Here is a 72,089-nt window from a genome sequence, read left to right as displayed (position 1 = left end):
TTTATAGATTTTGGATACTAACCCTTTATCAGATGTGTCATTTACAAGATCTGTACTATGAAAACTATAAAACATTGATGAAAGAAATTGAAGATGACACACAAAAAATGGAAAACATTCCATGCTCATGGATTAGAAGTACAAATATTGTTAAAATGTCCATACTACCCAAAGCAATCTACACATTTCATGCAATCTCTATCAAAATATCACCAGCAGTTTTCAGAGAGCTAGAGCAAATAATCCTACAATTTGTATGGAACCACAAAAGAGTCTGAATAGCCAAAGCAATCCTGAAAAAGAAAAGAAAAGCTGGAGGTATCACAGTTCCAGACTTCAAGTTATATTTTAAAGCAGTAGTGATCAAGAAAGTACAGTATTGGCAAAAAAACAGACACATAGATCAATGGAACAGAAGAGAAACCCCAGAAATGGACCCACAACCATATGGTCAACTAATCTTCAACAAAGCAGGAAAGAATATCCAATAGAAAAAATACAGTGTCTTCAACAAATGATGTTGGGAAAATTGGACAGCAACATGCAAAAGAATAAAACTGGATCAGTTTCTTAAGCTATACACAAAAATAAATTCAAAATGTATGAAAGATCTATGTGAGATAGGAAACTATCAAAACCCTAGAGGAGAGCACAGGCAGCAACCTCTTTAACACCAGCCAGAGCTTCTTCTTGATACGTCTCAGGAGGCAAAGGAAACAAAAGCAAAAATAAACTATTGGGACTTAATCAAGGTTAAAATCTTCTGCACAGTGAAGGTAACAATCAACAAATTTAAAGGCAACCTTCAAAATGGGAGAAGATATTTGCCAATGATATATATAAATCATATTCTTAACAATTCAAGAGCCCAAATTTTGTGTAGTCTTTTATAGTTGAATAAGTTAGAGCCTCATTATATAAATTGGCTATACTTCCTTCATCTAGACTTCATGCTCTTCAGATTAGCTAATGCTAATTTCTCAAGATTTCTATTGGGAAATTTCTAAAGGCAAATTGTTAGGAAAGGCTGGGTTATGAGTCAGAATTAATCATGAGCAGATAGAAATCTAAGACCATATTTTATAATGATAATTGAACCAAGAATAGAAATCTGCCAAACTAGTTGTTTATTGTCAACCAGCATAGTAACTGCTTTCAGCATTAATTTCTGCTTTATATGGCATCATCAAAATCTCTTTACTATCAAAATGATGCATGATTACATTGTGACTGGATGTCACACTTCATCACTGTAGCAGAGTCTTGCTTGGACCAGTATTAAAAATACCTACTCCATTTCTGGTAACTTCAATTTTCCTTTGGAGAACCAGTCTCCTCTCACTCTCAGTCTGTGTGGTTGTGATGAGACTGACCTCATCCCCTAAGTTCATTGACCAGTTAGAGTAACTGTGACTGGTTCAGAATGGGCACCGGATACAGAAGGGGCTCAAGAGTCCCACCCTAAACTTTCACCACTTGGAAAAGACTTCAGTTTCTCCTGATATTGCTAAACCCATAGAAAATAAGTGAATTTTCTAAGGTTATTGTTTAGAGAGAGCCAAGATGAGAATAGAGCCAATACAGAAGAACACAGAAGTCAAATGTAGAGAGACATTTTCCTGAAGTCACTGTTGAGTTCATAGATCTACCTGTGATCAGAGCTGCAGAAAACTGTACAACTCTAACAAAAAAAATAATGGATAGGGGCGCCTGGGTGGCTCAGTCGGTTAAGCGTCCGACTTCAGCTCAGGTCATGATCTCGTGGTCCGTGAGTTCAAGCCCCGCGTCGGGCTCTGTGCTGACTGCTCAGAGCCTGGAGCCTGTTTCAGATTCTGTGTCTCCCTCTCTCTCTGACCCTCCCCTGTTCATGCTCTGTCTCTCTATGTCTCAAAAATAAATAAACATTAAAAAAAATAAAAAATAAAAAAATAATGGATATAAATAAATGAAAAGATAGTCTATGAACATGGCCTGAAAGCCTCAACTGATTTGAAGATTCAAGTGATTCAGAATCTTATGTCTACACAAAAGCCTGCACATTTATGTTTATAACTGTGTTGCTTATGAGTGGCAAAAGATAGATGCAACCTCCAATAGGTGAATAGATAAACAAGCTGGAATATTCATATAATGGAATGTTATTTGGTGATAAAAGAAATCAGCTGTCAAGCCATGAAAAGACATAGTTTAATTTTAAATGCAGACCGTGAAATGAAAGAAGCCAGTCTGAGAGGCTTTATCATTATATCATTAAATGATTATAATTATATGATATTCTGGAAAAGGCAAATTATAGAGGCAGTTACTAGATCAGTGTTAGCTATAGGTTTGGGGGGACTAATGAATAAATGAAACACACGGGTTTGTTGGGAGCAGTAAAGCTATTCTGTATGATACTCTGATGGTAGATACATGATATTGTGAATTGATCAAAACCCACAGAACCTTATCGCAAAGAGAGCTAACTATGTTTGTAAACATTATAAAAATTATTTAGGGTATTGGGGATCCCAGAAAGAAATGCAGTTTGTGACAAGAAAATCTAACTGTATTACAAATATAGGAAACAACCCCACTTAAGGTAGGGTGGGAGAAGGTGCTGACTTAGGTAATTTCAAAGTGAGTGGATTCTCTAAGAATAGGGGGAAGAGGAACTGCACATAAAGTTTGCTTTGATAAAGTTAATTCCCACAGGAGTACTGGTTAATATTTCTGATATTGCTATAGGTATATACTCGAACTGAACAATTAAGTAAATAGATGGTGGATGGTGAGAGTCATGTTTTTCACTGTTGTTATACGAATTTATGAACAAGGATCGGGAGAATCCTAAAATGATCTACGTGGGAATAGATTAGAATTAAATATCAGTATGCACTGATATTTAGATTAACATAAACATTGAAGGCTATGTACAGAAATATTTATAAATGTGTATATATGCTAGTTTGTATAAATACCATACTTTTTTTGCTGTCAGCCAAAAGGGCCTACAAGTAACAACATCCCAGTATCAACTAAACATCAAGTATCCAGAACTTGGTTTCTAATACCATACCATACTCCATACATCCCTGGATAGATGGCTGATTTTACGACTAAGGCTGGAATCAGTGAAAGAGTTCTTAATAGCCAAAGGGAGAACAATTTGAGCAAATTAAGTCATGTTGTATTATAACCCAAAGTATAAAATAAATATCAATAATTTTAGACTGATATAAACGAATGATTGAATAATGGATAAATAGGGAGAAAAGACAAATTTCTTATGCAGAATAATTTCAAAGAATTTTTGAAGGTATACCACTTTCAAAGAAGAAGATATACTCCAACCTCAAGGAGTATACTGTATTATTGTTGCTATTTATATATAGTGCTTATATATTGCATATGTTTATATTTATATTACATACATTATAAATTATGTATTCTATATATCACATGAATATACATACACACACACACACACACACACACACACACACACACATATAGTACTTAACACAGTGCCTGGCTCATAATCATTATTCAAGGAATAATAATGGTGATAGTAGGAGTCATAACTGAAGGAATAATCAGTAATAGTGATTATTACTGATCACTAATAGTGATCAGTAATAGCAATAAATGATTGGCACTGGTAGAATCATTTTGGAAGCCTATTGGACAGTATTTACCAAAGTTGAATATTTGTACAACCTATGTCTCAGCAGTTCTGTTCCCAGGAGGAGTGTGTGTGTATGTATCTGAAATATGTACATATTTCACCAAATGGCATATACTAGAATGCTCATAATAGTACTGTTTATAATACCTAAATGCCTGTGAAAAGTAGAGTGGATAAATAAATTGTGGTATACTTATGTTTTTTGGAATAGCAAACAGCAATTAGAATAATAATATAGAGCTACATGTGACAATACATATGGATTTTATAGGCATAATGTTAAGTTAAGCCAAATATAAAAGACTATGATATATAATTTCACTGATATAAAATACAAAAGCAGGCAAAAATATGTGTTGTTAGAACTCACGATCCTGGTTAATCTTGGAGTGTGGTGGGGTGGATAGTTACTAAAAGTGGGCATGGAGAGTGTCTAAGGCTCTTGGTCTGGGTGCTGGTTACATGAATGTGTTTGATTTGCAAAACCCCATCAATCTGAACACTTACATGCACTTTTCTGTTTGTATATTACACTTCTCCTCGAAAGGAAAAACCCTGAAGGAGCATTATGTAAACCTGTGTGTGCAGACACTACATGTGGGGTTTTTTGTTTGTGGGTTTGTTTTTCATTTCCTTTTTGCAGCTCTTACCAGTTTATCCACCTTCTGTTCTTTTTTTCTACTCAAAAATAAATCCAGGCTGCAATGCAGCTGATCTGTTCACATTCAAAACAAAAACAAAAACAAAAAACCCAAACATCATGTAAAGGTCATTGTGTGTAGGGAAGCTGTCAGTAATTAGCTCTAAGAGCCTGAGCTACTTAACTTCTGAAACTGAGTTTACCCAACTACAATATATCACAGAGTTATTGTAAGGATTAAATAAAATCAAAGTATGTAAAACCATCACAAAAGAACTTAATCACCACTGACTGTACTTGTGTAATGGGTTTCGGACCACTGAATTGTCAGTATCACGGATGTGGAGAAATGAGTGATGTGTTACTCATTTTCAATTACTTTGTATATTCTCTAGCTAGAGTAGGATTACCTCAAACTCAGTCATCAGGGGGGGTCTTCTATCTATGAACTTGTGTCACATGGCATGACTGCCAAGTAGATGTAAAGTGAAATAAGTTAATATAAAATTTGCTTCCTCACAGTGTCAAAGGATGCCAATAGCTATTTTGGGCAGCGTGCCATGGTGAGAGGATTATTATCACTTTCCATATGACTGTGTTAAGATTGCACCTGGAAAACTATTTTTTTTTTAATGTTTGGCAGCTCAAGAGCCTCCAGCAATAGACCAAGTGGTGGAAGCCTAGGAAGTGGTAAAAGAGTCCATGAAGTTCCATGCCTTTGAGAAAAAGAAAAAAAAGAAAGATGATAGGTTAAAAATGCTCATTTTGCTTTGTCAGTGAGAATGAAAATAATAGCTCATAGATATGGGAAATGTATAAATTCTAAAATAAGGACAAATGATCATAGTCTAGTGTAAGAAGGTATATCTATTTTTTAAAAATAACAATTTAGGTTAAACACCAGAAAGAAAGGTCTCCTGAGAGTAACAACAATTCAACTATGGAATACTCATTTAAGAGAGGCAATGTGAGCTCCATTTCTCAAGACGGTGCAAACAAACGCAGTCTAAGCAGCCAGAGGGTGAGTTATAGGGAGTAATGCTTGGCTGACAAGATGTTGGTTTGGTTTAGCATCCAAAACACAGAAATTAATCTCATTTTAAAATATACTAAGAAGTAACTAACTTTGGATATATATTTTTCTTTATTTTTAGCTTGTCTTGTTACCAATTATTTGTCTCTTAGTGGGTGGATAAGAAAGATAAAAGGTCTGTTTCATAAAATACATTAATGTGTCTCTGTAATGTCATTAAAACAAATGATATTTTAAAAATTTTGACTGAAAAAAAGAGGTTTTCTGTTCATAAAACAGTGTTTTGCAGGCAGGCAGTAAATATTTTTTTTGAACAAATGATGAAAAGATTGAACTTAGAGGAAAATGGCCATACCTAAATTAGGCTTAGTATTTAAACATAAAGGGAACAAATCATTATGTCATGCCAAATCCAATTATTGGCACTATAGTGAATTGAGACTCTGATAGAGTATTTAAGTGCTACCGAATAAGTTCAATCCTTGTATATTTAGAAATCAATCATTTTATCTTCCCTGATCCCTTAAAGTTCTTTGAAGTTCAAAACATAGCACAGTGTTAGATTTCCTATGTAGAAATGAAATTACAATGAGAATATCTGATTCCACCAACTCTATTTACCAAATATTTTGTTAGTATCACTGATGATATAGAACAATAAACAAAACCATACTTGATGAAATGGACAAGTTACTATTTTGCTGAGATACCACTTTTCCTCACAGAAGAAATCTGTTTTTCCAGGTTCTTCTCAATTCTCTTCTATAAGTGATAAGAATCTTCGACTAAGTTGTACCTTACAGGATGATTAAATTCTCATGAAATTAGCATTTGTTCTCTCTTTTGCTGTCTTCTGGTTTATAATTGTCTATTACATAAAATTGGCATAAACATTCTCCTCAAAAAATATATGTAATAAGAAACATCACATTGTTTTTTTTTAATTCAAATTCTTTAACTTAAATTACTGTTTTCAGAGTTTCTAATAAAAGTCAATATGATGGAGGGTCAGGGAGATATTTTTCCCACCCAAGAATTGTTGTATAAGAGTTCAAGAGATCATACACAATCCAAAAAGTTGGAAAATAATTTTGTCCTTGATCCATCATGGTCTTTCCTGAGAAAGTTATTGTCCAGATCATCCCTTCTCAACCAGGGGTTCCATAAGAGTTAAGCCCTACTGCCCTAAGACATTCATTATATATAATGAATTATCTTTTCTCCTATGTTCCTAAAATGGTACTACCTATAAACCATCCTTTGTAAAATTGGCAAAATATTCATTTCCTGTTAAGCTTAATTGTTGGGGCACCTGGGTGGCTCAGTCGGTTAAGCGTCCTACTTCAGCTCAAGTCACGATCTCAGGGCCCGTGAGTTCGAGCCCCGCGTCGGGCTCTGGGCTGATGGCTCAGAGCCTGGCGCCTGCTTCCCATTCTGTGTTTCCCTCTCTCTCTGCCCCGCCCCCGTTCATGCTCTGTATCTCTCTGTCTCAAAAATAAATAAACGTTTAAAAAAAATTAAAAAAAAAATAACTCATTTCTTAAAAAAAAAAAAAGCTTAATTGTTTTGCAGAACCTTGGTTGGGAAAGTGTGGCATAAATCCATGTGATCCATTTTAAGACTATTCTTTGACTACTTAGAGTATCCATTCATCTCCTCTTAGCAACTAGGACTTTTTGATATTTCCAAGGGTTCTTCCTGTACCAGCGATCACATATAACAACTCTACATGTAACAGCTCCACCTCCCAAGGCCCTGCATTAGCATAGGGACCAGATTTTATCACTCACAGGGATATTACCTCCTCCACTGTCCCTGAATCCTGGGAAATGCGGTCCTCCCTAACCTTTCCTTCAACTCTACCAAAGGCCTTCCAATTCTTTTCTTCTACTAAAACAAAGCTTTTGGCTTTCTCCTGGAGCAGAGGAAGTCTCAAGATGAATTTGTTCTACTGAAAGAAGAGATATTATCCCTTATGCTTCCTGAATGATCCTAAGAAGCAACAGGACAAGATAAGCTCTTAATTTATTTAGACATGAGCATCTGAAGTATCTCCATGTTCTTAACTGTTCCTTCCTAGGGTACAGTATTTTCTGAGCTTCCTGACCTTTCTCAAATCATGGCACATAGAGAAGATAATGGAAGATGTATGGTCCACTGGGGAAAAAAGGGAGGGAATTTGGGGACATCCCAATGGGGTTTGATTTAAAAAAATCATTACATTTTCTTTAGATGGCCTGATTATGATTAAAACCATATAAAATATTAGATAAAATAATACCTTTTTAATTCATACTTTTTCCAAATATATTCTAACAAAAGACTATATTAAAATTTTTCCCATTAATGGGATACATCATCCCTAATCAAAACTTTGCTAAAATGGTCTTTTCAAATTCTTGACAAGAAACTATTTTTGGATCAGTAGTTGATAATAATTTTCAGTCATTACTACAAATCATCATAAATAATATTTAAAACACAAACATTTTAACATTATTTCTTCTGAAATTTCTTATAGTAATGTGAATGTTCCTCAAGTTCAAGTAGATGTTTTTATATCAAGTGTTTCCTGATAACCATCTGTAATTGGAAAACTGCTTGCAAGTGGCCTACGTGGCACTAAAAGGGCACAGGTGTCACCAAAAAAATGTTTCAAATAAGCGTAAAGATACTACTACCTAAGGCTACACTCTCTGGAAGCTTCCATCTGGCCATCTATCCCCCATTCCACTAACTCTGTCACATTGTGCTGCTTCAGTAATCCTTGGCACCAGTAATCCTTAGGGTTATTTCATTAGCCACTTTATTCATGGAGTATGTTTGCACCTGACTACTGAAGTAGATGCCCAAAAGATAGAGTACCTCCTTGGCAATACTCAGTATCACATACCATACCCACAAATACTGGAGGATACTGAGTACTATGCTGCCTGCAGTGATTGCAGATTTCATCCAGCGGTGACACATATCCATTGGTGGGTACGGGAGGTGATGAAGGTAAGGAGCAACAGCACTATAAGATTACAGTTGAATGCTCTATTTTTTTTTAATTTGATTTTTTAAAGTAATATCTACACCCAACATGGGGCTTGAACTCCCAACCCCAAGATCAAGGGTTGCATGTCCCACTGACTGAAACAGCTAGGCACCCCCTTGAATGATCTAGCTTTTTAAATTCAGATTTCTCCTTTGCACAATATTGTCAAAATGTCCATCTCACCAGCTACAGCACTACCTCTCTAGTTCCAGCCTTCATTTTTAGAGCTGTAATAGACTTCTACTTCTTTCATTCCCGCCGCATCCCTCAGTGGATTGCATCTGGAGTTAGCAGATTCAGAAATAGATTTTATTAAAATATAAGTCATTTCATGTTACTTCCCTTCTCAAAAGCTTCTAATCTATCAACTTAGAATTAAGTACAAAATATTACCATGGTCAAGCAGCTTTAAATAATCTAGTGACTGGCCACGTCTTCATTCTCATTTCCAATTACTTTCCACCTAACTCACTGGGCTTTAGCCATTCCAGAAACATTCTGCCCTTTGCCTACTGTGCTTTTTTCCCCAGTTCTTCCTCAGATTCACACACTCCTTCATCCAGGTTTCTCTGACCATGTGTCCCATTCTGGACACTACCTAACATACCCATTCAGCACTTCATTCCCATACCTTAACAATTTATTTCACTATCTGAAATTATATAATCATTTGTTGACTTGTTTGTTGTCTGAATCCCCCACAGAGTGTAAACTGGTTAGGGCAGATATTCTGTCTTATTTATGGGCTATTCCCAGCAGCTAAAAGAGTGTCTGATGCACAGTAAGCACTCCATAGATACTAGCTATTATTCATCTTTAGTATTATCTCATGAATTAGTATTACCCTGCCCTGCTCAGAAAATGTTTTCAGGGTCTGAGCCCACACATAGTCAAGTTCTGGTGTATGGGTGAGAGTGAACAAATTACAGTAATTGAGAAGAATAATATTATCTAACTTATTTTTGATATTATGTAATAGTTCTCTTCCTAACTCATGCTCTTCAGAATAAAGTTTGACCTACTTCTTTAAATATTCTACTTTTATGGCAATGCAACTGCCCAATCAGTAAACCTAAAATTTTTAACTGCTGTTGGCTGTGTACAGAGTTCCAAACAAAGAACATTCCTAAGTTACCAATAAAATGTAAAAGCTGCTTTTATTCTTCACGATTTACTGATTGAAGATGCAGGAAGTGAAATAAAGTACTAATTTTATTTGTGTCTCAGTGGCCTGAAAAAGTGAACAGAACTTCTGATGTTTCTTATTTATTCCCAACAATTGGCATACAAGTTGAGAGAATATAGAGTTAGCTGAACAAAAAGAGTTTCCCTTGAAATCTCAGAAACCTTATACTTATTCAGCTCCTGTGGCATATAATCTACTACAGTTATGGCCTCTGATCTACTACAGTTATGGCCTATCACTGGAGGAATAAACTCTTCTCATTGGATTTTCCATATTCCCTTATGATTTAAAGGCATAAGAATGTATTTTTTTTAAAGCTTAAAGATTTCTGATTAAAAAAATTATTTTTAAATTTATGATTTATTCCCCTGGCTTCTTAAGCTGGGAATATTTAACACAACTTTAATTTCCAAGCATTATCATAACTTAAAATTTTAAATTAAATTTAAATATAATAATACTCTATGGAGGTTTTGAGATTCATAGGTGTTTTCCCACCCACATTAAGCAACCTCACACTGCTGTTCTTTTTAGTTTCTGTTTCTCATTGTATAACTTTTTCTGATTAAAAATTAATACAAGATTTTGTTCACAAATTGAAAAGTACAGAAAGTATAAAGGAGAGAATAAAAAACATAATCACCACTTAGAGCACTAATAAAATGTATAATTCCTTACAGTGTTTTTTACATTCATACTTTTAAAGAAAATTAGGATTTTTTTCTTTACTTATATGATTTTTAAAGTATAATTTCAAGTCATATTTATTGCTAAATAGTATATAATTTTAAAATATAATTTTAATGACTATAGATTATTCTGTTTTATAACTTTACAATTCTTTCTTATAATTTTAGCTTTTAATTGGAGAATTAGGCTGATTTTAACTTTTTTCCTAAAAATTATACTGTTACGAACATTTTTATATGTCATCCTTTTGATCATCAATGAATATTTTATTAGAATAAAAATGCATAAGTTAAATTACTGAGTCAAAATATATTAGCATTTTTAATACTCCTGATAAATATTGCTGGGTATCGCTTTAAAATCTTGTACCCATAATGCAAATTGGTGCAGCCACTCTGGAAAACAGTGTGGAGGTTCCTCAAAAAATTAAAAATACACCTACCCTATGACCCAGCAATAGCACTGCTAGGAATTTACCCAAGGGATACAGGAGTGCTGATGCATAGGGGCACTTGTACCCCAATGTTTATAGCAGCACTCTCAACAATAGCCAAATTATGGAAAGAGCCTAAATGTCCATCAACTGATGAATGGATAAAGAAATTGGGGTTTATATACACAATGGAGTACTACATGGCAATGAGAAAGAATGAAATATGGCCCTTTGTAGCAATGTGGATGGAACTGGACAGTGTGATGCTAAGTGAAATAAGCCATACAGAGAAAGACAGATACCATATGGTTTCACTCTTATGTGGATCCTGAGAAACTTAACAGAAACCCATGGGGGAGGGGACGGAAAAAAAAAAAAAAAAGAGGTTAGAGTGGGAGAGAGCCAAATCATAAGAGACTCTTAAAAACTGAGAACAAACTGAGGGTTGATGGGGGGTGGGAGGGAGGGGAGGGTGGGGGATGGGTATTGAGAAGGGCACCTTTTGGGATGAGCACTGGGTGTTGTATGGAAACCAATTTGACAATAAATTTCATATATTAAAAAAAAATTAAAAAATAAAATAAAATAAAATATTGTACCCATGGAGATTTCCACAGTATTTATGAAAATAAATATTTAACTTCACCCCAATATGAATTATCATTTTTTAAAATAATAACTAGTCATTTGTTATATTTGTTTACATATGAAAATTGCCTGTGATTGTGATCTTTACAATCAAGTTGTTTTCTTTTTAGTTTGAAATAGCTTTTTATATGTTAAGAATAAAACTGTTATTATTGTTTCACATTTTTCCAGGTTATTATTTGCCTTTTTCATTTTATTTTTAAATAGGTCAGTGAAGGAAACAAGGAGAGGAATCACTATGCTGATTTGATTTTTTTGTAAATATCAGTTGAAGAAGTTGTGGATAAAGTCTTGGAAAAATAACATCTCTCCATCTTTCATCAACTCTTTATTTTAATTGTTCATATATTTGTTCAACAGATAATTTCTAAGTGTTTGTTCAGTGAGTTTATAAGTTAGTGTCAATTCAAAATAGGGGAAACAAACTTCGACATAGTGAGATATACACCCAAATTTCTACTATATGTAACATAAGCCCCTAGCCAAATACTATAGTTGTAAGATAGCTGAACTGGACAGGAATCTCTTAAAACTAAAATTATTATTATAACAACAAATTCCCCATTTGAGGGAAAATAAAATGGTAAAAACAATTGAATCTTGTACCTGTCCAAGAAATGATCAGATAAGCATGTATTTTGAGGGAAATAGAAAAAGCTGAAAGTTGGGACACGTACATGATGATAAAACCTTAGAGTAGCAGGAATCTGGAAATACAGAGACAGAAAAGTAAGAAGCATAAATGAGCAGAAGCTTGTTAAAAATGCCAAAGACAATAAAAATGACATTTTTAGAAATGTTAAGAAGAAGAAGAATGAGGCCAGAATAGGCCCACTGCTTGGGGGCAAATGATGCATAATTCTTTAAGGAATAGATAGTGCAGAGGATGACAGAAAGAACATCCAAAAAGATCTCAGCAGGAAACAATGAGGGGCAAAAGCCAACAAGATGAAATTAGATAGAGATAAATGAATCAACCAGCCCTTAGGTTAAAAAAAAAAAACAAAAAACAAAAAACAAAAAAACCCAAAAAACAACAACAAAAAAAACCCCTCTATGAGTACAAGACTGGAGACAGAGGACAATCCATAGGACAAGTACTATGCAGTTTTCATTGGTTGAAAACTCAGCCTTGTATCAGGGTTCAGAGTGTGATCAAAAATGGCCAAAATTGTTATAGGGTACATTTACAAAAAAATATAGAACCACAGAGAAAATTATCCTCTAGTACATGGTTCTCATTGGAACACACCTGTTGTACTTTACACAGTGTAAGTATTTTTATATTAGAGAAGCAGGGACAAGTTAAGACTCCCTAGTATCAGTGACCTGTACCTGATCTTGAAGGGACTTGGAAATTTCTCCCATAAATTTTCGATGTGACACAAGGCATGAAAATTGTAAAATATTTGCATGATCATGACAATAAAAATAGTCTTTACTTGTTTTTTGTTAGTCCAGAAGACAGATGTTGATTTATTATGCAGACTTTTTAAAATGCAGTCTGTTCTGGGTCACTGGATGAGTTGAAGAGGTCAGGAGTATAGTAGAAAGGATCTAAACATAAGATGAAATCTAACAAGTATTCTCATGGCCCTGTCAATTCTACCATTATGTGCTAATCTACTTTTCATATTTGGTAATGTAACCTAAGAGCTTGTTCTTAACAATTTCTTTGGTTCTGAAGTAATGATGTGAATGATTGTTCAGTTGAGAAATACATAACATTATATCTTAGCACTAATTTTTTAAGTGTAAGAGAGGGTCAGAAATTACAAATGCATGTAGTTTGAGAAGAAATAGGTATTAACTCTTCTTTAAATGTTTGGTAGAATTCACCTGTGAGGCCATCTGGCCTTGGATGCTTGTTTCTTGGAGTTTTTTGATTACTGATTCGAATTATTTGCTGGTTATCAGTCTGTTCAGGTTTTGTATTTCTTCCTATTTCAGTTTTGGTAGTTTATATGTTTCTAGGAATTTATGCATTTCTTCCATGTTGTCCAATTTGTTGGCATATAGTTTTTCATATTGTTTTCTTATAACTGTTTTTATTTCTCTGGTGCTGGTTGTGATTTCTCCTCTTTCATTTGTGATTTTATTTGGTCCTTTCTCTTTTGATAAGTCTGGCTAGAGGTTTATCAATTTTATTAATTTTTCCAAAGAACTAGCTCCAGGTTTCATTGATCTGTTCTATTGTTTTTTAGTTTCTGTGTCATTTATTTCTGCTTTAATCTTTATTATTTCCTTCCTTTTAGTGGCTTTAGGTTTTGTTCTTCTTTTTCTATCTCCTTTAGGTGTATGGTTAGGTTATTTATTTATAAAGGACTTACAAGACTCAACACCCGAAAAACAAATAATCCAATTTAAAAATGGGCAGAATATATGAACACATATTTCTCCAAAGAATATTTAAAAATGGGCAGTAGAGGCATGAAAAGATAGTCAACATCACTCATCATCAGGGGAATGCAAATCACAGCTACAATGAGATATCACCTCACACCTATCAGAATGGCTAAAATCAACAACACAAGAAACAACAGGTGTTGGTGAGGATGTGGAAAAAAGCGACTCTCTTGCACTATTGATAGAAAGGCCAATTGGCACAGCCACCCTGGAAAATAGTATGGAGTGTCTATAAGAAGTTAAAAATATAAATACCCTACAGTCCAGCAATGGCACTAGTACGTATTTACCCAAAGGATACAAGAATACTAATTCAAAGGGATGCATGCACCCCAGTGTTTATAGCAACATCGTCTACAACAGCCAAACTATGGAAACAGCCCAAGTGTCCATTGATAGATGAATGGATAATGAAGAAGTGGTGTTATATACAATGAAATATTACTCAGCCATAAAAAAGTTTTCAAGAATGAGATCTTGCCATTTGCAACAACATGGATGGAGCTAAAGGTCATTATGCTAAGTGAAATAAGTCAGTCAGAGGAAGACAAATACCATATGATTTCAGTCATTTGTGGAATTTAAGAAACAAAACAAATGAGCAAAGAGGAAAAAAAGAGACAAATCAAGAAACAGACTATTAACTATAGAGAGCAAACTGAAGGTTATCAGAGGGGAAATGAGTTGGGAGATGGACGAAATATGGAAATAAGGGTACATTTGTGATGAGCACCAGGTGTTGTATGGAGGTGCTGAATCACTATATTGTACACCTGAAACTAATATTAAACTGTGTTAACTAACTGGACTTTAAATAAAATCTTAAAAAAATAAAAATAAAAAAGAAATGGGTATGAAACCTGTGTCTTTCTGGTTGCAAGAATTTTGGCCTTCTCTTTTGTTTTAGCTATTCATCGTCTTGGCTTTGCTAGAATTGCAAACTTTGTACCTTGCATGGCATCTCTGGTCTCAATTGCAGAATCTTTGGTCTCCAAGTCCAAAAACATTGTTTCCAGTTACCAATATATTATGGTCAGTGTTCCTTTTATAGGCCCATATTTTAATTCTGCTTGAAGAATATTTCTTTTCTTTTCTTTTTTTTAAGTTTATTTATTTTGAGAGAGAGAGCACGTGAATGTGTACACACACACACACACATATAGGCACAGTGGGGGAGGGACAGAGACAGGAAGAGTGAGAATCCCAAGCAGGGCCGGTTCTAGCAGGGCAGAATGCTACTTAAGGCTTGATCTCATGAACCCTGAGATCCTGACATGAGCTGAAACGAAGAATGAGATGCTTAACACACTGAGTCACCCAGGCACCCTAAGAATATTTCTTTTAATATTCATTTTGATGAAGATCTTATGTCTAAGTAAATTCTCTTAGTTTTTTGTCTGAAAGAAATCGTTTTCTGTTTGGTTTTTAAGGCATTTTTCTGTGCCTATGATTCTAGATTAATAGAGTTTTTTGTTTGTTTTTACATTTCATTGCTTCAAAATGTCATTCATTTGTCCTCTGGATTCAGTAATTTTAGGTGAGAAGTCTGAAATTCCTTCTTCTTTTCTTCTGTATGTAATGTGTCATTTTTCCTCTGGCTGCTTTTAATGTTTAATCCTTATCACGGGTTTCCAGCAATTTGGTTGTGATGTACCTTGTGTGTTTATCCTGTTTGCAGTTTATTGAGCTTCTTGGGTATGTGCGTTTGTAGTTTTCACCACATTTGGAAAACAATATGCCATTATTACGTCAAATTTTTTATCTTCCTCTTTTATAATTTATATTATATCCATGCCTCACTTCTTCAATTGTCTTGTAGGTCAATGAGTCTCTATTTTTTTCTCTCAGTCTTTTTTTCTCTCTGTGATTTAATTTGTATTGTGGGTTTGGGGTGGGGTTTTTTGTTTTTTGTTTTTGGTGGTTTTTTCTTTTTTTTTTTTTCTTTTTTTTTTGCTGTAATTCTAATTTCTATTGTTGCATCTTTTTTTTTTAACTTTTTTTAATTTATTTTTGAGACAGAGAGAGACAGAGCATGAACAGGGGAGGGTCAGAGAGAGGGAGACACAGAATCTGAAACAGGCTCCAGGCTCTGAGCTGTCAGCACAGAGCCCAACGCGGGGCTCAAACTCACGGACCGTGAGATCATGACCTGAGCCAAAGTCGGATGCTTAACCGACTGAGCCACCCAGGCGCCCCTCTATTGTTGCATCTTAATGTTCACTGATCTTTTCTTCTTTAGTGTCTAATCTGCTATTATTCTCAAATTACTGTTTTTGATTTCAGATATACAATTTTCCATCTACAGAAATTATATTTTATTGCCTGTTATGTCTATAATTCATATTGTTTCACATTGTTTTCCTCTTCACCTTTGAATATATTTCTAATATGTGTAACAGAGGTTTTAAGGTATTATCTAATTCCATCATCTCTGATATCCCAGTTATAGATCACATTTTCCAGTTTTTTTCATATTTAAGATATTAATTTGTTAGTGTATACTGTGATTTTTACACTGTTGAGTAATGGTTGGTAATTTTCATTAAGATGTGTTAGACTTTCTTTTTTAATGTTTTTTTAATGTTTATTCATTTTTGAGAGACAGACAGAGCATGAGCAGGGGAGGGGCAGAGAGACAGAGGGAGACACAGAATGTGAAGCAGGCTCCAGGCTCTGAGCTGTCAGCACAGAGCCCAATGCAGGGTTTGAACTCCAGAACTGTGAGATCATGACCTGAGCCAAAGTCAGATGCTTAACTGAATGAGCCACCCAGGTGCCCCAAGATGTGTTAGACTTTGTTAAGTTACTTACTGAAGAGACTGATAGTTGAGAGGCCTGTTCTGAAGTATTTCAGTATTTCATTCAGATGTAGTTGCCTTTACTCCAGGCATAGGTTAGCCCTCCTACCTATGAGTGCCCCACCTCAGTTTTCCACTGAAGGCTGAGTGTTCAACAAGGACTATTTTTTGCTGCTTTTGAACCTTAACCTTCCCAGACATCTTGTAAGCCTCAGATTTTAGCTCTCTAGTCATTCTGTTTCTAGTCTTGTGAAGTTGCACCTCATGATTGTGGGGCTAAGAATTTAAGCACACACTCAAGGGATCCCTGTAGAGATCTCTTTCTCCTGAAAAGACCCTCCTCTCTAATATTCTGTCCTGAAAATGTTGCTACCTCAACCTCCCAAAACTCTGTTCTTCGTCCCAGAAATTCAGTAAGACTACCATGCTCTGTTTAGTATTTCTTTTCTTGTAACACAATCTGTTAAGTGCCTATAGTCAAAAGACCAGGAGAGAAAACCTTGCTTTTATTTCTCCTCACCCAGAGATTACAATGGTGCTCTGTCTGTCACACAGTATCTGAACAGTTTATTTGAATACATTGTATATAGTAAGAGAGTAAATCCAGTCCCATTTACTCCATCATGGCTGGGAGTAGAAATACCCATATTTTTTATTAAAGGTAGAAATCACTATAAATACATCATTTGGGGTTATTTTTATACATGTTTAAAAGTCATTAATAGTCAAAGGATATTTCAGATATAAATGAGAAATTGTGATAAATACAGTACTAAGTACCATACTTTCTCTAATTTTCATAAGCACTAACAATATTAGGTAATGACTTCTAAGATCTATCACCAGAAAACAAAACAAACAAACAAACAAAAAAGATAAATTTAGTTTTAATTATCTTCACTTCTTGATATTTAAATTTAAAAAATCTTCAAAATATTGTTTTCTTTTTTCCCTTTTTACCAGAATCACATTATCAAATCCTACCTAAGTCTTTAGGCATAATCATTTCTAAGCACACTGACAAGAGTATTAAGATATTAAATGTACTTGTAACATTTAAAAACTGCCAAATGGTTGGTAATGATTTTGTGATTTTTCTTTTCTTTAATTTTTATACTAAATTAGTCATTCAGTCACCATACAAATTTAGCTTATAGTAGCTTGAACACTTGAAATCAGATTTCAGAATTAATGTTTAAAATTTTGACCTTTTCAGTTACTAACCAGTACTGGTGACTGACTTGCTTGTTTCATCAGCTTACTTCATTATACTAAGACAGGTGGTATTTGTTTAACAACTTTTGGATTTTCCTTTGTCCATATTTTAAAATTTCTATGAGTCTTATTTGGGAAGATGGGTGCATGAGTATCCCAGAACTCTTAAATGCTTATTGGCAGAACTTAGGTCCTTAAAGAAATCAGTTATGAAGGATTTTTTTCTGATTAGCCGATAAGTTTAATATGAATTATTTCAGGTTACCTATACACTCATATTCATTGTGTCATTTATAAACCAGCAGGTGGCAAACTTGAGATTTTTTTATACTATGACTCTTGTTAAAGATGTACAAGTATAGAGCCATGTATCACTGGATCTCATGAATAGCTCCTTTGTTGTCCATGATTTAAAAATTAAACCCTCTAACTGTAGAGCCACTGGTATTTGGATAGCAATGCACTTTATTTATTTATGTATGTGTTTAGTTTTAATTTGATTTGCAGTTTCATCCTATAATTCTTTCTCTAAAAACCAGTTTTGAGACATAAAAGATGCCAATTTGAATCCATTTTTGTTATGATTTCTATGATTAAGAATAAATTTTAGTGGTCCTTTTGTTTACTTTGGGGGAACTTTACATCATTTAAAGGGGAATGTAAAATTACTTTGCTCCCAGAACAGGCAGTATTCTTTTGAAAGTTCTAACAGCATTGATTCTCATGTTTTTAAACATAAAACATAATTTCCTCTATGTATAATTATTGGTTTTATTTTATTCCTCTAAATATTTCTGTATAAGTAAGTGTAATTCATTGGTAGTCACTGATAAGTGAAGATAGATTTAATTTCTTCTGTATACATTTGATTTTTAAAAGTTATGAGTTATGCACCAGTTATCTAGGATCAATCAAGATTGATTATATTCAGGCATATGATTAAGCTGTGGGGGCATTTAAGTGAACATATTTCTACGCATCGCATTCAGAAATAATACAACCATAATATATGATTTACTTATTTCTTTCTCTTTCTGAAATCTATCTATTGTTAACACTACTTGTATGTCCTCTACAAAATTAATTTCCCTTCCTTAAGTCACACTCCTTCCTGTATGTCTGCACTGACCAATCTATTTGAACAGTTACTCTAGTTTGTTATTCTCTTTCAAATGGGGGAAGAATTTAAAAAAAAAAAAGAAAAGAAAAGAAAAGGAGTGACTAAAGACAAACCAAAGCTAGGCAACCTAGATACTTCATTATTTATACATATAAATTGGATCATTTAGATGATTTCTACAAGATTTAAATAAAATAAACTGTGCCTCATTAAAACCAAAAAATACTTGAAGGATTCTAACAACTGGCTGTTTGGTGGACTGAGTTTTCAAGACGTGGAAAATGAATTCACTAATTAATCAACATAAATGTTTGAGTTGTTTTCCAAATATCACAATAACTGAGGACTATTAAAGGCCTAATAACTTATAATTCTTCCTTCCTGCTTTTATATTTTTTAAGGTGAGAGGACTCAATTCTTTTTAAATGTGGAATATAAACACATCATAAAGAAAGTAAATTATAATCATTTGATAATTTAATAGTTTAGTTTAAATGATTAAATAAGCCCCAAATCAAATTTAAGAGAAAACTGAAATTGACACTTAGGCTATACAATATGTATCACTCAGCTTTAGTGATCTCAGCATTAGGGCTTTAAAAAAAGAAACTTCTAATCAGAGAGATGCCTACATTGCATTAGTCTGCGTGTATGCAGAGGACAAGATGCCCTGGTTTGGTCTAGTATATCCTCACTCAATCCTCCTCTTTTTTTTTTTTTTAATTTTTTAATGCTTATTTATTTTTGAGAGACAGAATGCAAGTGGGAGAGAGGCAAAGAGAGAGGGAGACACAGATTTTGAAGCAGGCTCCAGGCTCTGACCTGTCAGCACAGAGCCCAACATGGAGTTTGGGCCCAGGAACTCTGAGATCATGACCTGAGCCAAAGTCTGATGCTTAACAGACTGAGTCACCCAGAAGCCCCTCTCCTTTCTTTTATTTTCCTCTAATCTATCTCCAACTGTGAAACTCAGTTTTTGAGAAAGATGGCCCACATCCCAAAAACACCTTCTCATCTCCCTGTTTCCTGAGTCTCCCTGATGAGATGCCTTGTGATTTTTCGTGAAGTAAAATCAGAGATATGAAAATGGGAAACAGACACAGTGATTTCCATACTTCTACAACAACATGTGCATCAGATTATAACACAAAAACACCTAAGCTAGGGTTGGCTCCTGCCCTGATGACTCTGACAACTGTCAGTTGTTCAAAGAGCCAGATTTTTGTTTTTAATAATGCCCTTTCCAACGTAATACTTAAATGTACACATGTCTTGAATTTCAGTGTGAACACAGGGTCCTAGTCATGCTCAAATCTGGCGATGCATCCCAAACGGATAGCAGTGCTACTGGATAAGAGCAAGGGTCTGCTGAAGAAGAAGGACCACCAACATCCCCACTAAAGTGTGTTCGGCCCATTGCGTCTCCACACCTCCGCCACCAACACGCAAGGGACTTGTGGAAACAAAGGAGAGTTGACGCTCCCTATGAGCAGGCTTGAGTCTAGCTCTTTAGAGTGTGGAATTCCTGGGTGAAAGTCCATAGGGGTCCTAGTGAATTTAGGAGTCTAGCCTTTCTCCATCCCTTCGGCTCTCTCTGCCTTTCTATTTCTTTGCCCACTGTGCCCCCACCCTACCCCGTGTATACGCAAAAGAAAGTTTTACACAGAATGAGCTCCGCGTTGACGTAGGCATCCCTCCCCTTCCATCTGGATACAAACCCAGAAGGGAGCAAGCAGGGGAGATGCGAAGGCAGGGATCGCGAGGATCATTGTGGTTAGGGTCCCCAGGGGGGGCCGATCAGGAGCCAGCCAAGAGTATTGGTTCTAGACCCACAAATAGATCAGGCTTTTCCCTCCTCCATCAACCTCTCAAATCCCAATGAGGTCACTGAAATGAAAGAGAATCAGAGCAAGAGGCAGGGGGAGGAAGAGGACGACGAGGAGGGAGAAGAAACCCAGACGGAAAAAGGCCATCAGACAAGGTCGCTTTTTCTGGCGACACAGCAACTACGAGGAGCGTGGTGCTGAATATATCCGCCCGCTCAGCCTGGGGACCGAGGGACTCGCAGAAGCACTTTGTGTTACCACGAAAACAAAGGAGAGGAGACGAGAGCGAGAGGGAGAGAGAAGCTCTGAACAGTTCCGCTTTGGATCTCTGGGAAGCAAGGCTCATCTCCTTGGCAAGGAAAGAAAGGGAAGCCTGAAGGGTCTGGGAGGCTACGAAGGAAGCAGGTTTCCTGCGGAGACTTGGGACGCGGCAGAACTCTGGACAGCGCCTCTCGAGCAGGGCTCCTTACTCCTGGCTCCGCCAGGTTTCTGGCTCCTTCCTGAAAGCCCTTCTGCGGGTACACTCTCCTCTCCTGACCCCGACCACCGAACCCGGGAAAATCCGACGATCGCTGTCAGAACGTGCCAGGGGGCGGAGCGACTCTTGCCTCTGGCCCGGTCAGGGAAGAGGGTCTCCGGTTCTGGAAATCTAGTCCTTGTGGAGAATGCTTCGCTGGTGAAGAAAGAAAAGTTTTGGGGTCTGGTAGGGGGCGGAAGGGGTAAGGAGGATAGTGGAAGAAAGAAGGTGGATGGTTGGTTTCCCTCTCTGATCTGGAAGGAATGATGACCGAGGAAGGATGTGCACCAGCGGCCAGATTATTGGGAGCCTCTTGGTGCTCTCTGTGCTGGAGATAGGGCTGGGGGTGTCCAGCGTGGCCGTGGGGGCGGTCAGCTTCAGCCTGGCCCTCCGAGAGCACAAGCCGCAGCTCGGAGACTCGTCCCCGGTATGGAGCGGGGTGTGTGTACGTTGAGCCATTTCACTCTCTCTTTACCTCTTTACGGTGATGGTCAGTGTGCGTGCGTTAGTCACTCCCTCCCTGGGGAAGAAAATCATAAATCTCTGGCTTGCATGTAGGTTCTTGTTGGCAGATTATTCCTCTTTATGTCTGTCCCTTTATTTACTAATTGGCTTTTTCCCCCTCACCTTGCTTAAGACCAAATTAAGTGGCTTTGTTTAAAGTGGTGGTGGTGGTTAGGGGGGTTCAGCAGTTTCCCCTGGCTGAATCTGCAAAAGGCTGCCTAATAGTGCTGATTAGGGAGTCACACCTGTCAAGGGCAGACTCACTTAGCCTGTTTCTTTTACAAGGAATATCAAAATGAAAGTGTTACATCATTTCGTGTATCAGGAACAAGCAAGGGTAGATTGATGCATGTATTTCTGGGCAACAGTGTCCGACTAAAGGCAACACTGATAAAACAGAAAGAGAAATGTGGTATGCGTGTAAAAGGAATATTTTATCCCAGAAAACACTGCTCTTAATTTTTCTTTGCTAGCTTTCTGATACTTCACATCTAAAAACTCTTCTGTAAGTTCCAGGCAATAAGTTAAACAATAAATGGTAGGATATGTAACTACATTCTAATTGGAGAATAACTCGGCTTAAAGAGTACCTAATGCTCAGAGAGAATGTCATAATTTCCTCTAGGTCAGATGTCAGACCCAATGACCTTCTTGTTTACTGTGGGTGGAATCTCCAGGAAAGCTTTAGAGAGTCTTCCCTTCCACCAAAGACCAATAAAATAACTCAGCACTATTCCTAGTGTGGCCCTGATTGTGAAAAATCATTTTTTTTTCTTCTCCTTTGAGTATATAGACGCTATATCCTTCTTGGTTTCTAGCTTGATTCCAGTTTTCAAGATAATTTAATAGGATGTTGTTCTGTCACTGATGATCAGTAGGTGTAATTAACAATCATGGCTTGAGTATTTTTGTTTTAAGTCAATGAAGAAGAAAAAAGACTATTTGTTTAAGAAAAATCATTTCAAAGTAATTCAGATTTGAGAGACCTTCCAGCATTCCTAAAACCAGTACAATTGTGCTGTGGAAAATCAGTTTTTATTTTTTAATTTTTCAAAGTGAAGCAAATGTTTTTAAACTGCAGAAGTTAAAAGGAAAAGTAAAAATGGTACTCAATTCTACCACTGAATGTTTCCAAAAATCCTTGTTCTGAATTCAGTAACTTACTATCATCTCCAAATAATTACTTTTTTCTTTATTATGTAAATTTTATCCATATACATTTTAAACTTAAGTATGAAAGGCTAAAAGGCAAATCTTAAATTTGAGAACTTTACATCTTATATGTAATAGTGATTATTTTGAGAGTTGTAGTTATCACTATTTAAACAGAATTAGTCAGACTTTAAAACTTCTATCAGACAACTATCAAAATTGAATATAATATCAACATTTAAAACAAATGGGGCAAAATGTGACCTTTTGATGACTTATGAAGGAGAATCCTCAAATACTCTTCAAATCACTTCCCCTCTTAATTTTGAGAAATTGGATGAATAAACATAGGTTGTCTCTAAGTAGAATTAAAGCATCCACTTTATCTTTAAGAATTAAAAGAATGGTTACTTTTGCTTGGCATCACATAAGGAAAATAGATTATTTTTTTCTCTTCCCAGACAACGTACCATTATCTAAATGAGCCAACATATGTATTTGTTACCAAAAATGAAAGTTTTGAATTTGCCCAGTAAAAAGCAAATAAAATAATTATTTATATATAATATACATATAGTCATCATAAAGAATTATTTCCATCTTTAACTGGCTCTTTAGAGTAACCAAAATTCACCTAGGGTGCTCAAACAACAGTTCTAAATTCTGTTGTCTGATTCAATAAAATTTTTAAAAAATACATGTGATTGAATGAATGGATTGAAACAGCAATGCCCCAATAAGTCCCTTTTGGGATCACTTTTATAAACTCAAGTTAAAAAATCAAATCTTTGAAGAAATACTCAGTTTTGATCATTATTTATTAAATTATAGACTTCCTAAATTGATTTTTTAAATTGTTTTTCAGAGGTCATTTGTGATATAATCTCAATTATCTCTTATTTCTGTCAATGATGAATTCATATAACCAGTATTTATAGAGGGCTAACCATGTGCATTTTACTATTTAATACAAAGATTATTAAGATAAGTCAGAATAACTAGTAAAGCAGACAAGATGAGTATATCACTAACTTTATCAATGGTGAGAAATTAAAGTTTGACCTCAGAGAGATATAGGGGCAGATATAAGGGTGAGAGTATGGGGTGGTCAGTGAAATATCCATGGGATAACAATTACTTTTCTCTTGATCTTGGAAGCTTATTGGGACTTGTAATTTATGTATCACAGTGTTAAGTAATGCATCATAGAGTGGACTCCAAAGTCTGCCTGGGTGCGGATCTGTCATTTATTATCGAGTTAACATCCACAGTTCTCATATTCTGTAAAACAGGGCTGTTAAAAGGCATAAATGAAATAATGCTCTTAGTAAATATATGGTGTGTAGTGAGCACTGAATAAATGCAAGCCACTAATACTGGGTGCACAAACTGGCAGAAGGGCATAAGAAAGGAAAGCCTTTCAGACAGCATGGACGAAGGCACAAACTGGGATGGGATGTGTTATGTTCCAGAAAGAATAGGCTCTTCTATTTTTCTGGGGCTTATGTGTGAAACGAAGATAAGGATGGAAAGAGTGGTTGGGGCCAGACCATGCGAGGCTGTGTGCCAGTCTAAGGCAATAGACTTATTGCCTCATATTTTTAATAATAATAATAATAATAATAATACCAATTCATACTTCCCAAAGAGATTCAAGGAGAAGCAGAGAAAAACTGGATTAAAAAAAATTATTAATCTCTTCGGTATTTTATGAATTAAAAATATGTGTTAGTTATAAACACTAGCTGGGATTTTATAATAATTAACCTGTCACAATAACCACAGTCTATAATCAGAGTGTGCTTTGATTGGTGCCATGAAGTTTTTTTCAATACATTATTGTCATTATTACAAGATGTCTGAATTAAATTTTAGAAATCAATAGAAATAAAACTGTACTGTGAAGGAATTATTTTTTTATATATGGACTCTGACATAAGCTTTTTATCTAGTCAAGTACACTAAGAATTCAGGCAACTATTTTGATCTTTGAACCCAAATATGCAAATTTTTCAAAATGTGATTTAAAAATTAAATAGTAAAATAGAAGTCTTAGAAACCCAGGGGATGGATGCTTATATTTCTAGTCACTGTTTTATAATGAAGCAAAGGGTGATCAGGTTCCTGTCATCGGTTTAAAGATGTGGCCAATAAGCAGGAAAAAAAATTATTTCGCTATAATTTCATACAGAAAGAAAGTTATAAATCCCTTATAGGATTTTTGCTTCTTCTTGTTCATCTGTTATAGCTGATATAGTAACCTTGTTGAAAGAAGACATTACTGCTAGATAACTATGAATGAACTCTTGAGTAAACTGCTTTGGAAAAGACAGTCATGTGAAATATAATTGACATGTAAAATTTATTGACAGAGTTCAGTAGACAGGGCTATGTTTCCAAGTTGCTGTATGATAGTTATATTTCCCCATCAATAATGAATCTGTAATGGAAATGGACTGTATTTAGTACTACACAGATTCATGGTTCCAAGAGAATTTTATTTTGCTGCGCTAGGTTGGCACTTGAAAATGTAGAGATTCAGATGGTTGTGTCCAGAACAACATCTAGTGCTAAGTTGTATTTGAGATATAGCATGCTAAATTCCATCCATCTATATCTAATACTCATTCTATAAATCAAAAGTATTAAAAGAAACTTTTCTAAGCCTTGTTTAGCCCACAGTCTTTTAAATATTCAAAAAAAATTTTACCTTAAAATAATTAAAAGTTTGAATGACTTTGCTTATTTTTCTGGACAATACTTGACTTGTATATTATAACTTTCTCCAGATAATAAATCTGATACTTTAGGTGGGTAAAATTTATAGCATAATCAAGGCCACCTGTTATGTGGACTCCTGATTTACCATTGCAACAACTCAGCCAATTGGAAGTTTGTGTTGAAATTAATCCTACATTAGCAATGTAAGGGAGGTGCTATATATAAAATGATATCTGCCTCAAAGTGTTATTTTTAATTTTTAAATCTGTCCAATTCATTTAAGGAAAAATAAAACAATAAGGAGAAATAAATCTGAAACATTTGAAGTTACTTCAAATGCACAAAATTTGAAGCTAATGTGTCTCTAATCAGGTAATATATCAATTTTCTCCAGCTTCAAAATATATAACATAAGAGATTTGTATATCTGAGCATGAGATGAAAGCTCTGCCCCACCTTCATAAAAATTACAAATATACATTTAAAACCAACTTTGGAATTAATTTTAATTACACAAGTAATTCATACATATTCTCATATCAAAGGGTTAAAAAAAGAATCAAAGCTGATATTCTCTTTCAACTCATCAAAATTAGCCACCATTATAAATTTAGGGTGTAATCTCACAGGCATTGCTCCACATATAAATAGTATTGTTTGAATATGTAGATCAATTTTGATTAAGTTTTGGATGTAGTGAAGCCCATTCATGGACTCTGTAAAGCCCAGGCAAAGAATCCCTTCCTTATTTGATGTATACGATTATTGTCAAGTGCCACTTTTATCTACTGGGGTTAGGGCCATTAGATATTGGCAATTAAAGAAGTTGGATAAGTCAAACTACTAGGAAGTGTAGTTATTATTCAAGGAACCATACTATGTGTCAAATGAAACATAAATAAAATGTCTATTTCTGGTATTGATTGATAATGGTATAATAGAAGAAAAATGGTGACTTTTGTCATTATCTGATGAAGTATTTTGCTTTAGTCTATATTTCATCCTCATAAAGTGACATGTGCTTAAATTTTTATCTAGGGCCTGTGACAAATTATGTCTCAGGATTTTGGCCCTGATCCGAGAGTATAACTATCTTGAAGACTTTGGCATAGGAATATTAGGGGATAATTGATAATAATTGCATCAGTCACCTTTTTGTGGACAGTTTCCTTGATACAAACATGATTTGAATAAAGTCAAACCCTTTCATTTGGATGATTTTGCCTAAAGTGTTCAAGTTGGTTTTCTTGTATTGACATGGTTATTAACCAGATCATCCAATACATGCTTCAAATGTGGCCAAGAGATTTAACTTTCTATATTAGCCCTCAGATAATATTTAATTTTATTGGTTGATGGCATAACCCACCCATCCAACCTGAAATGCTTATCTTTAAAATTCTATAAGAACTAGAATACATTTTGGTGAAAGTGTGTGTACACAACTACTGGAGGGGGAAAAACCCCAAAAATTTTATGTTCAAGTAATGTTGGGTCATTTACTTATGAAGTAAACAGATTTTCATTTTACTACTACACTATATATATATATATATATATATATATATATATATATATATACACATATACTTATTCATTCAAATGACATTCTATAAATAAATAAGCTCAGAGTCTTAAATAATATTTGACTTTACTGTCTTAGTAATTTAGTAAAATTACCAGGTGGTCACTCTGCAGGTAGATGTTTATTTCAACATGCTAAATGGACAATTCCAGAATAAGTGGGTGGCAGTATATATTTTCATTGAGTATATTTCTAGGAGACAGAAGAAATTGTGTGAGTACTTTTTTCTGTTATATTGAAAACCATGCAACTTTTCTTGTGAATGCAGATCCAAGCTATATATACTATAGTCAAATTGAATGACAGGTTGGATTCATATATCCTACTCACTATAACTGCGGCACTGTATAACTTCTGTTTCTTTATGAAGTCAAGGAGAGAAATGCCGGTACCAGTTTCATGGATTACCGTCAATACCAACATTGGCATAGAATAAGTGCTCAGTGAGCATAAATTGCTTCTTTCTTAAACTGCCCTTATATTATCCTAGGACTGCCTGGGACCTAGATAACACCAGTACTACACTGGGTCTCAACATTTCTTCAACACCGTTGATCAATTTTAGTTTGACTCACCTTTTGGTTTTTTTCATATATGGTATGTGTCTAGTTACCTTTTGATTTAATTCACAAGGTACATTATCAACTACAAAAGTGTACCAAAATATCTGCATTAGACAGGTCATGTAAAATATTCAGCTTAAAACTGAATGGGGAAACAGCAGTAAGGTGCTCCTCTCTCTCTCTCTCTCTCTCTCTCTCTCTCTCTCTCTCTCTCTCTCTGTTTTTCTTTTGGGGGTAAAGAGAATGGTAAAAATTCTATCATAAAAATATTCAGTAATAAGATAAATTAGACAATTATCTAAGTCAGACAAGTCAAACAGTGAGGATGTAGGAACCATTATTTATGTCATAAATCAAAGTCCTTGAAAACATATAAAACTATATACGTTCTTATCGTTAGTCAAAATAAAAGTACAAATTAATACTTCTAATAAAGACACATAGTATTGGGACACCTCAGTGGCTCAGGTTAAGCATCTGACTTTGGCTCAAGTCATGATCTCATGAGTTCGAGCCCCGCATTGGCCTCTGCGCTGTCAGAGCAGACCTTGCTTCAGATTCTCTGTCCCCCCTCTTTCTGCCCCTCCCTTGCTTGCACTCTGTCTTTCTCAAAATAAATAAGCTTAAAAAAAGATACATAGTATCTTGGAGGTTTTTATGGTTTTGCTTTTGAAGCAATATTTATTACATGTTGTAGTATTAATAGATGCATCAATGAAATACCTAGATTTCAACAATGATTCTTATTAATTAGGGCTCATGGTTTTTAGCACCAGTATCAAGATTCCTGAGAAGAAATTCTAAGCTCCATTAATTCATGATTTATTATTAAATATTGGACAAAATTATGTGGTCAAGACAAAAAAAGAAAATATTAGTGGCTAAGAAGACCATTTTGGGAGACAGGGTGCCTTGAGCTATTTGTCTTGTAGAAGTAATACAAGATATGATTTATTAATAGTTAACTGTGTTCCAGATGTTTTTATGTACATTATTATTTCTAATATCAACAACGTTGTGAAGAATGTAGTATTATATAAAATTTATATAGGGGAAAGGACCTAGAATCCACTTTTATTTGATCAGCTGAGTTAGTATTTAAAGATGGACAGTCTCATTTTAAAATCTGCACTTTTTCTATTGCATTGTGTGGAACATGGGAAATTGTCATGAAAAAGTCATTCACTGAGATCTGATCTCATTATTTGCTCCCATCCCTGAATATATGAGTCAGGCAGAATGGCATAAAGATCAAGTCCCCATCACTGTTTGTACCTGTTTCCCAGAAGAGACTGACATAGTCAACTGATGAACAAGCACAACTTCCATATTCCCAGAAGAATATGAAATATTAGACCAAATTGTTCTTACCTTTAGAGCTTAGGCTTTAGCCTTAAAAAGGAAACTGAAATTATGCATCTCAAATGATCATTACATATTATGAAAACAAGTCAGGAATATACAAACCATATTTAAACGTAGTTCAAAATGTGAGTTATCAGTGAGGGATCAGGGTTGACTCCCTTGTGGGGGGAGGCCTTGTAGATTGGGCAGGTTTCCAGTGGGCAGAGGAGAAAAAGAAGATGTGCTAAGCAGAACTATTAACATGTGTAAAGTCATGAAAGGGACGATAAAATGGAGAGTTTGTGGAGGATTGAGGAGACTAGACTTGTTAAAGCAAAGAGATGTTCACATAATAACTGGCAAGTGAAGATGTACCTCATCCAGATACGATAAGACCAGCTTTAAAAGGGTCCTGAAAGAATGGTAAGACTAATCTGCCCTTGATTCCTAACTAAATTTGGTGAGCTTTGCTGGTTAGAACTTGATGATCATGAGGCCAAAGCAGTTGGACCGGGCATTGGTGCTCATTTCAAGGCAAAGCACCAGCTCTTGATTCCAAGACATGTATCCTGTATCAGAAGAAAGATGTGAGGGAACTCTTGAGACTTGAGGGAAGTGTAAATCTACCATCACAAATGTAAACCCACTTCAAGTGGCTTTCCTGTTGATGGTGCATTTGTAAGATGTTCAATAATTCTTACAGCTGCCTGACATATAAGAGTTCACTTATTTAATTGGAAACATCAGCATTACATTAAGAAATGAAAATAGATTTGGAGGCATTAAGACTTGGGTTCACATTCTAGCTCTAACATTTGTTAGCTTAAGTTTGAGTAAGTCACATTATCTCCCTGAGCTATCAGCTAAGTTATCTGTAAAATAGCAATACTAATACCTATCTTATGGAGTTCAAAAAATTAAAATGAATACTTATATAAAGGGCTTGATACATGTTAAGTATTTAATAACTATGATGAGCCCACAACAATGACTGCATGCTATTGCTGTATGTCTGGAAAATCAATTTTCTGTACGTGGTTTCTATTTTTGTGTTAATAGAAATTTTATTTTTATACATTTCTGAAGGGTAGCTTTTTGTAAGGCCATTGATGAAATTGATCTTGGACTCAAGGCTTGGTAACATTTAGGTCATATACCCTCTCTTAGAAAATATGTGCTTTTCATAACCAATTCCAAACATTAATAGTTGTGATTTAGAGTTCATTTTCCAGGGTCCCAGGAATATTATCTAGGTCAACATTGGGATAATTTTTGTGTGTTCTCCCAAATAGAGATCATGTATTTGAGTTTATCATTATTTTTGGCTAGGTTGTTGGAATTCTTATCTCTTTCTCTACTTGTTTCCTGCTATTTTCCTACATTGTTTGCTCTGAAGAATTAATAAAAATAACAGTCACATTAATAATAGTAACACTGGCAGCTTATATTTCGAATATGCTGCATTGCCTAAGAATTCCAACTGCTGTGTTAGACCATTTATCTCAGCAGGATGAGTTTCTTCACCTAAGGAATGAGTACCTAGCAGATTTAGGATTTAGTGATCTAAATCACCTGAAGAGATAATGTATGCATGTGTGTGTGTGTGTGTGTGTGTGTGTGTGTGTGTGTGTGAACACATGCATGTGCTCATATGCATATGCAGGGGAAATTAAAAGATAAGAAATTCATACAAGGAAGTTGATAATTGTCACTGATATGCACTATATGCTGCGTTTAGGCTGCTAGTAACCCGACTTGGGTACAAGTTCACAATGCTGTGATCCTCTATGAGCTGCAACTTATTTCCATAACTGGCTGGGTTTCAGAAACTGCCAGGCATGTTGGGTGGACATTCTTCTATGGTGTTGACAATTCTTGGGAAGAACATAACTTCTACCCTCTAGTCCCCTGGAGTCCCTGGCTATTTTCAATTCTGTGAGAACAGGTCACAAATCACAGACTCAAAGCTGGCACATAGCCAAGGAAGTATTTTTTGTTGTTGTTGTTTCATCTTCACCAAATGTATCTTCTACATTTTAAATTTTGTTGTGTTTTCCACATGTATCAAGTTATGGACATTATATTTGAGTGTTGTCCAAATACATTACAGCATCTATGTTAATCTTACTCGAAAATGACATGAAGAAATCTTAAACATAAAAATATGAACAAAAATTATGCAAACTAGGATAGCCCACATTAATGTAAAATTACCTTAAGCTATATACAAATACTTACTAAATTGTCATCACGACATAGGTCATAGAGAGGCCCTATATAATATATATATATATATATATATATATATATATACATACACACATATATATATACATATATGTATACATATATGTATATATATATATGTGTGTATGTGTATATATATATACATATATATGTGTATATATATATATAAAGTTTAAGCTGCTTTAATAAACAGAATGTTATTGACAATGTTTCCATACCTGGGTGTTCAATATTGATGACACTTCTTGTACTTCCCTCCAGAAATAATTATCTTAAATTTTTATGTGTTTGAACTTTGAAATTCATTTATTTATTGTAATGGCTAAAATAACAAAAATTTGGACTCGGAAGACAAACTTTTCAATTTTGTTACTGCTATATATGAGATAGTTTTATTTTGTTCCATTTTAAGGATTAACATGAGTAATGACTATACCTAACAATTATTTGGGTGATTGACACCTAAATGTGTAGTACTGCAAATTCAGTCCCTCCTACCAAAATTTATAATTTTCTTGCTGCTTTTGGAGAAGAAAGAGCTCTAACATCAAAAGCCTTATTTACTCAGCATACTCAAAATAGTCAACAGATTATTTTTTAAAAAGAAAAACTATCACAAAGCAGAATTGGAATAGAACACAATGCATAATGCATTAAATACAAGAAAGACTGAGTTCCATGAACACTGAAAGGGAGATGTGAGGGAATGGTGTTCTGAGAATCAAGGCTGATTCTTTCTATACATTGAGGGATTTGGGTCCAGGGGCAGTCAGAATTTCTGAGGTTTTTGGACTTGGATTCATCTAGAAAAGTTTGACATGCCAATCAGCTACGTGCTATGTTTGATGATTTCTTCTGAAATTCATTCTTGTGATTGTTGGTTTCATTCAGTTACTTTACAGTCTCTGAAAAAGGTTTACCTCACTGCCTGCTGTGCATCCCTTTTTATCACTGTGGGGGTTTTCTTTCCATGTCTCCCTTGAGTGCTTTTGGTTCAATTTATTTTTTCACTGTAGTTGCCTCTTGCCCCATGCTACCTGCTAAGCCACCAAGATGGCCTGATGCTAATGGAGAACTGTTTAGCACAACAACATATCTGTTGTACATTTTATTCCTTTGGTATTTTATTTTTTGTAAAGGTGATCATATTTGTGAGAGGTCATGACTTTCTTGATAAAAATGTACACTTATCCTTTTCCAGTTGAATTTTTGAAATATTGAAAATTTCATAATTTTCTGGAGTGAAAGAAACATGGTATATGGATCTATGTGCTTTGCTTTTTTCAGTGCTCTGTTTTGGGGTGGAAAATAAGAAATTAGTTCTAGCTTAAGGGAAAAAATAACACTGCATAATTAGCAGGGTTTTCCATGGACTAAGAAAAGAAAGAAATATAAATAGGAAAGTGGAAAAGTGATTTATTTTAAAGATGAACATTATGCTAAAAATGCAAAAGAATTGGGAGAGGGGAAAGCAGAGGTCATTAAGGAGATTTGTAAATCTAATAAAGGCAGACAAATCCCAGGGAGCTGGGTTGTGGGATAGCATAGCTCAGGGGCAAGGACCCCTAGGGGTTAAGGATATGGAGATGGGGACCATTCCATGTTGAGATCAATGGTAAAGACATTTAATGGGCCTGAGCTCATCCCACTGGGTTGGGATGAGTCAAGAAGAGGAATGACAATGTAGCATGGAGAAAGAGCTAAAACAAATCAGAAGAGTCAGGTTCCCATTCCAATTCTTATGCCAGATGCTTATTCTCCTTAGTTCTCTTTCCTATAAGATTTTGTCAACAAATATTGATTCTACAGCTACAGCATTTTACAGTCTGAGTTAGGTTCTGAGGATCTAGCAGTGAATACAATAATCATGATTCCTGATCTTCTGAAGCTGATAGATAGATAGATAGATAAAGACAGACATATAGATAGAGATATATAATATAATATAATATATATATATATATATTATATTATATATATACAATGAACAAATAATGCACAAACATCTAAAACATCTCAAGGAAGCAGTATTTTCTGAAGGATGATGAGGCATTACCCGGATGAAACAGGGGAAGAACACTGTTCCAACTAGAGGGAACAGAATGGATAAAGACCCTCAAATAGGAAAGGTTTGATGTATTTGAAAAACTGAAAGAAGGCCAGGGTGACTGGATTTATGGCAAATGAGCAAGAAGGAGATAGAATGCACTCAGTGAGGTAAAGAGGCAAAAAGGAAAAAAATCACTTAAGGCTTTATACACAATTTGCAATGTCTTGATTTTTCCTTAATTAGAATAGGAGACTATTAAAAATAATGGAAAGGTTTTAAACATAAAAGTGACAAGATTATATTTGCATTTAAAGAAGCTCATTTGGGGCTTCAGTTTATAAAATATATTTGAGTCAGACAAGTTAAGAAGTTACAAGTCTAGTTAGGACGCTACTGACATTTATGATATTATGGTTACATGGATGACAGTGAAATATTGAAATAAAATGGAGGAAGCACAGATATTTGAGATACAGAGTTGACAAGACTCAGTGTTTGATTAGATGTCATTGTTGAATAAAGCATTAAGAATGATGGGGCGCCTGGGTGGCTTAGCCGGTTGAGTGTCTGACTCTTGATTTCAGTTCAGGTCATGATCCCAGGGTCATGAGATCAAGCCCTGTGTGGGGCTCCATGCTGAGCATTGAGCCTGCCTGAGATCCAATCTCTCTCTTTGTCTCTCTCCCTCTCCCTCTGCCTGTCTCCCCTGCTTTCACTTTCTCTCTCTTTCTCTATCTAAAATAAAAGAAATAATAGTAATAATTAAAAAACAAAAGAACAAGTCTCAGATTTGGGGACTGAGCAACTGGTAGGATCCCATTTACTCTTTTGAGAATTAATGATTAGAAAAGGGAAAACTGTGTGTGTGGTGTGTGTGTGTGTGTGTGTGTGTGTGTGTGTGTCTAGGATATAATTGCATAGGATGTGGACAGATCAAGAATTTATTTGTGATCTGTTAGAGGTACCTGTGAGACAGAGACATGCTGTGGACTATTAGATGGGTCTAGAGTTCAGAACATAGGACTGTGGTGAAATCTAAACATGGGAACAGTCTATAAATGCATTAAATACATTTAAAAGTATTTAAAGCCATGTTACTGGTTGAAATTACCCAAAACAAAGCCCTTAGTTCCTCTGAAATTCAGAAGCTGGATATTAATATGAAGGTAAGAAAGAGAGACTGAGAAGTTGTGACCAGAGAAATGTATGGAAAACCAAGAAAGTGTGGTGTTAGAGAAGCCCAAAGGAAAGAGCTTCCTTGTAAGATGCTCTTACATCTTACACGATCATGACCTTCCTGTAACATGGAAGTCATTGGTGACCTTAGCAAAAGCAGTTGAAGTAAAGGACACATACTCCAGTGTGAAGTATGCTAAAGAAATAATGGGAAGCAAGAATACAGAAATAGTAAGTGTAGTGGTGGTGAGGGGGTCTGTGTAGAGAGAGAGAGCAATTAATGTGAAAGGATTTGGAGTCAAGGAAGGTTTTTGATTTTAAGGGAGATTTTGGAACACTTCTGTGTGCTGAGGTAAATAATGGAGTAGGCAGAAAGGGAGAGAAAGTCTGAGTAGACAAAGGGTGATTTAATGTAGAGATGAAGTGCAGGTCTTGTGTTGATACATTGTATTTTTGTGTATTTAAAAAAAAGAAGAGCAAGATGAATATGACTGAAGATGCAGTTTATCACACTGAATGGCAAATGGTGAGAGGAGCCTTGATGGCTTCTGTGTTCTCTGTCTCATCTGAGGTCTGTCATGGCTATAGGGGTAAAGAAGAGAATGCCATTAAAATGTTTCCTCTCCCTATCAGTTGAGAATTATAATTAAGTCACACAACATAAACTGTATAGAGACATAGAAGTAATTTATTCCAAATTCATCCTTTTATAGATAAGTAAACTAAAGCCCTGAGAGTTAACACTGCTGGCTAACTATAGAACCAGGACAAGAGGGCAGTTCATCTAATACTTAGTCTAACCCAGTTTTCATAGATGCCTCAAAATATTGAGTAATCCTTAAGATAAATGCTGACGCGAAAAGAAAATGCAGTTATTTGTTTACCGTCTCAAACTGAACAGGAATGATCTCAAATTATTGGCATTGCTAAACTATCACGAAGATGTAAGTATTTTAACACATTTTAGAGGTCTCCCCCCAGTTGGGGGTTTCAAGAAAACAGCTTTTTACAGAAATTATGGCATGTTCTCTGTGGTGCTTTTCCAAAGCAACAGGGAAATTGTAGTGAATTTTTAGAGGTTAGCAAATTTTCCAAACCCACAAGAGCTAGTGATCAATTTAGGTAAGTAAGTGAATTGCTTTCAAGAAGCCTCTAAAAAAGAGATTCCAAAGTTCATTTATCAATCTATACACATTCAAAGAGCTTGGATAGGGAATGTCAAAGTCACATAATTCTGAATATTTTCTGTCTGAGGGTTTTCTTCTTAATTCAAACATAAAGAAATCAAAATTAAGAGTCAGATTTAGTATACAATTGGCCTAAAGTGGCTAGGAACAAATATGTGTATATGCATTGTGCCTTTATCCAATACTGTCTTAAAAATTATCAAAATATTTTATAAAGATAGATGACTTTAAAAGGGCCACATTTAAAAAAGGTGCACTTTTTCACAAATGTATCCTTGGCTATAGATACAGCAGAGTGTATTTACTAGTGTTAGGGTAAGCTGAGTTTTCCACTGCAATGTTAATAAATTAAAATATCATTATAAAAGATAATAAGTATTCTTATTTATACCCCAGTCACTTATAAAGTAAATGATTTCCTCAAAGGAACAGGTTTTGTTTTGTTTTTGTTTTTGTTTTTGTTTTTGAGAAAGAGGTATAACTTTAACTCATGATTTTGCTGTAGCCAAGGGGTATCACCAAACATCTTAGGTCTTCAGACCTTCAAAATAGTCTTAGAGGGATACATAAGGAGTTTAGGAAATATCAAGGGGAAAGTACCTGATAAGTTAAAAAATACAAATTTGGCAGACATCACCCATTGAATGGGTTTCAGGGAAACTGGGCCAATAGAAATTAAATTGTCTCTAGAGCTCACACATAACTGAAATGAACTAGTTTAGGAAAGCATCGTATCTCCTGGGTGATATTTGTAGGGGGAACTTTTTTCTTTGGCTTGTGACTGTAATTAAAATCAGGTGTCATCTAGATTTGTACAACTAGAGTAGTCATTAGCCACATATGGCTATTGAACACTTTAAATGTAGCTGATCTGAGTTGAGATGTGCTAAAAGTATAAAATGCACATTTGGATTTCAAGGACTGAGTATGGCAAAAAGGACTGCAACATATTTCAAACTTTTTTTTGTCTTTCTTTTTTTTTTTAATATATGAAATTTATTGTCAAATTGGTTTCCATACAACACCCAGTGCTCATCCCAAAAGGTGCCCTCCTCAATACCCACCACCCACCCTCCCCTCCCTCCCACCCCCCTATTTCAAACTTTTCATTGTTGACTTCATGTAGAAATGATAGCAGCGTGAATATATTGAGTTGAATAAAATATATTCAACTTTTCAGCTTTTTCTTTTTTAATGTGACTATCAGAAAATGGGACGTTGTGTATATGACTCGAATCTGTGCCTTATGTTGTTTTTCTAATTTCTCTAATCTAGAAACATTTTTCTTATCAAAAGAAGTAATTAGCTCATCAGGAAAATCTTCATGCTTTGTTTACCTAAGACATGAACTATAGATGAGGAAAACCTTTAAGACTATTTGAGCTATTAGTGGACTAGAAGGCTAAATTGACTTAGTTGGCTGGTAGAAACAGTATGCTAAGTGTTCTGTTACAGTATTTCCCAAAATGGACACCCAAGTTACCTTCCCCCACGACATAAGCCTTTCAGCCTTTCTTTTTTAAATGGTGAAATCCAAATCTTTGTCTGACTTTTCATTAAGGGGATTTCAGGTATCATTTGGCAAATACCAAAAGTGTTTTGAGAGAGGAGAGGTTTTCCCCACCTCTCCTACTAACTGGAAATTCAGTCATTCATTTATCCATTCGCCAATGAGTTTTTGTTGAACTTTTTGTAACTATGAGGTCCTATGTTAGTGCCAAAGTTTTAAAGGTAAAAAATATGTAATACCTGACTAGGAGTTCAGAGCCTTCGGGAGTGACAGATATGTAGTGAATAATTACCATAAAATATTATCAGCGCATCAGTGTTATAATAGACTTGAATATAATATATTTTGTTAGGTTCTGACTAGGAGTACATGCAAGGATTGAAAAGACTTCACAAATAAACAATATTTATACTGGATCTTGATGTGTAAGAAAAAAATTTTCCAATTAGAAGGAGAATATAAACATTTATTGGCACCTGCCACATACCATAACAAGGCAAGCACTTTCACTGGATTGTTTCTTTTAATTCCATAATCAGGTGGTATTAGTATTAGTCTCCTCATTTGTATAAAATGAATGAAGAATAACATTTATTATAAACGATATATTCAGTGTCAGAGAGCTGTGATAGTGCCATAGTAGATACTCAAGAAATACCTCATAAATACTGGAGAAATGTCTGCTAAAAATGAGTGGGGTAAAACAGGGCCACTTAGATTAGGGATCAGAGAATATCAGTGCAGGGAGGAACTCATGAATCCCATACAGTCCAACTCTCTCCTTTTAAAGATCAAGCCCCAGAGAATTCAGTTGACTTGTCTAATATAGTCAAATGACAAAGGAAGACTGAATGGGAGCCTAGGGGTTCTGTTATAAAGTACAGAACATTTTTCTCAATAGTGCATGGTCATAACCTTTTAGCCCATGACTACAGAAAACAATTCCATCAAAAGCTGCACTTTGGTAACAACACATATCAAACTCTACTGTCACTTCTCATAAGTCTTCAGCTTGTTTGTACAAGATTCCTTTGTGTATTCTCCTGTTTACAGTTGCAATTACAATATTATTGATAATGTTTTCACATAATTTCCTCTCTTTTAAAAATTCTAATAATTTCCCCTCCCTTTTCCTTGCTTTCCTGAATATTTGCTCCTTCAATAGGACCTTTAACAGGATCTTATTAAAGCAGTTATGGTAATACAAAGCCTTAAGGTATACAGGACCCTAGAACTTTGCAATTAATCAATTTGACAGATAATTACTGGTCTTAGTTTAAATGAAGCACTTTGCTGAGAATTTGGAGAGAGATAATTATCTGTGCTTTGGATCCAAGAGCTTTATAGCTGGTGACACATATGTATGCAAACAATAACAGATATCGAGCACTTGAATTCTTCTAAGTGCTTTGCACCAATTATTTTATCTAATTATTTACAGCAATTCTATGAAGTATGTTCTCTTATGCATCCAATTAAAGAGAAAGCTGTGGCAAATCATTTAAGTAACTTTCTCAAAGTTGCACGAATTGAAAATGATGAAACCATGATTCAAATTCAGCCACTTGACTCTGGAGAAGACATTCTATCACTAAATTATAGTGCCTCCTCCTAAATCCAAATAAACGTAGTTAAATACAGAATGTAGTGTATGAACATCCTGTGGATGCACAAAGGAAAGTAAAAAGGGAGACAGATGACTTCATGGAGGATGTGACTTTGGTGGCAAGTATGGAAAAATAAAGTAGGGAGGGCTTGATGGGAAGCGAGGAAAGAAGGGCATTCCGAGTTGGCGGAGACATGATGCATGGAAAGCTTGAGAATGGAAAAGAGAACATTGGTTTCAGAACACACAATGTGCAGAAAAAGAGAGTGTAAAGTGGTAGGTCTGACCTAACTGTAAGGAACTTGAGTAGTATGCTATGGACTTTGAACTATATGTCTTTAAAGAAATGAACAGGTACTGGGCGTCTGTGTGGCTTGGTCAGTTAAGTCTCCGACTCAGTCTCAGCTCAGGTCTTGGTCTCAAGGTTTCCTAAGTTCAAGCCCCACGTCGGCCTCTGCTCTAACTGTGCAGAGCCTGCTTGGGATTCTCTCTCTCCCTCTCTCTCTGCTCCTCCCCCAGGCATGCTATCTCTGTCTCTCTCAAAATAAATAAATAAATAAATAAATAAATAAATAAATAAATAAATAAATAAATAAATAAACTTTAAAAAAAAATGGACAGGTACTAAGAATGTTTTAAAGGTTTTGAAAGACAGGAGTAACATGAGCCATTGTTTTTTAGGAATAATCACCTAGGCAGCGGTGTGAAGAATTAGAGCCATGGGGATTATGTACATCTTTCAGGTTAAAATTTAGAATCAGAAGAAAGCTAACTTGAATGCAAATGGATATTAAAGGGCATATGTGAGAAACTTTATGGAGGCAGATTCAACAAGAATCTGGTGAGAAACAGGCTATGAAAAATGACAGTGGAAGAGATTTGAAATTAAGGCTGACTTTCTGCCCAGGTTAAAGAGAGTAAAAGTATACTGAGCTCAGAAAAGCAAAAACAGAGGCATGTTTGTAGGGCAAGAAAACAAATTAAGTTTAGACAAGTTGTGCCTCTTTGATGCATTTATTCATGAAATATTCATCCATCAACTTTTGATACACTCTGTATTATATTCTGGTGATACTATAAAGAACAAGAAGATAATGTTCCTGCCTTCAAGACACAATCTATGGTAGGGATACAAACATTAAACAAATAAATATACAACTAAGCATTTAATTATAACGCTATAAAGGGAAAAGTCAGGATGCGATAAGAGTTTAAAATGGAAACTTAGTCCAGAAAGTTAAGGGGGGGGGGGGGGCTTTCATGAGGAAGTAATATTTATGCAATAATATTTAGGTAATATTTAATTCAGGAATGATAGTTAGCCAGTCAGAGAAGAATAGGACTATTTCAGGCTATGGAAATATCAGATGTCAAGTCCCTGAGGGGGAAGGAATTTGATGAGTTCCAAGAAGTTAAGAGAGAAATCAGTGAAGGCTGAGACTGTAGAAGAAGGCAGATTATGAAACACTTTATTGACCATGTCAAGATTTTGATTTTTTTTCTTAAAGGCAATGGGATAAAATTGAAAGAGTTAAAATGTGGACATAGCAAGTTCAGAGAAGAGTGAGTTTGATGAAGGTAAGGATGGAAAGAACAATTTGGAAGCTTTTGCTCTTACACTGATGAGGTTTGGAATAGAGTGGAAACAATGAGAGTGAACAGAGCAGATATATTTCTGAGGACAAACCGAATACTGTGTGGTTCACTGACATACCTGAGGGTATGAAACAGGTGTCAATAAGGAGTCCCAGATGTCAAGAATGAGAACTCAGTGGATGGCTGTGTTATTTCCAGAAGTGAGAAATTTTGGAGAAGGATATCTCCAGGGGGATGATGACAGGATTCTCAAGAGAATATTTTCACAATATTTTCAGGGAATGATTTGGGCACTCTGAAGGGTAAAGTATTTTTATGAAGCATCTTAGTGTCTATTCTTCTGGTTGAATTCATTCTTTTTTTTTTTTTGAAAGAAAGAGTGAGAGCAAGAGTGAGAGAGAGCGAGAGAGAGAGAGAGAGAGAGAGAGATGAGTGGGGGTGGGGAAGAGAAAGAGGGAGAGAGAGAATCCCAAGCAGACTCCATGCTCAGTGTGGCCTGACACAGGGCTCGATTTCATGACCCTCAGATCATGACTTGAGCCAAAACTAAGAGTTGGAAGCTTAACTGACTGAGGCACACAGGCACCCCTGGTTGATGTCATTCTTAGTTTTTACAGTGTAGCCCCTACTATTTCTCATATCATCACCATACATAGGGCAGTGGAAAAGACAGTCTGTTTCTCTGAATGATGGAATAAAATTTCTAGAATTCATTCTTTTCCCTCTGATTGGCCTTACTTGTATCTTGTGGTCATTTCTGAAGCAATCACTATGACAAAGGGGACAGAACATCCTAATTCATTAAAGTTGGTTTACAGAGCTTTGTGGGGTGAGAAACCCATGACTGAGAGTGAGGGATAGATGCCTTCCTCAGCAGAAAAATGAGGTATAATTGCTAGAAGATGGGTAAATAAATTCTGAAGACCAGATAATGGCATTCAACCACCACATAAGATCATTGATACTGTAGAAGTGAATACAGAAAGATAAAAATGTGTAGTTTGAAATTTTGGGAGGGCATCTTTGTAAAAAATATAGTTGGAACTGTTTCAGATAGAGGCCAGTTCTCAATCTATACATGTGAGAAGTTGTTGGCAGAGAAGTAATAGTTAAAGCTGCAAAGAGTTTAGATGAGAAGAGACTGACACTTCAGGAATACCAGCTTATAGTAAGATAGGGAAAAGGGAACCCAGTAACAGAGACTGAGGACTGATAGATGGAAAAGAATGGGAAAATAAGGAGAGTTGAGTGCCGGCGTGCCTGGGTGGCTCAGTCACTCGAGTGTCTGACTTCTGTTCAGGGCATGTTCTCACAGTTGGGTTTGTGAATTCAAGCTCTCAGCTGGGCTTGCTGCTGTCAGTGAAGAGCCCACTTCGGAATCTCTGTCTCCATCTCTCTCTCTCTCTCTCTCTCTCTCTCTCTCTCCCCCTCCCAAGTTCATGCCCTCTCTCTCTCTCTCTCAAAAATGAATAAACATTTAAAAAAGAGAGAGATAGGAGCACCTGAGTGGCTCAGTTAGTTAAGCATCTGACTCTTGGTTTTGGCTCAGGTGATGATCTCACGGTTCCTGAGTTCAGGCCCACACAGGGCTCCGCACTGACAGTGTGGAGCCTGCTTGGGATTCTGGCTCCCTCTCTCTCTGCCTGTCTGCTGCTCACTCTCTATCTCACTCTCAAAAATAAATAAATACCATTTTTAAAAAATAGGGGAGAGCTGAGTCCCGTGGAATCCTGTTAGGAGACTATTTCAAAATAAAGAAATAATCAGTAGGGTGTCATTGATAATCGTTGAGCAATTTTATGAATTATGGGAATAAAAACTGCATGTATTACTTTATACAACAAGTAATTATTGAGAACCTATTGACTGATAAGTACCATGACCAAAGACCTTCCTCTTCCATTCCAACAATTTAATAAGTATGTACTATACATACACCAGGGAGCATTCTAAATATTCTGGTTGGGAGTAGGGTACTGGTGGTAGTTATAAATATGAAAAAATAGTCTCTTCCTTAAAAAGCTTCATGTCTAGTGATACAGGTAATAAACATAAAAATGACTAGAGTCAAAATAAAAAGATGTACATTTGGTACTATGAGAAATCAGAAAAAAAGATCAAATCACATCTGGTCAGAAAACTTAAGATGGGCTCTGCCGAATACGTAAGAATAAGAACAAAGTTTTGCAAATAGAGAAGTGGATTTAGGGAAAGATAAGCTGAGTGTGTGCAATGATTACTAAGTCCCTTTGGCTGTAGGATATCAGCAGGAGACTAGTTTGCAAATTGGATTGAAACCATCCATTTAGGGTCTGATGGCAGGCCAAGATATTTGTTGAGTCATTAAAAAAAAGTGTATGAAGAAGTGAGGTATTAAAAATCATGCTTAGGATGAACTTCAAATGACATTAGAGAAACAGAAGGCAGAGAGAGACCCTCTCTAGAAAGCTCATAGATAATCCAGGGGAGGGCTGTTGAGGGCTTGGATGAAATAAGAGATTTACTGTAGATGTAGAATTAATGGCTCACAGTAATTGGATTGATAGGAGTGATACAGAAAGGGGAGGGGAATCAAAAGTGCCTCCGAGTTTTAAGAAAATAGTAGTAAGAGTGATAGAAACAGGAAAGTGATGAATGGAAGCAGACTTGAAATTCATTTGTGAGTATAGTACCCTGCTGGATCTCTTTTGTTGACTTCCATGCATCTGGCTGTGAACACACTGAATTGTAAAATGATTGTAGGCTAAGCTAAAAACAGACAAAGCTTTCATGATGACCAACATCCTGTGTTATTCTCTGATCTCTTAGAACATGGACCCACTTTGGAAATGACATTTTGTTTTGAAATATCACATTCAGGGCAAGTATTATTGGCAACACTTAGAAGACTTCATTGGTATCGAGTAGAAATTAATACATTTGATAATTACTTTCTAAAAGGTAATCCACTTATAAGCCTAAAAATCTTGTTAACTGCTGCTCAGCATATCACGGCTGGAAGTTGGAGAGAATAATAGTGTCCACATTCCTGAGTAAATATTGATTTCATATGGGACAATCCACCTCCATGAAGGAGGAAACATGAGCAAATATACACAGTTTTGCCATAATGCAAGATTCTGTGAATGAGGAAAATAAACAATCAATATCTGAAATATTTTGTATAATTCCTCTCAGGAATTCAGACACTAGTCTGTACTCATCAGATGCTAAAAAATATTATATAATTTTGTTAATAACTCCACTTATTTACGGTTTATTGGGTCATAAAAATTATACCAAATACATCATAAATATTGTCTCATCAATCCTTTTAATAGCACTGTAAGATAAGTTTGAGGATATTTGTAGTAGTATGCCCATTTTATAGATGGGGAAGTTGAGATTCAGAGAATTTAAATAGCTGCTATGAGTCCCACTACTTTGTGGCATAGCCAGATTTAAAGCTCATGTTTTCTTTACTCCAAAGTCTGTACTCTTAGTCATTATACTCTATTCCATCCATTTGTTTTAAGCTCTGGCTGTAAAGAATAGTGCTGATTCTATATTCCAGGCCCTAGTGGACAATACCCGTCAACCAAGCTTTTCCCAGAGCAAGAAATGTCCTGACACATACATATAACTCCTCTAATGATTCAGAGGACCCAGCAGTACAATATGGAAAGCTGTTGCAGATACCTTCTTCCTGTTTATAATCTCATTTGTATGACCATCATGCTATATCTTGTAAGGGCAAAGGGATTATTTTCTCTCCCAATATATGTGTTTCCTCTTCATGCCATTTAATGGTAGAAAAATCATGCCAACCTACTTCCTATTTCTGCATCAAAAAACAATATAACCATGATATCTTCTTCATCTAAGCAGATGCTTTCCTTATTGTTTCCCAAGAAATCAGGGTAAAACTTAAAATTGTATTACAGTTTTGACTATTGTCCTCAGCATGTTCTGACTGTTATAGCTACTCCTCACAGATAACTTTGGAAACAAAACACTATTCTAGGAAATGCACATTGGGAAATTGTAATCTTCAAAAAATTATTTATTTATTTATTTATTTATTTATTATTAATTTATTTATTTATAGAGTGAGAGCACCCTTGAACGGGGGGAGAGGGGCAGAGGGAGGCAGAGAGAGAGAGAGAGAGAGAGAATCCTAAGCAGGCTCCATGCTCAGTGTAGAGCACCACTTGGGGCTCCATTCTGCACCCTTGAGATCATGAGCTGAGCCAAAATCAAGAGTCAGAGTCAGATGCTCAACTCATTGAGCCACTGAGGCACGCCTAAAAAACATATTTTAAAAAGACATAATACAAGGCACCTGGGTCACTCATTCGGTTCAGCATCTGACTTTTGATTTTGGCTCAGATCATGATGTCATGGTTCCTGAGTTCAAGCCCCATGTTGGCTTTGGGCTGAGAGAGCAGAGCCTGCTTGGGATTCTCTGCCTCCTCCCTCTTCCCCTCTCCTGTTCATGTGTGCTCTCTCTCTCTCAAAACAAATAAATAAATATGAAAATTAATTAATTAATTAATTAAAATAAGTAAATAAAAAACAAAAAGAAATAAAACATGATTGTTTCTCATTCATAGATTCTAAAGCTGCATTTTGGTTACAAATTGTACAAGCCTCACTTTATTTCTGAGGGAATGATGTCATTTCTATTGAGTTCCATAAATTATAGAACTATTTGTAAAGGAAAGGAATTGGATAATGGATGGTGTTTGTTTATAGACTTCTAAACATTGTAGAGCCAATATATTTTACTCACTATTGTACTTTTTGAGAGTAGAAAATGGCCTGGAATTGATAAAGAACAGCAGATAAAGGGCCACTGCTTAAAACTACCTCCCACCAGACAGAAAATCTCCATAGGTAAAGATAGATATGTGTTAATTCTTGTGAAATACAAATACCTCTAGGGAGGGCAAGTGTTATAAGCCAGACGTAATAATGATTAGGAACATCAATGAACTGGAAATTTACTAGAAAGAAATCTCCTGACTAAAAGAAGAAGGTCTGCCAATTTATTGATTTGCTTACCAGGCAATTCCATGGCTGACTTTTTTTTTTTTTTTTCCTTAAAGAGACACAGAGAGAAAGACAACAGAACATTTACGAGAGAGCAATCACAAAGATGACTGAGAAACCAGGGCATGTTTGCCTAGAGAACACACAGAGTTGACGGTGTGTTTGTCATAAAATGGGCAATGGGTGTATATCACAGGGACAAAGGCTTCAGGCTTACTGAAAGAAAGAAATTTCTGGCAATCAGAATTATTTAAAGGTGAAAAAGCCTGCCTCTCTTAATGGAAGAGACTGATCCTGAACTGTAAAGATTATTATCAAGTAAGAAATGCAAATAATATATTGATGTTGGGCACATTATGAATCACTAACATTCTAGTTTCCACAGACTGAGCTTAGCCCCAGTAAGCAGAAGTGTTTGTGAATGTTGTGTATTTGGAAGAAAGACGATTAATGGTAGAGAGGAATCTGAAGGAGCTGTTAATGAATATAAGACTAACTCACAAAAAGCCTTGACCTTCCCTTTCACTGAAACAGTAATTTCTAAGACGTTTAGCATTGCATTGGATTATTATCAAAGGTTCTCACATACACATAAAATAGAAAAATCATGTTTTCCCCACATAGATATCAATTTTTTGTGTGTGTAAAACCCACCCAAGTTAAAGGATGGATTTTAAATGGATGCCTTTTGGGGATTCTGTGACTTAATTCAAATAAATCATTCACATGGTGGGAATTTAAAAGCCAGCAAGGAAAATATTTTGATGAGCTCTTTCCATAGCATATTTTATGAGTAGGTCTTCCTTCACTTTTAAGAAGGTTGCCTCGGCTGACTTATTTTCCATCTTGTTATATTCATTAACTCTTCTAAATGCTAAAGCCGTAGACCAATATGATACGATGTGATGTGATCAGAACAGAGTTATGGAAAGATTAAATGAAACATCCTGTTATTTTATATAAGTTTACCTCAGAGAACTGGGAAAATACAAAATTGCAAAAATGATGTTAAAATGACCAGTGATCCCACCACTCAGAGGTAATCACTATTTACATGGTGATATTATTGCCTTAGCTTTACATGTATGAAAATAATAATTTTTACAATATAAGAAAAAATATGCATAGTGTTGTATTCTGCTGTTTTGTTAAAATAGTGTTATAAGGATTTCATCATGGCCTAACATATCCTAAAACAAAATGTATATTTAAGTCCTAAATTTTAGTACCTTAATCCTGTCTTTTGCTTTTAGATGGTTCCATAGAATTATTTAAGACTGATATTGTCTAAACCTCCCAAAAAAAAGATTTGCCTTAGCTCATTTAGTAGATGATTCCAACTTTCTACCTGACTTTAAAACCAAACAAAATGCATTCTGTATCACCATAAACTCATTTCTTCTTTTCTCTACGTTGGAGAGTGGAACATCCTTAGAATTTTGATACTCCCTTTTGAGCCTCAAAATTAGAAGTCTTTTGTGACAGCTTTCTCCCGTAGAATAATAATACCCTTGTCAGAAAGGCAGCATGAGACAGTGGAGAATGCACATGCTTTTGTGTCAGACTGATCTGGATTTGAATTCTGCTTCTGCCATTTGTTAGCTGTATACTCCATTCAAGTGTATGCTGGATAAGATCACTTACACTTCTCTGAACCTCACTTTATTCTTCTGTAAAGTGAACTGGACATGTGGACTGAGAAAACATGCTTGAAGTTTCTTTATTATTATGAACACATACAAAGTTAATACTGATTGATTATATGTTCCCTTCTATTCATGGTTTGATAAGCCATCCTGTTATTTCTGAGCTTTGTCATTAGCCTATTTTGGTCAGCTACACAGTGAACACCTCTGAAGCTATAAGGTTGAATGGAGGAAACTGGAAATTTTCTATTTTCATTATGTATGATCTTCATTCTAAAGGGAAATCCAAGGAACTGAATGATGCCCAACACAATAATTAATAATAATAATAACAATAAATATATTTATTGGAAAATAAATGTATTACATGAAAAGGTTAATGAACTGAAAGGAGAAAACTACTCCCAAATAGGAATTAAAGACCACTACTTAAATTCAATTGAAAAACAACACTGTGAATTCATTGGTAGCTACTGCCACCAAGTGGTAGGAAAATACCTCTTTAGAGACTAGAAACCAGTAGCCTTTGGGGGAAAAGCTCCCTTATCACAATTTAGTAATTACCTGTGGAATTTATTTCATCCCTTCCCATTTGCATCATAACCATCCAAGATCTGATCATCATTAAATGGCAAATTACCTTTGGATTTCTATTACCACACTACCAAAATATCCACCTGTCAAAGAAAACTTAGGGCTTATTTGGATCTTTGTCCTGGAGCATCCTTTAAAACGCAGCACTGGAAATATACAGCACTGAATACTGAAAAAGTTGGGGTAAAATTATAATTGGAAAATATGAAGTTAGTTCATCCTCTAAAGTTTGAAAGGCCAGTGTTTGAATACCAGTTCTGCCAAATGCCAGCTGTGTGGTATGAAAAAATTGTGTGAGGATCAGTTTTCTCAGCTGAAGATGTGAATTAAATTAGGTGATGTATGTAAAATGTTTAGCCCAGAGCCTGGCAAGTGCTCAATAAATGTTATCTCTTATCTTTTTGATAATGGGCTATTCTAACAGGCATGAGGTGATATCTGATTATGGTTTTAATTTGCATTTCCCTAATGACATGGGGCTGGATCTCACAAACCAGGGATCATGACCTGAGCCAAAATCAAGGGTCAGTCACTTAGCAGATTGAGCCACCTAGGTGCCCCTGGGGTCTTTTTAGATATCAGTTGTAATGTCTCTTCTTTTCATTTATAATTTGTTGGTTTGGGTCCTTTCTCTTTTTTCTTTGGTTAGCCTAGCTAAGGGTTTGTCTATTTTGTTTATCTTTTCAAAGAACCAACACTTAGTTTGGTTCATCTTTTCTATTGCTTTTCTGTTCTCGACTGCATGCACTTCTGTTCTAATCTCTATTACCTCCTTTCTTCCACTAACTTTGGGTTCCACACCTGGTACTGGCTTTGCTCTGGGGTGGTCAGCTCTGCCTGCCCACTCTCTGCTTGAGGGCCCCTGAGCTTTACCAATGCTTTGTTGTTACCAGCCCTTCTGGTCAGATGGGGCCAGAAGACACTCTCCATAGCAGGCAGTGCTCTGATTCAACTCTTTGCCTGGTCCTGCACAAACTAGGCTCTCAGGCCAGGAAAACTCCTCGACTGAATGTCTGAATCAGGCATATATGCCCCCTGCTGAGTTCCCCGATCGGAGTGTACCCCTCACTCGGTTCTAGAGATGTACAGAGCTGCTGGTTGGGATTACTCCTTGGGCACTGAGGGTGTGAACTCGTCTGCTGAGATCTATCTGTGTGTTGGTGGTTGCAAGTCCCTACCCTGCCTTCTCTGTCACAGTCGCTTCCCCAGTGGTTGAGTTTTGTAGATTCCCCTGCAGTCACCATGGTGTGAGGCCAGAGTAGGGGCTCCCACAGAATGACCCACAATGCTGGTGGGGGTGGTTGTCCCTCTCGGGTTCTCTTTTCTCACTGGAGGGGCAAGAGGCTCAGGGGAGACCTCACTGCACGGTAAGGCGCTGGCCTGGGGGAGGGGCAATGTGGTCAATGAGTAGCTGCTTCTCTTACTCTTCGAGGGCCGTGTGCCTTGGTCTTTGTGGTACAGGGGGTGCTTCAGTCCCAACCCCACGTTCCAGGGTTTTTTCCAGTGGTGTCCTTGAACGGTTGTTAGTTGTTCTTCTCGTGAGGGGGAACAAAGTAAGGAACAACCTATGGCACCATCTTGATTATGTCACTCCTGAGTTCTAAATCTAGTTCTGGCCATAGTTCCTTCCTGCTGAGGTTCTAGGCGGAGTGATAAAGTCCCCTAACTCCCGCAGTGCTCTAAAGAACATAAATTAACTGATGTTTTGGAAAGTGGCCTAAACCAGAAAATCTGTATGTGGATGCCAGTTATAATTTTATACACTAGGAACCATAAAGAGTCATCTATTATTAACCTTAAATAAAAAGAAAGGTAAAAATAGCATGGCTGTTTCTGCAGTTACAGTAAACCGTTAACCAGCATTCTATATTCAGTGGTGTCAATTAACCATACATTTATACATTGTCTTGGCTAATTTATGGTCTCTACAATAAATAGCCCAGGACACAGAGGAGCCTGAAATGTCTTCTGTTTCATCAGAGAGAGAGACTGCACAGAGCCACTTTTGTCCCTGGGTGCCAATTTTTTTTTTTTTAAAGTGATCTTGTAGTCATGTGGTAAATTAATCTCATTCAGAATGTCAGTATATTTCATAGAATCCTACTTCAGTCCCTCATGAGACTTATATCAACTTGTTCTCTGCACCCTAAGAGGTGGTCACTCAGTCACTGTCCATACATTTCCAAAGGGACCTCATTAATGTTGTGAGGAAGTCCAAAGCTACTTTGTGGACATGAGAAAAATGTACTTGGTCATGAGTGAAAATCTCACTCCATATAACTCCTATCCATTATTCTTCATTATAACATTTAAATCCAGAAATAATCAGCAACATTTTAAACTGCCCCCATTTCCCAGATACATCAATGAAGAGAATTTTGGCTAGTCCTCATTTCACCCTATGAGTACACACATCCCACAGAACCAGAAGCACTTATGTTTGAATCAGGTAATCTCATAGACAGGCATTTTTATGGTCTTAGCACTTTAAAATAAATAAAAATAAAGGTTCTCTGAGTTATTTCATCAAAAAAAATCTGGATAGAAAAGAGAATGAAATGCAAAAGAATCACCATTTTTATCAAATCAACTCACATAATACTCAAAAAAGTAATTTTAACTGGGAGCAGAAGAACCCGGAGTGGCCCCTTACACATTGTTTCTTAGGTTTGGCATCCTCTTAGAATCCGCAATCCTGGGTCCTTCAGACGGGATGTGGGATGGCACAGGCATGCATATTAGATGAGATATGCATCAGGAGGGGACCATTGCCCTGCATCTTACAATTTCTCTGTCAGTTTTGCTCTTGTACCTCTTGGTTTTTTATCAAGTCCTTTTGTAAATGTCAGCTTGTTTTAGTTGTCTTGAGGAGATAGAGGTTTACCTTACTTTAGGTTTTATCCACACTGGGTTCGAGATACAGCTGGGAACCTGAGGCCAAATATGATAGTGACTATAGGAAAAAGAGAAAACGGGTGCCTGGGTGGCTTAGTCGGTTAAGCGTCTGACTTCCGCTCCAGTCATGATTTCGCGGTTTGTGAGTTTGAACCCTGCGTGGGGCTCTGTGCTGACATCTCGAAGCCTGGAGCCTGCTTCAGATTCTGTGTCTCCTTCTCACTCTGCCCCTCCCCACTTGTGCTCTGACTCTATCAAAAATAAATAAATGTAAAAAAAAAAATTTTTTTAATAAAAACAAGAAAACAGATTCCAGAGGAAAGTTAAAACTAAGGTGATAGTCATTCTTGTATACCCGTCCTTCCCACCAGGGAGATTTCTCTCACAGGCTTTTCATTAGGAACATTTTATGACTTGTGTATTAAAAAGGCTATCTTTGGGGGTGCCTGGGTGGTTCAGTCTGTTAAGCCTCCGGCTGGAGTTCAGCTCAGGTCATGATCTCCCAGTTTGTGAGTTTGAGCCCCACATCAGGCGCTGCGCTGGCGGTGTGGAGCCTGCTTGGAACTCTCTCTCTCTCTCTGCCACTCCCAGCTTGCTCGCTGTCTCACTCTCTCTCTTTCAAAGTAAATAAACATAAATAAACTTTAAAAAAGAATATTTTTGACAAGTGTTTCTAATATACTTAGAGCTAACATGAAATGGGGGATAATGCACAATAAGCAATGAATTGGAAACCCCAATGTTCAGCTCTGGTTGAACTCCTGCCCCTGACTTGCTGTATGATTTTTTTTTTGGCTTCTTAATTCTTCTACCCACAAAGTGGAAATATTAAAGACTGTTTTTTTAGACTTCCCAGAAATATTGGAAGAGAGAACCCAAATAGTAAGCGTTGTGAACTTTTGAAAAAGTAAACTTTGGAAATTTGAGAATTTATCCCAACAGAATACTTGAGAAAGTATTGCCATGTGGGGTCCTTTAACAGGAACCAAACTAAAAGGACTGGAAGATGAGGGTAAAGGTCCATCTGCTAAGATATCTTGTAAACTTTCTTCCAGTAAGGCAAATAATCTTTGTGCTGAAGGATATTGATGGAGAGTGCAGTGTTTAATATTTTTTCCAAAACCCATTACCCAAGTGTGTCTTTTGATGTTCCGAAATTATTTCTTTTTGCTACATTATTATTTCTTCCTGTAATCTTTGTGGGTTTTTCAGTAAAAGCACACCTTAACTCCAGGAAATAGAAAATCTGTCAGGCTTCATCTTTTTGCTTAAGAGCCATCACCTCTTGTCTGGCTCTACCGAATGTTTAACTTATTTTCTATTCACTATAGTATCACGTTATAATACTACAAAGACAGGTAAGTGTCTATACAACTTCACCAGGATAATATAGTTGCTGAGCAATGAAGAAATGAATCAGTGGGAGGCTGGAAGGAGGGCTCAAAATTATCTTAGGCTAATCTTCTTTATCCAAAGAAAGCTGAAAGCCATCACATTAATAACATAAATCATTGAGACTCAGAAACCACCATTCAGAGCTATTCTGAAACAATTCAGAAACTCGGCATCTTCCCTGGGTCCTTTGTTAACTTAAGTTTATAAATCTTCTACACCATTATTGCACTTCAATTACAATGATTTCTTCCAGACTTTAGTCCTCAAAAATCTCACTCTCCAGATTCACTTCCCAGAATCTGATAGTCTTAACAGCCTAATTCAAGTTCTTTAAAGATCTTATTTTAGATGTTTTAAGGCAATGAGAAATTTTTGATCAGTTCTCAATTTTGTACATTTGTTAATGATCTCTTTTGAGAATTGACTTACAAGTCTATTTACCTTGTCAAGGTTTTAGGGCTCTCTGGCAATAAAACTGAACCAAGTTATAGGAAAGATATAATGCACATTTGCCATCATTTGAAACCAGTTTGAAGTTAACTAAATTGGTAAATGGAGACAAAGGAAACTTCACCCTTAGTAAATTTCAGGTGTGTTATAAATAGTGCTCCGCAACTTTGATTGCCCATGGAGTTTGGAAACATCTTATTCTAGTTTACTCTTTCCAACCTAATGGTTTTCACAGTCCAATTATGTATACTGACAGGCTCTGACATAAATATATTTAGGAAGAAAATTATAATTTCCTACCTGATCCAAAATATTCATTATGAGAACTGTAGCAGACACAGAAACCTGGCTAAATAATATAAACTGTAATGCTGAACCACAGAGTGGGAGTAAAATTCTTCTCTGTACTTATTTTGCAAGACCCTAATCAGGATTCCAGATTCTCTTAAAAGAGGGTAGACAGAGGGGCACCTGGGTGGCTCGGTCGGCTGAGCTACCGACTTCAGCTCAGGTCATGATCTCGTTGTTTCCGAGTTCGAGCCCCATGTCAGGCTCTCTGCTGTCAGCTCCGAGCCTGGAGCCGGTTTCGGATTCTGTGCCTCCCTCTCTCTCTCTGCCCCTTCCCCACTCATGCTCTGTCTTTATCTCTCAAAAATAAACATTAAAAAAATTTTTTTAAAAAGAGAGTAGACAGAAAACAATGAACAGAAAAGTTGGGCAAGAAAACTTTCCTTTTGTTAATGCCCTTTAAAGAAACGGTTCTGCCATTTCTTAGAGGCTCTATATGGAACACTGATAGCCCCACCTTTGCTTCAGTCTGGGTGTTCTGATCACCAGAAGTGATTTATCACCAAGGGAAAATGGGGGGGGGGGGCGCTTGAAGACCTTAACAGCCTCCCTTCTTTGATGGGGGAAATGTACCTGGCAAAGATAAGCCACTTAAAACTTGCCTTGCAAAGGCACAGAATGTCTAAGATAAGATCCCAAGAAAGCAACATCAATTTCCTTCCCCACCCCACCCACCATGGTTGATGGAGATATGCCTGAACAAAACCCCTTTACTTCTGCTGTAAGGCTTCTGATAACTGTCTTAATACCTGGGAATTAAGAGACAAATACTCTGTATTAAATCCTTCAGGAAAGAGAATAAGCTTGGTTCATCATATAAGCCTAGGGAGTCTTCGAAGTCTGATATTAGACATCCATCCATTGCTGCTCGCTACTACTCCCATGCTAAGGTCCCACATCCAGCCAGTTCCTGGCAGGGCCAGCTCACCTAAGTCAAACCAGAGAATTAAATCAGTCCTCGGTTCTATAGCTAAAGTTCTCAAACTATAAGGAGCAAAGCAGTTACCCTGGAATTTATCCAAGATGCAGAGTCTTGGATCCCATGCCACCAAAAATTGATTCAATGGGGGCCCATAACTCTGCATTTATGACAAGTATCCCCATGTCACTCTGTTAAAAATGGTTTACAGATGCCATGGTTTAAAAAATTCTTGTCAGTGTTTATATCTAAGATCATTTGAGCCAAAGTAGGTCAAATCATTAAAGCAGCCAAAAGTGTATTGTCAAAGATTATCCTGGCAGAACAAAAAGGGAGATAGCATGGGTAGCTTTTATTCTCTGCCTAAATCTTAACAGTGTTAGGGCAAATCTTACGACATGATGGATACATATTCAGATTGAATTATCGTGTGAAACATATGTCCTCAAATGGGAAGAGATCCCTTCACTTTGAGATCCTACAAAGGATTTCAAGGAGGATCCCTAAGGTCGGGATTGCTATAATTGTGACCTAAGGTCTGAAGTTGGATGAAGTTGTTTTTAGGGATCCTTCTCTGCCTACCATAGTATTCTCTAAGGGAACACACGAAGATGGTAGTTACCTACCTCTGATCATAGTCCTTCCAGGACAGGCCATTTCTTCTAATCATAAAATGAGGAACTACTCTCCTTCCTTTAGAATCTCTGTTTTCAGACAGCAAGGCTTGCCAGCTATAGTACCCTGAGGGCTTGAAAGAACTCCAAAGTAACAAACCACTTGATCCCATGGTTAAAAAAATTATATTCTAATTTTTTAATGTCCTGAAGCTTTTCTGTGATACCTGTTGACTGTTTTTTACATTATTTGGTCTTGTCTAAATGAAAAGTATCTGATTTCTTCCAGGAGTAAATTTGAGAATCTTACTGGAATATGTGTGCATCAAGAGATGCTGTCTGCATAAAGAGTCTTTAAAGGTGGCGGGGTGAGGGTGGGTGGGAGGATGCCTTGGTGGTTCAGTCATTTAGCCTCCAACTGTTGGTTTCAGCTCAGGTCATGATCTCACAGTTCCTGAGTCAGAGTCCCACATCAGGCTCGCTGCTATCAGTGCAGAGCCCGTTTTGGATCCTCAGTCTCCCTCTCTCTCTGACCCTCCCCCATTCTCTCTCTTTCTCTCTCAAAAATAAATATAAGAAAACATTTAAAAAAAGGATATTTAAAGGGGAGGTTGCCCTATAATCACTCAGAGTCATTTACAGAACAGACTAGCCAATAGTAGGTAATAACATTCAGCTGAGAGTGTTGACACACTGCTCAATTTCTAGTTTCACCAAGGGGAAACACCTACACTGTGTCTATTGAGAGAAAATAAGTCAACAGCTGGAATATATACTCCTAGGGCCCTTTCCCAAATCGTGTTCTGTCCAACATAATTAAGAGCACAAACTAATACAGTGTTATATGTCAATTATACATCAATACAAAATTTAAAAAGAATACAACCCTTTCTAGTTTGGGAAGTTACTTCTCACATTTAAAAAGGATCTACTGGCAATTACCACTCAGTGTCAAGGTAATATCTTTTTCAGTGACTTTTGTGTAGAAAAAGGTCCGCTGATGCTGACATCTCAAGGACATCTGAGGTTTGAGAAGGAAACTTTTGAAACCCACAAAGCTATGATTGTGACATTTAAAAGGTCAACGCCATCCCAATTATTTTCAAATGCCACCATTGAGAAGAGAATTACCCTAATCTGACCAATCATGAGTGTTCTAGAAAAACAAAAAAGAAGTTAATTGGATTTGATTCAGTGAAAAGACTAATTGCACCCAGTTATGTGTCTTGGAATTCGCTAAATTTGATTAATACTGTGATACATTCATCCATCCATCTACTAATTCATTCATGCAGTTTGAAATTCCATCATATTATCCAGAAACTTGATCGCAACAGCAGAGCTTTGTCTGAGGAGTTATGGCAAGGTTGGATATAAAAATAGATGATTCCCTCACCCCAACAGTACCAGTAATGGCAAATGAAACAGCACATTCAATTCCATTTTTATGTAGCATGCAGTTCAAAACTGTTTCTTTGCTTCATAATTTCTTTTCTTCATTGACTTGCCCATCATGAAGCAAACTTCCCTTTTTCAATACATTTTTTGCTAGAGAATTGAGAGAGTAGCAAAATGCTTTGCAACACAAAAGCTTTATTTCAGCCACTATTATGAATATGTACAAGTAAAAATTTTTTTCTGAGTAAAAATGAAATATGGTGGTCATTGAAGCTGCATCTATTTTAATATGCGGTGGTTTATGATTCATTATATTTAACTGAGAATAAAACCACTCATCCTGATGGGTCTAGCCAGAGTATCATATAAGAAAATCACAATCATATCGTCACAGTATCAGGAAAAATATGCACTATGTTGGCACACTAGCATTTTGTGTGCTAAATTACAAAATAATCCTTGAAGAGACTCCAGTTATCATGCTTTAATAGGTGATTGAAGTAGAATAAAAATATTCAAGAACTGGTGGTAGAAAAGTAAATTATCAAACTTTTGATCCATGTACAAGGAGAAATACACTATTTAACCAGAAATAGATTTCTTTTAAATCCATCCCCCCAACATTTAACGTCGTTTTCCTGGCAATTTTTCTATGTATTTTAAAGAAATGTCAATTTTGGCAAAACTGCATAAATCACTAATGGTATCAAAGTATTAAGTTCAATTTTTGGTTCAGCTCATTACCCTAAGGGGGAAAAAGTAGTGTCATTTCTACTTTATAGTATGTATATCTTGTGTAATAGCTAATGAATTTCAGTGAAAATTGTTTCATCTGAGGTGGTTAAGTGTTACGCGGCAAAAACTTTAATAAGCTGTCTTAAAACAATATTGGCCATCTTTCATAATCTCATCACCCAATGCTTGCTTGTTCTGGCCACTGTTTTTGTCTGCTTCCATTACAACCATGGTTTCAACATTTTCCATTATGTAGTTTAAAATTGAGAAATTCTACAGTAGCCTTTTTTACTCTTAAAAGTAAAATAAACTTTCTTGGACAGAAAAAAATACGAATAAAGAATTCATTAACCAGCATTTAGGTCAATGCTGAGAGAGAAACAGAGACAGAGAAAAGCAGAAGGAATAAAGAAGTTTTCAATCATTTATTCATTTTAGGGATCTTTTAACAACCCCTTTCTTTCTTTACCTCGTAGACTGTTTTTTCCCTTCTATTTTCCCTCTTATTAAGAAAATTGGACACATTCACATTTAGTCTGATTGCTTACACTATTGAAATTATTTATACCAACTTATTTTATAGTTTCGCTTTATTTCCTTTCATTTTTAAAAAAATTTCCCTGACATCTACTGGTTCAATCTTTATTGTCAAATTGTATTTTTCTCTTTATTTTCATTTTCTCAGTCGCTATATTGTAATGCACAAATTTAAAGTTGTACTTATCTGTCAATATCTAAAACTCGTTAGTTCCTCTGTTATTCTGCTAAAGGATAACAGAGTTTTAGAACCACTACTCACATCTTTACCCCCACCTCACCATCTCTTACACCCAAATCACCTGGGATACTCATTGTAAACAGATATTAATTTTTCCAACCAATACTTTTCAACCTAAAAGATTTACTGGGTTTTTTTTGTGCTTTTTCTACTACATTCCTTTCTTATCTCATGTCTTTCCCTGTTTGTTTTCCTAAACAACGGCTAGTAATTCTTATAGGATGTCTCATGTGGAATAATGTTTTGGAGCCTGTATTACTTTCCTAGTGCTGCTGAAAAAATTGCCACAAACTTAGGGGCTTAAAGCAACCGAAATCTATTCTCTTTCAGTTCTGGAGGTCAGAAATCTAAAATAAGTCTATGGGACTAGATTCCTTCTGGAGGCCACTGGGAGAATCGGTTTCCAGCTCACAGAGGCTGCCTACATCCTGGCCTCAGGGCCTTCTTCCTCACCTTTCAAAGCCAGCAGTATGGCCTCTTCAGATCTCTTTCTCTGTGTCTCTTTGTGTCTTCTCCAAGCCTTCTTTCTCTTTTGGCCTTCTTGTCTTCCTCCTCAGTGACTCTTGGGATTACATTTAGGGCCCACTTGGACAATCCCCAATAATCTCCTCATCTTCAGATTCTTCATTTAATCACATCTGCAAAGGCTTTTTTTTTTTTTTTTTTTTTTTTTTTTTTTTTTTTTTTTTTTTACCATACAAGATAACATTCGTGGATTCTGGGGAGTAGGACACACATATCTTTGGAGAGCCATAATTCAGCCCACCACAGTACTTTTGCCCAAATACTCCTGTCTTTTTTGTAATCTCTTGTGGGAATGGAGTTTGACTATACATACAGCTCAAAGTTCAAATGTTCTTTTTTTCAAAATCTTGTATTTTTATCTTAATATTCTTTTAGGCTGTTAGTTATCTTTGGTGCAGATATCTTTTTCTACTTTTCCTGTAGTTACAGTTGCCACCCACATTTGCATATACCCTGGAAATGATAGGCTTTGCTACCCCTTTGCTAGGGGCTCAAAGCATTTGCTTCATAAGAAGGCCTAAGGACAGAACAGAACTTGGCACCACCAACCTCCCTCTCCCCACACCTACTTACGTGACAATCCATGTCCCCTCCTCCTATCTCTGTAACAAATGGCACAGTTTGTGTATCCAGAGTTTTCTTCGAGGGCCTTCTACCTCTTTAATTGCAGTTATTCCACTGCCCTGGACCTTGACATTCTGATGGGCTTTCAAAGTTATCAATCTATAGTTTTCTGCTTTCTCTTATTGTTTAAGTGGAAATGGCATCGTTGTTCTTTCTACATCTTAAGCAAAAGCACAAGCCTCCATGGGCATTCCATTAAGAAAGTCCACTCAAAATATAGGATGCTATTTCCATAATTGCTCCATTTTATCCTACAGTGAGTCACAACTCTAGTTATCTATTAAATGTAATCTAAATTGGAATCAAATGAATTCCCTTTGGAGGGCTAACTGGTTTCATTACATAGTGGCACTTCCTATCAGTAGATCACTTCATTTATGTAATTTCATAGTAAGAGCAAAGCAAATGATTCTCCCTAGATTTAAACAGCCCATCTTCTCAGAAATAAAATTATATTTTCTCACGTAAAATTTCATATCTAATTTAGATATGTTTCCAGCCATCATTTTTACTTTTTTTAATAAAACTATTTTTTCACTCGTTTCATGTCGGACAAGTGCTTTGCATTCTTAATAAAGTTCTATTGAGCACAAACAGTATTTTGAAAAATAACAAATTCTCTGTATAATAAGGTACACTTAACTTTGGACTGTAATACAATTGATTCATCTTGAGATCATTTTTATTACACCAAAAATTAACAATGGCAGGGGGAAACAAGCATTATAGATGACCAGATGTTCATTGAACACTTCTGGTTGGACATAATGTACACGTACTAGCACTGAAAAATCCTTTTGAAAAGCATTCCATTTTTAGAAATTAACTTAAAGAAGTTAAGAATATTACAAGTGTGATTTGTGACCTTGATGAGTGACATTGAGCAAGTTGCTAAGCCTGTCTAGACCTCTAATTCCCCGACATGCAAACTGCAAGGGCTGAATTAAGTCATCTTTTAAGATCCCTTCCAGTGCTCTGACTTGGAGTGCAGATAGCCAGTGAAATAAAAGATCATATACTGCTTTTTTTGTGCTTCCTTTATACTTTTTACAAACTGTGATGGCTAAATTTCAGCTAAAATCCTTTAAATCCTCCTTAGAAATTCCATGATTTTTATATACTGCCCATTACATGGGTTAGTTTTTTCCCTCAGATTCCAGGTTTCCTCCAGGGAATGTGAATTTTGGATACCCTGACAGATGTGACTATTGAGAAGTATTTACACTCCACCCCTGATTGAGAGTGGAAAATATTGTTTGGCTCACCTCATAACTCTACCTTTCCCCTCCCCAGCCCTGAACTTCCTTTTCTTAGTGGACGATAGAAGGAAGCGATTTTATTGCCACCTGGATCTTCTTTAAAAAAATATTTTTAATGTTTATTTTTGAGATAGAAAGAGATAGACCAATTGTGAATGTGGGAGGGGCAGAGAGAAAGGGAGACACAGAATCCAAAGCAGGCTCCAGGCTCTGAGCTGTCAGCACAGACCTTGATGCGGGGCTCAAACTCAGGAACTGTGAGATCAGGACCGGAGCCGAAGTCTGACACTTAACCTACTGAACCACCCAGGCACTCGTGCCACCCAGATCTTCTAACCAAGTTGCTGGGATGGAGAGCTCTGCCTAAGCTCCTGAGGTCCCCTCAGGCTTGGCTGTGAATAAATAATGGCAATGTTTATAGATTTCAGAAGAGATCCAAGGAACACAAAACTCCACTGCTTTCATATTATTTCAAGAATGAGTTCTGGGTGAATGGACTTTCAGGGTGAGTAATGGGTTAGTCAGGCAAGCAAGGAAAAGGGCATGTTGAGGCTTTGAACTGAAGCTTGGAAGCACTGAGAGGTACAGAACTAGTCCAAATCTGGAATGGCTTGAGCCAGCCTTGATACGTGAGATGGGGTCATCACTTAGAAAGAGTCCACATGAGGACAAGTTCATCTAGACCCAGGACACAAAGGGGGGTGACAAATGGTTACTCAAAAGTAGCTTTTTAAAATTTCTGAAAAGTATACAAGTATTTAAGTTTTATGAAGTTCTGAGCTTTTATCTTCTCATGATTTTATGGTATTAAAATTATTTTATTAGCTCAATTTATATAGTATATTAACCCTTTGTCTTTCATATGCTTTCTAAATATAACCCCAATCTGTTTTATGCCTTTGAGAGATATGTTATTTTTTTACTATCAAAAATATAATTTTATGTATTAATATTTATAAGTATTTTCCCTTTTGGTCTGTGACTTTGCTGTTATGTTTAGTGAATCTTTCCCTCTCCTCCAAAATTATATAAATATTTGACTTTGTTAAATGTTACTATACTTTTTTTTATACACTTAAATATTCAAACCATTTCCTAGACATTTTGGTGTATGATGTTAAGGACAGTTAATGAACTATCCTAATCCCATTGGATCTTGATCTTTTTCCCATTAATTTGAAAGATAATCTATATAAGAAGCAAATTATAGCATATCCTTGTGTTCCCTGATCTGTCTTGCTGCATCATTGCCTGCTTTATAATCATTTTGTTCCCCTATATAGAAAGTTCCCTGAAAAGGGAAACTTCCCTTACTCATTATTTCTTTATCAAATTTTGTTGGTGTTTCTCACAAGCATATGATTGATTTCAGATAATTAGTAGAATATTTTTATGTGTATATTTAAAAATCTACCCCTGTGTGAAACACTCATTTAAAACCACTTATGTTATTAGTTCAGGCTTGAGATAGAAAAATGTAAAAGAAAATCAGAAGGAAAACCTTAACAGCATTCAAAGCTTTCTTTGCTAGTCTGAAAGCCCTTAGCAGGCTTATTATTTATTAATGAATGTATTATTTTATTTATATGGTTTTCTTCTAGCCAGATGTATGTGTAAATATATCTTGAAATGGCTCTAAATATTTTTAAACAATTTAAATGATTTGCTGTTTTCCAATAACCAAAATATCTAATAGTGTGTCACTGGTAGATGATTTCATGCAGCTGCTTTTGCAAAGCAATTATGTCACCAATATGCTCATTTACAAGAAATTACATGCCACCAATATTCTCCTTGAGTTCTTCCAACATACCCACAAGGACAGTATTTCTGATAGAATGAGGAAGGAAGTTACCATTTTACTGACATAGTTTGAGAGATACAAAGAATGTCTCTAAAGAAAAACATCTCCCTGTCTGATGCCTTATTTTTTATTTGTGTGAGATTCACTACCTGTAGTAAAGCTCATTGATTTCTAATTGCTTAGAAATCTATTATGAATGAATGTATCATACCACTTCTCTCCCTGAGAAAATAGAAAGGGATAAGAAGACAGTGAAAGAAAACAGGAATAACAAAACGCTAAATTTATTTACTTCCTAATTTTGCCTGGTGTAAAACTGATTCTGGTTTGCTCAAGTCCCACAATTACTTATATCAACCTTACAAAGAACAAATTTTCATTGAAGTTTGCATTTTTATCTCTTACTATTCTAGAATGAGGCATTTTTCTTTCCAGCTTTTGATGGGAATATAACATTTTCAAGCTTCCCTGGAACAAGTGTCATGAGTGAGCTATAAGCTAAAAACTAGAGGTCTTCTTATCTTTGAAAGTGGAATAATTGTTATTCTTTTCCTTTTCAGTTTCTTCTTTGTGGCATATGTGGAATATTGTGCGCCAAAAAAAAATCTGGACTTGTCGTAAGTTTCTGCCTTGTTTGTATCATGCATTGACGTATTTGAAATGTTGGAACCCAAAAATGGAAATGATGAGAAGCCAACTTTCACATAGTGAATGTTACTCATTTAGGATGAAAAGAAGACTGACAAATAAATACTGGCTTTTTCATTTGCAAAAAAACAAAAAAAACCCCAACAACAAAAAACAAAACAAAACCCATCAAGATTATTACAGACTATGACAAAAGAAAAAGAAAGAAAAGCTTTGATATACTCTTTAAATGCATGAATATGCAACCCATAATGACTGCTGTGGTTGACAATCTCCACTTTTCCAGTTTATAGACTCCCAGACACACATGAATCCTTCAGTAAGCTAAAAAAGACATGGCTTGAGTTCATGGGAAATTTAACTGTTTAAATGTGGAACTGGGCCTACAGATTACTGGCTTTGACTGTGAAGTTAATTTTGCAATGCAGCAAAACAGCTGTGTTGTTATAGTTACAGTTAATTCCCAATGATTTTTTTATTTAATTTTATTTTATTACTGTGAATGTAATTGTAAGTGTTTTCAGATGTTTTACGGTACTATCACGACTTTCCGGGTTGTAAGACATTCACCCAGTTAACTCTGATAATGGCTGGAGGACAATTTCTATATGCTGAAGTGTGGATTCCCCACATCCCTCCATGATGTTTTTTTGAGAGTTCAAAAGAAAGAAACAGTGTTGTTTATTTTATCATGTGCAATGGGAAAGATCATAGACCTTTCTAAGTTGGAAAAATTAATACTATGCTTGGACCTTACAAAGTGGGCTTTGAGCCTAAAAAGAGTTTTCCAGGGGGAGGCCAGTTATCTGAGGAGGACAGGGATAGGAGTATTGCAGCTATTTTTGTTTAACTACTTTTTCAATCATATCTTTTTTTGTGAAAATTCTACTGTGACAAAAAAAAAAATGAAGCACCCATTGCTTTAGACATACGAGGTATAATTTTTTAAAATCATATAAAGGGAAACCTTTACATACAAATTTTTGGAGGCTCTTAATTTTCATCTATGATTCTTCCATCACTTTTTAGACTTGGCCTTCATTCTTTGTATGTTTTTATTTTACTACTGTCTTTATAGCCATATAAGAACAATTTCTTAGAACTTAGAAGAAAGAGAGAGAGAGGGAGAGAGAGGGAAAGAGAGGAAGGAAGGAAGGAAGGAAGGGAGGGAGGGAGGGAGGGAGGAAGGAAGGAAGGAAGGAAAGGCAAGGAAAGAATGAGAGAGGGAGGGGAAAACAGGGAGAGGCAGAGAAGGAGAAAAGGAAGAGGGGTAAGGGAAGGCAGGGGAGATGTCTTCATCCATTTGGGCTATTAACAAAGAAGGATATACTGGGTGGCTTATCAACAACAGAAATTCATTTCGCACAGTGCTGGAGGCTGGACCTCGATTAGGGTCCCTGTGTAGTTGGGTTCTGGTAAGGTTCTCTTCCAGGTTGCAAATTTTTGACTGTGATCTCATGTGGCAAAAGGAAAAAGAGAGGTCTCTAAAAGTCTCTCTTACAAAGGCACTGACCCCATTTATGAGGGCTCTATTCTCCTGACCTAATTGTCTTCCAAAAATCACATCTGCAAATACCATAGTATTGGGGTTTAGGCTTCAACATTTGTATTTAGAGGGACACAAATATTCAGTCATAGGAGAAGGGGAGGGAAGAGATTTTTTTAAAGGCACTAGTGTCTTTTTTCTGTCTTTCTAATTCTCTTAAGAGTTATAAAAGAAAAAAATCATAAGTGCTAAACTTTTTAGAAACTACCATTCACTTTAACTTCTTTCACCCTCTGATATTCCCATTGATGACATTTAGCTATCAAGGATTCTCACCCTTCAAAGTGCATGGTAATTTCTCCACTCCAAGTATCTCTAGAGTCTAAATTCTGTAGTCTGGTGAAATTTAAACCTCGTATATGGTTTTAAATGTGGGTATAGATTTTAACATTTTAATACCTAGGTGAGAATGTTCTGTTTGCATATGTTAAATGAAGTAGCATGCCTTTAAAGAATGAATAAGAATAATATTAGGAGAGATACATTGTGTTCTTATGATAGCCAAATAATTTGTCATTAACTTTCTTAATTAATAGTAGTTCATCACATCTTTCCATGTTTTCTGAATGTCACATCTTTCCATGTTTTCTGAGAATATGTAATATTCTCATGAATATTTCATGAATATGAAATATGTAATATTCTCATGAATATTTCATGAATATGAAATATGTAAATATTTCCCAAGAAACTGCATGCCACCTGAATATACTTTAAAAGGTAGTATATTGATTCTATGTGAAACTAGGAGCTACAGGTTCCCACTTTGGATGATTCAGTTATTTGGTAATTGATATTCAGTATTATATTTAATTAACTATAAAAAAGATACAGTCACCCACCCATCATTGGATTTTTAGGCTTGGTAATAAATATTGTGAGATGGACACAATTAGGATGCTGAATTAAGTGAGAGAAACAAAACGAACTACTTGGTATTCTTTCTGCCCACCATCCTATTTCATTATGCTATTTCATACATCCATGGCCTTACCCTTTTCTGGGAGTGGCATGCACTTAGTTTAGATGACATGTTATCAGGAAGCCTTGTCTGAAACCCTTGGTTATGCTAAATTCTCCTCCACCCTATTCTAAGGGCAACCAATTCATCCCTCTTTCTTAATATCTGCTATGCCATGTTGAAATGTTGGATCTTCTCTCACACAAGACTGCTGTGTACTCAAGGACAACAACTATGAGTTATTACTTTTTGTAATGTGAACAGCTGCCTCACTCAGGGCCTAACAGATGCCAGGTACTCAATAAATGCTCGCTAAAGTCAACTAATTGTCGACAGCAAACGATTCCTAATAATGTAAACTTAAATGCTAAATTAAGTTAAATAACTGTTTGTCCTATGGAATTATGCCAAAGGAAGTCAGTAAATCCAGGAAGGCTTTCTGAAGAAGGTAAGGCTAGATTTGAGTCTTCCATCTAGCAATCCACGAAAAAAGCAAACTAATTTCCAGGAAATGGGAAATATCACTGAGGCGGGAATGAACAAGCTATATGATTGGCAAGAGAGGCAACTGGAGTAGAGACTGTGTTCTGGACAAAAATGGAAATGAGTTTAAATAATTATATTAGTATCGCACTCTAAAGTATAAAGGAAGCCCATATGGGAACTTAGAGAATACAAATACAAAAACAAACAAACAAAAAATCCCCCACGTTGAAGCTTTTGGAATATTCAATATTCAGTTACATATTTATGTAACATTTAGGTTGAATACCATCCACCCCCACCAGCTCTCTTTATAGAGACCCAAATCAAACCAATAATGAGATCAAAAGTAAAGCCACATCCTGTGTTTCCCCAAAACAACCAGATAGTATTTTTGGAATGTATATTGTGTATTCTTCATTGTGGTGCCACAGATTTAAAAAAGATTTGCAGTATAAAGGACCAGTTCACAGGGAGTCCCTAACCTATCCTATGGGGGAAACAGATACATGATGAAACTCATATAAATGAAGAAAACAGGTTAACTATATTCTCTAAGCTCACTTAGCTAGAGCAGTATAAACATTTGAAGTTTGTTGGAACTAATGACAATTCAATGAGAAGATATTTGGATATTTTAGGGGGATTAACATTGTGAAACTGGATTTAGAGTCAGAAAATCTGGATTCAGTCCCTACTTAACCTTGAGTTTTGCCTGTTCACCATTTTCCTAAGTATATATCACGATTTCTCTGGGTGGGTTAATTGAGATGATACCTGCTCAAGTTCCTAGCACATGATAGATAGTAAATACTTAAATCTGAATCGACCTTGAATACAAATTTTGCTTACTTCAGGGTTTTCAAAAAGATATATATATCCCCGGCCTTTACACAGTCAGCTATTAATTCTGAAACACTGGTCTTCACTCTCTTCCCTGAGTTGGGTTGCATGGGAACTTGGTGAAACTATGGCTCTCGTCCTCTAAGACCCAAAGCACTTTCTCTTTATTGTAGCTCAGTCTTCCGGGAAGTGCGGCAGGATGGGGCGCTGTGTTAGGTTGGCTTTGCTTCCTCATCTTTGACACTCTCTTCCTTCTTCCTATCAGATGATCCTTTTTTCTGCCTGCTGCATCTGTGGACTCATTGGGGGCATCCTGAACTTTCAGTTCCTGCGGGCAGTGACAAAGAAGACCTCTTCCCTCTATCCTCTGCATCTCGCCTCCATGTCTCTCGCGTGCATTGGGATTGGTGGCTGCACCCTGTCTTCCTGGCTCACGTGTCGACTAGCCAGCTACGAGCAGAGGAGGATGTTCTCTGAAAGGGAGCATTCGCTGCACCACTCTCATGAAATGGCCGAGAAAGTGAGTTTTGTACCTTTTCTGCTCACTGCGAGCGTGGGATGAAGACTGTCGTCAAACCTTGGTGAACCAATTTGCAGCTTAGATGAGAATTTGAGGAATTGGGATTTTATAAAAGTTTGGCCCTATTGGACTAGGAGTAGAAAATTTTTATTATTTTTTTCTCTGCTATTTTGGGTACACCTATTTTCAATCTCATAGCTATCTATATAAAAACACCGTTCCTAAAAAAGCATTTCATAAAATATTGAATGCCTTATAAATATGGATTTGTATGTATTGTACTGAGGAAAAGCACATAAACTAAATACACTTGCAACTCAATAATGCCAGTTTCAGAAATCTGATGAATTCCCCTTTCTAGCTCACCTCTTGTGCTTGTAAGTAGATGCATTTGATTATGTAAATTAGATTTTCGAGCATAAAAGGACCTTTTAATAAGGCCACAAAAAGCCTTGCCTATCAGTGCCCGTATTACAATCCACATAAAGCTTCACTAAATTCTCATCTAAACTTCATGCATATTTGGGTAGCTTTGCCTGTATTTTAAGTAATATTCTTGCATAATTGTTTCATGAAACCCATTTATACCGGAAACAACACTTATTGCTTAAAGCACAAATAGTGAGCTGTCTGTGTTTCTGTTACATTTTGCACATATTTCTTAATTCAGTTCCTGTTACTCAACCTCTGAAGGAAAAGATAAAAGATCTGTAAAATAAACTTGCTAAGATAATGGCCACATCGTATTTCACTTGGTATCATGGAAATAAAACTGCATGATCACAGGATAGAAGAAAGAGTAGCAAGAGTTACTACTGCATATTCCTTTATAATGTTATCTTGAAGAAAAAAATATTTGTTCTATAGTTTTATGCATTTCCATTTTGTATGCAGTCGATACATTGCAATAAGGGGAGTAGATATTGGATATTCATTCTTAAATTGTTCCATGGAAAAAGCAATTTTAAACAGATGTACACCTGTTCTTGAAAAGAATTTTATAGTACAAATAGCAGGACTGGTAATTTAAAGAAATGGGTTGTTAAAAATAGATTATCATTATATATTTGGATAGTGGCTCTTTTGTTCTCTATTTGTATACTAGTGTGCTTTAGTTTGTTTTGTGTATATGTGCAATATTTATTATATGATTGTTATATTTATATTAGAGATTGAGGGCTATTGAAATAACCGACTTGCCCAGCTGCCCGGTGGTGCCCCCGACACCAGAGTTACCTACAAGGTACGCTGATTTTTAGGGAGTTACCATGTTGTAATGTCACTGCAGGAAGCAACGCCTCTTCTAGGAAGCCATGATGTCAGCAGATCAGTCTGCTGTAATGTCTGTTGTTCCTCAAAGTATTGCTTTCATGAGAACTACTTTGAGGACGCAACATGAACCTACATGGCAGAGTCTTGCAGCTTGAAACTTGGTTGAGTATTTAAAATATTCAGCCTCCTATAAGCATCCAAACACATTTCTGTTTGGATGATTCATGACTTCTTTATTTTCTGCTACATCATGATTCTGACTCAATACCATCATTCACAGACCAGAGTTTTGTTTTTAATAATAGGTGACTCTGATAAAGACAAACTATATCTCCCTTGTGCCAAAACTACATGAGCAGGTAACCTAAGTTTGACACTAATAGAGTAAAAATGCTGTATGAAAGCCATCTTTTCATAAAATTATCTGATGTGATACATTTCAAATTTATTTCCTGTATTTTTGGTTGCTAAAAATAACGTAGTCACCCACCATTCTTGCCTTGATTAAGCAATATAATTGGAAATGTAGAAAGCTACACAGATACTTTGGCCCCATTGCAGAAAGTTTATCCATTTGCAAATAGTCCCATTTGATCCTGCCCAAATTTAGAATATATTCTTTGTGTTAAGTTGGACATGCCTATTTGCAAATAAACTGAAGATGCTAATACATTTAAAACCTAGGGGCGCCTGGGTGGCTCAGTCGGTTGAGCGGCCGACTTCGGCTCAGGTCATGATTTCGCGGTCCGTGAGGGCTGTGAGTTCGAGCCCCGCGTCGGGCTCTGTGCTGACAGCTCAGAGCCTGGAGCCTGTTTCGGATTCTGTGTCTCCCTCTCTCTGACCCTCCCCTGTTCATGCTCTATCTCTCTGTGTCTCAAAAATAAATAAATGTTAAAAAAAAATTAAAAAAACCTAATTTATGCTGTATTCTCTTATCAGTGATTTTACTTTGTCCATACTAGTATGAATTTAGTTAGAAAAAACTCCATTCTTTTGTAAGATTTTTAAACACTGGATTTTTTCTTCACCCTGAAATAAAATATTATACATTAGATTAATTTTTATGGGTTTTAAGCCAATTTTTTAAAAATTTGATTTATTTTTAGAGAGAGAATGTGCATACCTGAGCAGGGGAGGGGCAGAGAGAGTGGGAGAGAGAGAATTCCAAGCAGGCTCTGTGCTGTCAGCATGGAGTCTGACATGGAACTTGATCTCACAAACCATGAGATCATGACCTGAACCAAAACTAGGATTTGGCCCTTTAACTGACTTAGGTGCCCCTGAAGCAACTTTTTGAATGCAAATTCACTTTAAGAGAACAAGTACCTAAGAATCTTCTATAAATTCATTAGGAAATTGTTTTTGTACTAATAGAAGGAATAGAGAAAGCTGAATGAGTAAATTCTGTCACAGATCATTTTTGAAGAATCATTTCTATCTTATCTCGCCACCCACAGTGAGTTCATGAATGAAGCCTCAAATCAGGCTTCTTATCTATAAACTTAACCTCAGGGCAACAATTCCACCGCATTTCCACACTTACTTGTACCATGTACATGTCTAGCAAAGCCATCCACTCAGATAGACTGAACCATCGCCAGGCCACCAAAGCAGGTTGCTGGCACCAAAGGACCTTCACTTTCCCTCAGTCTTTACCTCCAAAGAGTTTGAGTTTCTAGGCTTATTACCTTGTAATTCCCTGGCACCTTACTGAGGAGGCACATTGGATACCCAGGTTAAGACAACTCCCTAGGGCCTGGAAGGAGCCAGGCACTTTGCAAAGAGAGACAAATCTTGATGTAAGAAGAGGTTAAGTCTCCAATGCATATTGTCTCTTTTCTCAGAATTTTCTTGGAAGGAACTCTACCAAATCTTTAAAAGACAACAAAATTTTCAAAAGCAAAGTTCTAAAAACCAGGTCAGTTCCTACCTTCCGGTCCTTCCTGTATCCTCCTAAATAACTTTCCAAACCACCCAATACAAGAAGCATGAATCTTTATTCTATTTCATCCCTATATTGAATTTTCAAAGAGAAGAGATTCAGAATAAGTCATGGATACCTTTTTACTTTTCAAATAAATATTTGGAAGAATTTCTAAAGTTTACAAAAGCAGGTACATTAACTTTTAATGTACTTAAAAGGTGAATTTAAATGGTGAATTTCAATTCACCCAAATAGCAATTAGATATAAACTGATGGGCTTGAGATAAATGAGAAAATAATTTTGATTTGAATTTTATTTACTATATATTTTGCAAATAGGCTTGTTCAAGTGTAAAATTATTTTAGATATTTTTTGCCTAAATATTCTTTATAATATGGTGTACTAATATTATAAATGGGAATGGGCTTCATATCTCCTCATATTTCTTTAATGTTTAGGGAAGATTTTACTGTTCAATAAACATATGAATTCGAAACATCTAATTTTTTTTTAAATTAACATTTTCTAAAATTGCAAATGGAACTTATGTTAGTTCATCCTTTATATCTAAATTTCGTTTGCCTTCCATGTAGTTTTCCTTATTAACATCTTAGTAATTGATCCCTTAAAAAACATGTTGAGGTTTTACTGTTTGGTTGGTTGTTTTTTTTTTTCACTGTAGCATTGATAGTGTCATGAAAACCAATTATTGTGATTTATTAGTAACCCACCATTACATATAAGCAATGATTGCCTTGTGGGCCTAAAAGGCCACCAATTTTTCTATAGAATAAGGTAACCCCTAGAATATGTTGGCACTTTGTTGATATGCTCAGCAGAGAAGCCTATGCAATATGCAATGTGCATAGGCTTAATCATCTAGTTTCTAGGTGAGGTATTTCCAAAATAAAGTTGAGGAACAAAAGGAGAGACTCAGGGCACTGGGGACAGATTAAACTGTTTTTGTGTGTAGAAGACTTTGGTCTAACAGACTATCATTTCAGCATTTTCATGTGCTCCAAGATGCCATGAAATTTCATTTTCTCAAATGCAACAACAATATCAATCCTTGTCCTTCCCTAAAACTCAACAAGTTGTTCAGTGGCTTGAAATTTGTTTTGGAAATTCATTAACCAAATCAGTATCTTACTCTGGAAGTAAACTTTAACTAATTCATCTTATTTTTTTCTAACAGGAAATGACAGACAACATGAGCAATGGAGGACCACAACTGATATTTAATGGAAGAGTATAATCAATGTTTTAAAGAACTGAACATTTTTTAGGATTTTCATGAGGAAAGGAAATACCAAAGGACTAGGAGATAAAATTAAAACAGTTCTTGCATTTGCTGTTATCTCTCTTGAGCACCCACTGTAATTATTCTCCCACAGTTTTGCCTCATTTATTTCTTCAGCTTTTTTATTGGGTGAAGCCTTCAGTAATGCAGTAATTTTAGCAGAATTTCCAGATTGTTGTAAAGACTTTTCAGGAAAAAAAAAAAAAAGAGGAATAAGCAGATTCATATTCTACAAAACCACTATTTGACTAGCATGAGTGTTAGATTTGTAATGATATATTTCATATAAATAATCAAAAGTACAAATATCAAGAAGTAACAATAACCTACTGATGTCTTTGTTTTGAAAGACAATGGCTTCAAGAATACCACAATTCAAAACCTCAGCAATGCCTTGTTGTAAAAACATTATAATTATTTCCAATTTGTGAATGAACTATATTTCATAATTTATTTGTAAATGATAAAAAAAATGAAAACATAAACAAGAATTTTTTTAGAGAGAGACAATGCTAATCTGTATGATATTTTTGCATTTTTGCACAAGAGTGAAAAATTATAAATGAACATCATTTAAGGAAAATAAATATGCTTTCATTACACCGTGCAGATTGATCTGCATGTTCATGAATGAGCCTAAGAATAAAATAAAGTGTGTGTGTGTGTGTACATATACTGTAAATATAGAAAATATATACAGCATATATTTATAGCATTCATGAATGTAAATAGGTAGTCAAAAAGAAATTATAATACTGTTGGGATATTATCAAGATTCTATCCCCAAAGATATGGGAAAGCAATTTTTCAAGGCTTTTCTATGCCCACAAAATCACACATTTGATTTCTATTAAATTTGTTCATTTTTATTCTTTTTATTATGTTTGCTCTGTGTAAATTTCATTGTGACTGACATTTATGGAGTTGAGATATCTGAATAGGGTAGTATAAAGATAGATTACTTATTTGGCTATTTTACTATTAGGGTATTTATGTAATAACAGTGATAAATACTGATTTATAAACATAACAACTTTAAATCACATACTTCCACACTTATAAATATAAACATAATGACTTGTGATTATTCATGATACTTATATTTCAATACCTTAC

At 35.9% G+C, this 72,089-nt stretch overlaps 1 protein-coding gene across 7 annotated transcripts; it reads left to right on the top strand.

Moving 5' to 3' along the window:
* Window positions 1-21,284: 21,284 nt before the first annotated feature.
* On the top strand, window positions 21,285-71,253 carry TMEM196 (transmembrane protein 196). 7 transcript variants are annotated; one of them, XM_053897491.1, is made up of 5 exons: window positions 21,285-21,378; window positions 62,036-62,092; window positions 66,222-66,476; window positions 67,646-67,719; window positions 70,869-71,253. In XM_053897491.1, the coding sequence occupies exons 3-5, from the start codon at window positions 66,222-66,224 to the stop codon at window positions 70,873-70,875; spliced, it is 336 nt and encodes a 111-aa protein (XP_053753466.1). In that variant the 5' UTR covers window positions 21,285-21,378; window positions 62,036-62,092; the 3' UTR covers window positions 70,876-71,253. The 7 variants fall into 7 exon arrangements, with proteins under 7 accessions (XP_053753466.1, XP_053753467.1, XP_019299104.1 ...); XM_053897492.1 differs by having other exon boundaries at window positions 21,366-21,421; XM_019443559.2 differs by lacking the exon at window positions 21,285-21,378 and adding an exon at window positions 21,496-21,646.
* Window positions 71,254-72,089: the final 836 nt, after the last annotated feature.

Source organism: Panthera pardus, unplaced genomic scaffold (assembly GCF_024362965.1).
Source record: "Panthera pardus isolate Hobbes unplaced genomic scaffold, ASM2436296v1 HiC_scaffold_8, whole genome shotgun sequence".
Lineage (NCBI taxonomy): Eukaryota > Metazoa > Chordata > Mammalia > Carnivora > Felidae > Panthera > Panthera pardus.
Note: the sequence above shows the minus strand (reverse complement) of the source record. Positions and strands in the feature narration are given on the sequence as shown.

Bases quoted from the DNA above. Each gene is read 5' to 3' on its own strand.
- TMEM196 (XM_019443558.2), top strand. From the start codon at position 21,500: ATGTGCACCAGCGGCCAGATTATTGGGAGCCTCTTGGTGCTCTCTGTG. The intron at 62,093-66,221 runs GTAAGTTTCTGC...TCTTCCTATCAG, and splicing joins AAAAAAAATCTGGACTTGTC to ATGATCCTTTTTTCTGCCTG. The intron at 66,477-67,645 runs GTGAGTTTTGTA...TATTTATATTAG, and splicing joins CTCATGAAATGGCCGAGAAA to AGATTGAGGGCTATTGAAAT.